General features: G+C 40.2%; 3 long non-coding RNA genes across 3 annotated transcripts; all 3 read right to left on the bottom strand.

Annotated features, from left to right (window-relative positions):
• Positions 1 to 5,689: 5,689 nt before the first annotated feature.
• LOC135329108 (uncharacterized) lies at positions 5,690 to 9,666 on the bottom strand. The gene is made up of 3 exons (XR_010390325.1): positions 9,552 to 9,666; positions 7,530 to 7,661; positions 5,690 to 5,743 (listed from the first exon to the last, which is right to left on the bottom strand). It is a non-coding gene; the product is annotated as an uncharacterized LOC135329108 (long non-coding RNA).
• A 6,631-nt stretch (positions 9,667 to 16,297) lies between these two features.
• LOC135329107 (uncharacterized) lies at positions 16,298 to 27,925 on the bottom strand. The gene is made up of 4 exons (XR_010390324.1): positions 27,811 to 27,925; positions 21,363 to 21,460; positions 17,747 to 17,851; positions 16,298 to 16,391 (listed from the first exon to the last, which is right to left on the bottom strand). It is a non-coding gene; the product is annotated as an uncharacterized LOC135329107 (long non-coding RNA).
• A 14,223-nt stretch (positions 27,926 to 42,148) lies between these two features.
• LOC135329106 (uncharacterized) lies at positions 42,149 to 54,888 on the bottom strand. Its single transcript, XR_010390323.1, has 4 exons — positions 54,758 to 54,888; positions 51,602 to 51,718; positions 48,551 to 48,654; positions 42,149 to 42,467 (listed from the first exon to the last, which is right to left on the bottom strand). It is a non-coding gene; the product is annotated as an uncharacterized LOC135329106 (long non-coding RNA).
• Between the last annotated feature and the right edge of the window lie 17,201 nt (positions 54,889 to 72,089).

The following is a 72,089-nucleotide window of genomic DNA, read 5'->3' as shown; positions in this document are numbered from 1 at the left end:
ATGTTTGTCCCAGAAGTTACTGCTAAAGCGACTCCTGGGAGTGCTGTGGCAAGTCCTCCAAGTTCGCAAAACAGCCCCCGAGCAGACAGACACGGGAGCTGGGCGGCCTGTTTCTGTGTCCGACTGGCTGATGAAAACTCTACAAACTAGTTAACTGTGTAAATACTCATGATCGTGAAGTTGCTATAGGCTCTTGATTAGTGTTTGTTGATACTCACGTAAGTTCAGCATTGGTTTCAAATTTACGTTCCTACTACTAAGTCAATTTGCTAAATACTATTAAATATTTCTGTTACATTAGTGTCTGGAGCTCAAATCACAAAAGCTGCGAGAATGACCCAATCTAATCAAGGTTCAATTTCTGCCCGAAATTAAATTAACAAGCATGAATTGGAAGAAATCCTACTGTAATGAGGTTTGCCTCTTGAAAGTGACCAAAATAGATCACAATAATAAGAAAAACAAACAAACAAGCAAGCAAACGAAAGATTAGGAAGACAGAGCAAAATCATGAACAAATTTCTCACAGACATTTTGACTTTTTTGCAATATGAATTTGCTTGATGTCACAGTTTCACGTTACAATAGCAATAATCTTAATAGGAAAGAACAGAATTCTGCCTCAGAGCTAATACAATAGGGACAAGCATTTGCACACTTAACTTCAGTTTAGGTACCTACACTTAAATCAGTGAGAGTTAGAGACACTTAAATACACTTACAGACCTTGTGTTCTGTATATAGACCTGTGTACAGACCATGGATAAAGTCATTTTTGTTTGGGTGCTGATCATCTGTCTACTCCTTATGGACAGAAGTATTAATTTCAGATCTGACTCCAACCTCAGATGCCTATGCATTTATTGCTACAGATTTTGAAAAGATTTGCAGCAGCGCACAAGTACAATCGTGAAATCAGACCTGGATCCTTGGAATTGCTCATTGGCCATGAGTATCTGCTAAAAGCGCTGCTCATTTTTAGTCTTGGGATTCCAATAGGCGATGCTAAATCCGAAGCGGCTCGACGCGACCCCCTCCTACATTCCCATATGCAGCTGCACATTCTGAACACTGTGAAAGCAGACCACACGGCACGCTGTGTATCTGGGAAACATTTATATAAGATAGATGAGCCACAATAACTGTTAAGGTTAATAGTGGGTAGCATACGCAGTTCATGCAAGTTCATGCAAGAAAAGCCCTATTTTGAAATGAAAAAGATAAAGATGTAGTAAAAGATAAATCAGTGCCTTTGTTTCTGTGAAACAAATACCAATACCTATGTGTTGATGGCTAAATAAAGTTCAAGAATTTATTGTCCCTACCTTTCATTCAGGGCGTTTGCCTGCACGGTGTTAGGATCATTTGCAGATAAGACAAAAATCGGCCTCCTCATGGTTCCATGCTCCACTTCTGCACTGCTGCAAAGGACTAGCAAAGCTTCTCCTTGTTTCCAGGCATGTTAAATTGAACCATCTCCTGGTGAAAGTTGGAGCAGACAAGCTTCAACGTGCATTGCTGAAAATGCTGCTGCTGAGAGCTGGATGGGACTTCCTAGCTGCTCCATGTGTTTCCCTGGCCAGTTTCATGGCAGCCTCTTGGCACGCGCTGGGGTATTTGTGCAGCACTGGGCTAGTTGTGCTGCTGAGAGGCTGAGGGACACCACGGAAGCCAGGGTTGGAGCCTGGGTATGTCTCCTGGGCTCCTCACTCTTCCTAGAGAGCAGATACTATAATACAATGTTTAGTTTCAGCTTAGTTAGTCTTGTTAGGATGTGAAGAGACATAGCTCGTGCAAGGAGCTCAGCCTGCTGAGGAGAGGGGGACCAAGGCATCCTGGAAACTCAGGCAGAACCAGATTGATTTTGAACAGACCTTAAATTAAATATTTCACTTCAGTTTAAGCTTCACAGATGTTGACGGTACTCAAAGTAAAGGATTTTGTTTTGTTTTTTTCTAATGGAAAACCTGAACAGAACTTAGGAGCTAAAACACAGCTTGAGAACCAGCACCGATGCAAGATTTATAAAAGGTGTTAATTTTTACTTAGAGACCTAAAAGAAATAAGGGACAGCTAAAAGCTTCCCCCATCCAGCAGCTCCTCCTGACTTTTGTGGACAGATTTTCAAACCTCTAAACTTCAGAACATTTTAAAAAATGTGGCCAATTACCTTCGATGCCAAAATGGGAGCTGGCCAACACAGAAGTCTGCAAGCAGTGCAACAACCCGCCAGGCTCTGTGCTGGGGCCCCGCCAGCACACAAGGACCTTTCTTGTTTCTAGTGGGCACCATTCGGTTCTTAAATTCATTTCTCACAAGGGCCCTTCCCTCTTCTCCATCTCTATCTACTTCAAACTAATAGGAAAACCCAAGACTTCACTCAATTAAAAGAAATAAAGAGAGATGAACTCCTAACAAACAAACAAAGACAGTTTGAAATTTTTACTTCAAAAGCACGGCAGTAATTTACCAGCAAGTACTGAATTCATTAATGAGGCCTTATTTGTGCTGCTACCATTAAGACTTTACTGGTGTTAATGTTCAGAACATTTTAAAGATCTAACTGCTTTATTGCTTTCAAATATCTCTACCCAGGAGTGATCTTCACATTCATTTTCAAAACAATCAGTTCTTCCATGTGGAAGCTATGCAAGCTCAAAATTAGTCCATCAGTCTTCAAAGACAAATAAAAGATAACAGGCTTCCTTATTCTAAAACACTTTCCTTTTCTATTCACCTTCTCCTTCCACACTTCCTTTTCTCATTCTTATCTCTTATTTTCTCCAGCAGGAGCTACTACAGTCATATAATGAGGTAGCAGACACATGTACACACAGGCACAAACAAAAAAATAAAGACCAGCCCCTTACAACCACATAATACTCTCTTACAATTTTTCCTTGCTCCTTATTGTACTTTTGCTCTTTTCTTTTTCCCTTTCCTTTATATTTATATACCTTCTCTGCTAATATTTTATAGTGATGTTAATTGCCCTCGATGTTGCAAATCCAGGGTTAACTGCAGTCCCCAAATGCCTCAGTTTCCAGTGCCTCTTCCAGTGCCTCAGTGACACTGAGCACTAGCACTGCTTTTTGAGACAAAAAACCTCAAGTTTTTTGTGACACCCTGATACGCATGAAACAGTCATTGGCCTAAACAGTCAGATCTTGACCTGGAGCAAAACTTACGCCAAAATAGTTAGGGAACAGTGAAGAAAGAGGTTTGGCCCTGCAGTGTTGGTTTCACCAGGGACACCAGGCCAACAGACAAGCTCTGAAAGCCGAATTATCATTTCCTGGGCATCACCTGTGCTGGCATCTCTGGATCTGAGGTGAGCATCCCGGATCATCCCTGGGCCCTGCTGGCTGCAGCGTGGGAGTCAGAGCGCCTTGGCTGCAAACTACCCTGCAGTAATTCTGGCCTAATTAGATCTAGAATTAGGCCCTGTAATTACAGTTTATTCTGTACACAACCACTGAGAAACAATTTAAAAGAACATAAAGTAAGACTATGCAGGGACAGCTGTTAGAAGCAGGCCTTCATGCTCACGTGCGGGAATCCCGCCAAGCAGGGCACTACAGCGAGAGGCGCGCAGCTGCCGCGGCATCGCCGGCTCGCACTGCAGCGGGGCGCATGGCACCGCGCGCAGCGTCGCGCAGCTGCTTAGCGCGGGAACGGCAACGGGCAGGAGGCAAGCAGCAGCATCGCTGCCGTCCCCTTCCCGATAAAACATCACGTACGCCAACGACCTGACACACAAATCAATTGATTCGGAAGATTCTCCTCCTAACCACTCCTGCAGCTTTCCGACGTTCTGTTTTAAAGCTGCAATCTTTACGTTGAGGCACGCTGCAAAGACACGGACCGAACGGCTTCTCGGGATGGGAGCAAAGGTAAAACCAACGTGTGGAAGCCAAGCGTGGGCGCCGGTGCCCTCGGCAGCCGGCGGCGGCGGCGCCCGCCCGTGCGAGCGGCTCGGGCGCCACCTCGCGGCCTCCCCGCGCGGGGCCGGTGCTGGGGAGGCGGCGAGGAGGAGGAGGCCACATGAGCCGCTCTTAAAGCGCCGCGGTCAGTCAGCGTAATTCTCACCAGCTAACAATAAAAATGTTTTGACATGCAATCTTGTGCGCGCCTCAGTAATAGTTACCGCACAGAAATCTCCCCCGTGGAAATATTTCTCTTTCCGCTCCCTCAGAATCAGGAAAATTTCAGAGATACCAGGCCTGCTTTAAAGGGCACCCTGTCAATGACAGCAGTCGGCAGGACGACCCTGTAAATTGCACTGCACAGAACAGTCACGTACAATATAACTGCTATATTTCATAATAAAAACCAGCTTATCACCAGAGACAGAAGGCTTTCGTTTCTAACAAAAAATACCATCAGATCAGACAGTGCTTATAATGGAAAATTCAGGTGCTCCCTGTCAGACTGGGCCCGCTGAGCTCCATGCATGCTCCAGCACGAGAAGAACGGGTGAAAGTTTACTTTGGGTAATTGTGGATCTGGATTACCTTGTGCTTAGCCCTGTAGCAATTAGCAGCATCCTGCACCAGCGTGACGCAGAGACCAGGTGCCACGACCCCCCCATCCCCAGCTCAGGAGGACACCTGAGACCCCATCTACCATTACCGACCAGGTCCAGCCTAGTCTGACCTGCAAATAGAGTCTCGTTGCTGAACCGGGCTCTCCGCCACGCTCCTGTTTTAAAAGTCACGCAGGGACGTCCCAGTGTGGAAGAGATCTGTGAACGATTTGAAGGTTCAGAGTTCAGGGGTAGTTTGGAAAAACACCGCGTGGGCCGCAGCGCCCACGGGGGAGCGATCTGGTTATACAGATTCTCTGGGCGATTCTGGCATTTCACCTCCAGCCTGAAGTCAGGAAAACGCAGGGGAAGTATAAATACTGAAAAATACACTCAGACACTTCTAAACTTGGAAACCAGTTTTCCTAAGGTTTAGTCAAAGGCACAGGTCAGTTCTTGTTTTACCCGCCCGTGCCTCTTTGGACTAGAAAATATTCAGCGCAGTTTCCTTTAAAATATCAGATAAGCAGCATAAATAGCAGCCCATGAATCAGGAATATGACTAATTCCCATTCCTTGGAAGTGCAACATAAATACCTACTTGTTTCACTACTTATTAATTATACTGGGATCTCTCCAGCTCTGTCACATGCACCCAGGTCTGTTTCCACACTGTCTCCTCTGAATAAACCCACGTCGTCATTCTGAAAACTCATACCAGTGAGAGGAAACTGGAAAGGATGTGAGCCATGGGCATCCTCCCTCCCTGTCTTTGCAGCTCTGGTTCTGGGGATTTAAGAGGAGAAGGCAGGCTTCAGAGAGCGAGATAGAGTCACTAAGTTTGTCAGCAGCATAACAGTCTTGTGTCGGAGGTACGATTCCCAGGTGACTTTCCTAAGCTGTCAAATTGCAAACAATTCTGGGGAGTTTTGTAATTCACCTCAGCAGGATATGTAAACACGAATTCCTGGATGTCTTTAATGGGGCCCTTACTGCTGCCTTCCTGCTCCCAGGCTTTTCCCTGGTCGCTGCCTCCGTGGCGGCACTCTCCCGTGGGCCGCGCAGCTGAGGGCACTGGGGAGAACTGGCCCCAAGCTGCTCGCAGATTGTTGACTGAAACATGCTTTTCTTAGAAAACACGGAGTCACTGAAACTAAAACTTACCTTGTACGTGTACTGGCTTCTAGGGGAAAGTTTCTCAAATACAGGATGGAGTTTCTGTGTAGAGAAAAAAAGACTTCAGTGCTGAGGGCATGCGCATATGGGACACCCAGAGTCAGCAATGAGCAGTGATTTATGAAATAGTCACTGAGCCTGAGAGGGAATCAAGCAGAGCAAGGATTTGAACCCGAGTGTCCTACTTTCCAGAATAGTTTCCCAATCATTGGTTCATGGTCTCAGTATATCCTGTTAGAGCAAATCCATTTTGTAGAGATAATTAAAAATTCACTAAGTCAGGGAGAAAACACCCATAACCCAGCAGTTATAGTATCTGGTCAAGATATAGGATGATTGTGCTCAAGTCCTTGATCCAAATTAGTCAGAGGAAAGTCTTGAGCACAGGAATCTCCTGCGGAGTGAGACTACGCGTAATGTTGCTTTCGGTCCAGTGTGACACAGTAAGCAACCCCAAATTTCTCAGTCTTTTTGTGAAACAGAATTCCTTGTTTCTGTCTACCCTGATGTAACTATGCCAGTGTAAATGAACAGAATTCAAAATTGGGAACTACATTTGCATTCCCCTTTTTTGCCTCCTACTGCTCTGCACTGCTAAGCCCAGTTTTAATGCACCTTGCATTGCCATCTGAGAGGCAGGTCCAAGACTGCCCTGAAAGGAGCAGTTTTGTTTAACTTCCAAACTAAAGGTGGCAGGAACTGAGGATGCCCCCAGACAAACTGTGGTAATGCAGAGTGGTGATGCAAGGTCACAGGGAAGCCCATGGCCTGCGTACTGAAAACACCATCAGCTACGTCACGAGAACAGATGTGCTCTGTCGCTTCTCCCATGCACACAGGTGGGATAATCTTAAGACCAAAATCAACTCTGAATATCTCCCTAAAGCTTTTAGTCCCATTTCTTTACTTTCTCCCTTCTACAAGGGATCCTAGTTCTTTTTCTTGGTTTCCTGGTCACTGTGAAAAACCTTCAGAAGTTATTCTACAGAAATGCTTCCTGGCTTTAAAAAGACCAGCGTGGTGGCGCGTGTGGGACAGTTTCGCGTGTGCACTGCCTCTGAGTGCCCCCTCTCCGGGGGTTTTGGTGAGGCCGGGACCAGAGGGCTGCTCTGCCTGGTGCTGCCGTGCTCGGCCGTACAACTCTCTGTCCCCTTTTCCCTCTCGGTAATAACGGGATGGGATGGGCCGAGCGTCGGAGCGCAGCCCAGGGCTTCAGGAGGCGCCGCTCGCGCGAAGCGCACAACGCCCCGAGACGGGCTGGCGTCACCTGCCAGCTGCAGCGTCCCACCTGCACCTTGCAAAGGGAAGTCAATGCGACGTGTCCAAAGTGGACTGGCCAGGTGAAGGGCTCAGCTAAATGGTGGCAGTTATCCTTTAATTTCCGCCCTCGTTTAGGAGCACAACGGGTAACGAGGCCTCCCAGACGGGCGGTATTTCGCCTGGTGGAAGCTTTTGCCTGCTAATGCTGTAGGGGGTTCAGTGAGCACCATGGGGTGAGCTAAGATCAGTTTTTAGCAATAATTTTAAGTTACTCTGTTCTGGGCTTATGCCGTATCTTAGTGTTATGCTAATGAAAGCCGTAGAGGGTGAATACACACATACACTTGACTTACTAGGGAATCAAAAGATAATGCACATCTACAAGCAGATCATAATCAAAACACAGCAATAATCAAAATGCAACTGATGATCATTTGGCAGAGAAGCTCTATATAAAAATAGAGATTCAGAAGAATCCTGCAAGTCAGACAACCCTGCCACCACAATCCACGTTGAGGCAGGCTTTCAGCTACGAAGTTAGGTCCTTCCTAACTCCCTGTCACCTTACCGAGAAGGTGCACGTTGCTCAGCAGCCGCACTTGTGCGCTGACTCGAACCAATGGGAACACGTGCTGCTGCTCCGGGCTCCGCTCCACCATGGCAGGCTCTCTATTTAAACCATGTGTTGAATTATAACCATCTAAGTAGGAGGAAAACGAAAACATATTTCACTGGGTTCTAGAAAAGGCCTGAATGGATGCCATTTCTATCAAGGTTTTATATATGAGTAATTGGTTGTTTCTGTGCCCCATCCAAACACCCAGCAATTATGCTTTGCAATCAGATTTAAAGTGACCTGCTGTGTTTTAAGTCTAGAGATGACTATCTCAACTGCTGTGTGCAGTCTGTAGCCCTGTCTCTCAGCAATCAAGACTGATGCTTGGAGGTGAGTCTTCAGCTTGTGTAGGGTGATTGCAAAGGTTGGAGCTGGACATTTGTTTTTCAAAGATAATGGGTTATTTTTAGCCAGTTGTACAGCTGCCAGGATGAGCTTTGGAGATTCAGAGCAGTACCAGCACAAAGTGCTCCTATGTTTTTCCCATGCACCTGAGGTTACAGTGTGATTTTGTAGATTGGACTTGCTGGTGGTATTAGGGCTGACATATTCTCCTGAAATGACTATTTGCAATTGGGCCAGTCCTCTGGTAATTAGCTGGTGTTCACTGCCAGGAACCTGACCTAAGTAGCATTAGAAGAGGTGCAGGGTGTTAGTGCTGAGACAGAGCGCAAGGGACGCCTGCACTCGGATCACGGCGCGAGCGCTAGACCCGGCCAAGTCGACATTGCTGAAGCTCTGTGTGATGCAGGTCTCTCTCCTGGAAAATGGGAATAAGTTGTATTTGCCTACCGCACGGCAGTGCTGCACTAGGCTAGCTGCCGAGCATCTGTGAAGATGTACTTCACTGCTCAGAAAGCTCCAGTAGCTAATTGGGTTTGGGACCTGGGTTTGTTATTTAGTTCCATACTGTTGCAATAGCTGAAATGGATCTATTTTCTGGTCCATCTTTAACTTTGCACTCCTGGAGAGGAACTTGCCTCTCATCTATGTGCCTAGCTTGGCATCAATTTCATCAGCAGAGGAACTGAACTGACAGGATTTCTGCCAATTTGGGCTGCAATAATTGTGGAGGAGATTTTGAGATTTTGCTGTCTTTAAATCAGAAAGGCAGTTTAGCCTCAATTTGTCCTTGAACTTGACTTTAATTCAAATCATCTAACTTCACATGCTGCAATTTTAACTGCTGTTCCTCTTCCCCTCCCTCCCCCAGTAAAACAGCACAGAAACAGGAAGAAAGGCCTAGTTTGTGGAAAAAAAAAATGTCCTGATGCTTGTGATGAGAGAGCCCGACAGTCTAACCCTTGATGTTCATTCTTGCTCAGCTACAGTGAGGGCAGATTAAGGATAAATTACTCAGTGAGCAAGTGTCTTGTTTTCTCTGGAACTCCACCCCTTTCGGGCATCCTGCCCTATCCCCACCCCTTGCACTTGTCTGCATGTCTTAATGGCAGTATTCATGCAGCTGGTAATTTATGTGTCTGAGAGAGAAGATTTACACAGAGCCTTCACTTCAGTTATTCAGAAAATTTGAGATACAGTATGTGATTTGTTAGGTCCCAAACTCTAACTGAAAAATCACAAATGTCTTAAGGGCTGGGCTTGAGTGAAAGCAATTTTAACTGGAATGATTTAAACTAGGAGTTATTCCATACGTCCTCGCTTTACATCTAGTTACAGAAGTTTGTCTTCAAAATAAGTACAATGCCTATTGTAACATAAGCACCCAGTAATTTGGCTTTGACTGCAGTAGCTTGACACCCTGGAAGACACAGGGAGCTGATACGGTTACTGAAATCTATTGGATTCAGTTGGTATCTAGTGTCGTAAACATGAATTGCTAATTTCATATCGCCCATAGCAGGCGCACTGTGAATGGCTGTGGAGTTTATAGGGTATCGGTTACAAATGTGATTATACCAGCCATTCCTCAGGACTGACACCAGTTTCAAATTAGAAGCTGACAGGCCTCACCTGCTCCCGAGTTCAGTGACAGGTCACCTCTTGTCATTTTGGCCATACCCCCGTCAGCACGACATCTGTGTTCACAAAGGGACAGCGAGGACTGTAAGTTGTTAGAATTGCTGAAGAATAAGAATAAGGTGTCATCGCCTCCAACAGCGTAGCGTTCAACTTTGGCCTTTCGTACGGCTTGATGCTCGCGGCACCTGACTGTTTCCAGCTACAAGAATAGCCAGACCGGGGGGTCACCAGTTGTTCCCGCGTCCACCCATGGCTGCTAGGCATGCCGCTTACCCCGGCCCCACAGCCCTCATGAAGTGGCCCGAGTAGAGAGCTTGCAAAATGCCTTGACTTTTCTACATACAGGTCCTTAAGTTAAATAAAACATACCTTTCTGAGGGCATCATTACACATGCATATTTCTAAACAAACAATCTGTGAAAGATAAAAGGTGAATATTATTCAACAAACAACTGGATAAATCTTAAACAAATTAATGTAAAAGTCCAACAAGTTGTAAAAGTTTATATGCCATTTAGGCAGACACAAACCATAGTTTTATGGGGAAAGGTCCTGACTCTTGAGATCTCATTTCTTCTTAAAAGAAGATTCTTCACGTTCACTCAGCTAATCTAAGGCAGTTGAGACAGGTCAGTCCAAAACCTATAGGCTGACACTTCTCAAAACTAGGAAAATCTTCAGATATGGACTTTGGGATTAGCTCTTATTTCTGTCATTAAGCAAATGGAAATGCCAGATCCAAACATCTTCAGACTTTGCAGGTTAAGAATTTGGGCTCTCATATAATTCAAGTTTGCCTGCTTGCTAAATAATTGTCTAATAAGTGCGTGCTACCTTGGGAACAGTTGTCCATCTGTCTGCTTGGAGGCTTGGGGTCTACAGGAAAAGAAGTAAACGTATGTACATAATCCCGTTGAAGCTGCCTGGCCTGTCACGTTTGCTCGCAGAGAGGAAAGTCTCTGAGGGAACTGCCAGTCATGCGATGGTACAAGCTTTTCTCCTTGCGGCACCAAGATACTGAGAGTCCCATTTGCACCTTGAGCTCAGTTGTGTACTGGTGGGGAAAGAACATGGACGTAGTCACAAGGGTAGGAAAGGTTAAACAACATGCAAAATGAGAGCCTGAAAGCACTGAAAGAAAACCATTCCCCCCCCCCACTAAATTAAACCTTTTTCTTTCTTTCTTTCTTTTCTTTTTTTTTTCTTTTTTCTTTCTTTTTTTTTTTTTTTTTTTTTTTTTTGTCTTAGCCGCTGTGGCCCACAGAGCTGTCACGACATTTACAGTTATGTTCCTTGCAATCATTCTCAGAAATCTGTCCTTGATTTTATTTTCTGCTCCAGGAAATATTACAATATTGTTATTTTATCTGTATTATATAAACCTAAAGCCAGAGTCATCATGGTGTAAATAAGCATGACTTCAGGAAAGCAATGCTGATTCATGCCACCTGAGTGTCTGATTCTTAATATAAAAGGGAACACATTACAAGAGAGTAAACAGTAACAAACATTTGTTATAGAAACTCATGCCATCAACACAGAGTCCCCCCTTCCCCAGTGTCTGGCAGGAAAAAAAATACCTAAGGTAGATTTACAGAAGCTACTACTTTTTTTTTTAATGATTTGGATATTGATCATTTTTAATCTTCCTCTCAGAAAAACCAAGAGATCTATTATAGCTTGAGCCAGCCATGAAAAGCTGGTCCGTTCTTTAACCTGCCCCAATTCACTTGGACATATTTTATATCTCCAGGGATTCAGCCACAAAGTCCATTAGAGCATCAGATGCAGTGAGGTCAAATCAATTGTCCATACTGCAGACAAGGTAACCATCATTTACTGTAATTCTCCCCCGTCATGGTAGAGGAGAGGAAAGGTTAAAAGCTGTATTACCATGAGGATGTCTCATCTATCTTTCAGTATATTGGTAATACCTACACATTGCTTAAAGAACTGAATGTACAATCTAAAATCTGTGTTAAATTGGATTTAAAGATTAGATTGCCAAATGAACAAACTTGCTAATGATGTTTTTTTCAAGTAGGAGCGGAAAACATACCATCTTTAAAACAAAATGCAAAAAGCTTTGTATTGCCATGTCATGTCAGACACAACACATCCAAAGCCATACTGAACATTCATCTCACAATGACCTGAATGACTGATATTTATCCGTCCCTATACATAGATATATTTACCTACGAAGTAATTTGCTGTCATCTCTTTAAGCTGGAGATGCTACGACAGGCCAAAAAACAAAAGAGGAAGTAAATTCAGGATGTATATTTTGCACTGTAAATCAAGTCCTTGTGTGTTTGCACTCTAGGGTGGGCAATAATAATTGACTGAAGCAATCACTGCTGTGGGAAAACAAACGTCCTGGCGGTGCCGCATCTGAAGGTCGAGCCCGATGACACGGGCAGGACCTGAACTCTCACTGACTCCCGGGAGGCGATGGGCGCTGCGTGCCTCCCCGAGCTCCCCGGCAGGGACAGATTTACAGAGCCGCTGCGGCCGGGGTAAGGACGTGCCAGCTCCCAGCTCCCTCCGGCGGGCCTGGGAAGCCGTTTATGTCCACTGTGGTGCCGCGGCTTCCTGCTGGCTCCAGCACTCTGCGCGTTGGCCGTGCGAAGCCAGGGAGCACATGCAACCCTGTGCTCCTGGGGACCGCGTATGCCTCCTCCACCAAACGCCGGTGCCGCCACCCTGGCTGGCTCCACCTGGCCCATCTGCCGGTCGCGAGCAGGGCACCTTGCCTACCTCCACCACACGCCCAAAAGCCGTGGCACTGGGGCCCAGCCCTCGCAGGACTCCTCTGTGGAGGTGGGAAGCAATAATCGAGTCCAGCTTTATTCACTGGACTTGTCTATTTGCCTTTTCTAGGTTAATCTTTCCTCTTTCCCTGGATTTCTTTAATCCTGAGCTGTTTTCACTAAGGAAGTGATTGAATGAAGAGCTATTGAGATTTTCCTGTTATGGAAATCTTTTCACAGCTGTAGAAGTTACTAATATTTTTTCTCTTGTTTCAGAAGCTTGGTTGCTGAGCAAACATATGCACAAATTTAAAATAGAACCAAAGTAGTAAGAAATAGAAGGCAGTCAAGCACTGTTACTCTAGTACAAGTGTATCAAATATACTTCTGTGGCTAGTGTACATTCATGGTATTCTTCTTGGGAGACAATAGAATGAATTTAGTGGGAGTGTAGGAAGTGGTGTAGGTTACAGATTAATAAATATTTTCATAATGAAGCCTATTTTTAAAACTTAGTTAGGGTTTAATACTCAGCCCTGTAAATTCTAACTTCAGATAATGAGGGCAACCAGTAAGGATTAAAAGAAACCAGTAAAATTTCTGTGTGCGCTGAAGGAGAGAGAAATGTGCTATACATTAGGTGTTACATACCATTTACTCAGCTGCTTTTCCTCTTCTGTTCCCTCCTTTCATGATTTATCTTAACACAGACTCATGGCTCCTTTTCCTCAATTTATGTTACCCCTCACCTCCGAATTCTCTCCCAGGCATGTCTATTCGCAGGCTCTTTGCAGATCCTCACCACGATGCAGACTGGCTAGCAGCGACATGGAGCCTCCCAGAATGTCACAAGATACTGCATAGTGCCATTAACGGAAAGCACCATTACCACTACAAACACACGCTGGGCAACCCTTTTCAAACTAAGCATGAAAACATCTAAAGTTTTTTTTTTCTTATAATATCTAAATTATGAAATAAATAAGTAAGGGGAATGTAATGTAAAGCTAAGAAAGAAGGAAACTCATCTCAGCATATGGAAAGAAAAGAAAGGGTAAAAAGATACTTTCCTTCATAATAGCTCAAAATTAGGACCAAATGCAATCTGCATGGTCTGTTGCTTTCCTTGTTCTGGAGTACCTGTCAGACAGCCAGCAGCTTAGTAGCACCCTCTCTGCCAGCACATATTCTGCAACGCTAATGCAGAGAATGGTCCGCTGGGTTATTTAACTGAAACCGGAGTCTCAGAAAAGATCAGATGAGCTTTGCTGTTCTTTGGCTACAATAGCTATCAGAGACCTGACTACAGACTGTTGAACTTAATAGAAAGGCTGTGGATCTGGAAAAATGCGTACTGAAATCAATGAGAGAAAGAGCAGTCCTTTAACGCCAAGAGTTCACACTTCATTCTGGCCCTTTCCTCAGTAGATGAAAACATCAGCTCTGTAATGCCTAGTCATTTTTTTAAGATCAATACAACAAACCTAAACTGTGCAATGGATGTGTGTTTACTATCTGCTGTGTTAGCATTACAAGTCAGATCAGACTTGAAAAATGAGTATTTGATTTTACAATAGTTCCAGCCTGTGCAGCAAACAAATGTATTTTTAAGGAAATCTGTTTAAGCAGGAAAATCACTAAGGAATTCCTCAAGAGTTATATATAGCTCTTAGTCGACTGACTTCCTTAAAGAACTCCTGTTTCTATGTCTACAGTAATTAAAATAAAAGTATTTTACTCCTTTGAGTATTTGCCATTGGCAAGATGTATTTAGTTTAATTTTCTCCAAATGCTAAAGAGGTTGCTACAGTTACGGGGAAGAAGTTAGGTCTTACGAACATGAGAGAGATTCAGATTCTCTGAATTTGCCATAAGGTAATATATTCAAGCAGACATTCCTGACCCTTGCAGTCACTCTGAAGGAGCGGAGGAATTGCCTGCTCACTGTGTCCGTAGTGGATGCCCTGGAAGCTGAGTAATGGGACACCAGCTGTGGCACTACAGAGGACATCAAGGTGCGGCTGTGGCTATAAAATTCTCTGCTAAGACACCAAAAGAGGCAGTCTTGGTGACAAAAAAGGAGGCCATGTTAGGCAGAACTGCCCTGACAACCTGCACAAAACTAGCAGAAGACAATCACATTCGTGCATCTGTGAGCAAGCCTTACTCTGGTGCAGCTTGGGTTATATCACAGTGCGACGTCTTCCTGTTAAAAATGAAAGAGAAAAGCGCTAGTAGAAGGTCACCAAGGTCATCTCTTCTTTTCAAAAGTAACTTGCTGTGTTAAAAGTTGAAATAATTTTAAGAGAAAGACATCTTACATCTGCATAAAAATATTTCCTGCAATGCTACAAGCCACCAGAGAAGATTGCACAGCTCCTTCTTTCCTTTTTGCTTTTCACAGCAATAGAAAAGGGAAAATTAGTAGCTGTAGATTGCATGGAGCTTCTTGGCATTCAAAGATAATTTCAGACTTGGAAAGTCTGAAGTAGAAACTTTCCCAAGTTCTCTTTAGATAAGTATGCACCTCTACAGAATACATTTTTAGAGATTTGTTTTTCCTTGTGTCAACATCCACTCCTACTTGTCCCAGGTTGTAATTCGTCACCCTCCCCCACTAGCTGTATGTCATTGGGAATTCTTATTTATAACTGGATTATCCAACGGTGTCTTACATTTGAATCCATTGACTTGGTGCCGCCTGGTTGCCAAAATGAATGGATCACAGAAGAAAGTCTGGGTCCCAAAGCTTTCATAAAGCTATTTAAGCCCTATGAGTTTGGAATAATGGATTAAAAAAAATAAAAATTTCAAATTGTATGTACAATTTTACTTCCTGCTCAATCGCTGAATTTCAAAACATGACAAAAGGCATTGGTACTTGTGGCCAGATGAAAAACTAGCTTAAGAACTCACACACAAACTAAACCTACATGATTAATTGAACTTTTTGGTATTCACTTTGGTATTGGATTTTGGACTGAAATTTGCTGTAAAAGTTCATCAAAGGCTGAGGGAATGGCAGGGCAAGCATGATGCCCTGATGGTTCTTGATTTGCACAGATTCATCTGCCCTGCTTAGGAGTTTGTCATTAACTGCCTTAGATGATGATTGAAAGATCAATGTATATTTGTCCAGACCAGCAAAATGGTGAGAAAATGTATCAAAATGAAACATTACCGTGAAAAATTTCCCACTTTGCTACATGCTCAGTTTAAACACATTTGTCAGATCATTTCGAGGACAAAATTTACCACAATTTTGAAAGACAGAAGAGCAGTAGAAATCTTACCATGAACTAGGGAAGAAGACCTACTTGATTTTGCCCTCTGCGTCCTCACTTCCAGCTCTGAGTTCAGTGTTAGTACACTCTGCTGATGAATGGAAATCTGAAAGAGAAATTGGCTAGAAACAAAAGTGAACTTAATTTTCCTTGTGTCAAAGTCCACCCCATCTTGTCCTAGGCTGTAATTTGTCATCTTCCTCCACTAGCTAGTCATTGGGGATTCTTACTTATAAATGGATTATCCAATAGTATCTTATATTTAAAATATAATTTGTTTTTATTACTGAAGCTGAGGAAAATGCAAGCTGTGTGACAAGGAGAAGTTATGTTATTGGAACAGGAAGCATTTATTTAAAAAAAAGCAAAATAGAGGGAAAAAAATGGAAATCAGATTTTTTTAAATACAATTTTTGACCAGGCAAGATATCTCTTTCAGCATAGCATGGGATATAGAATTAATCTTACTTGTCTGTGATCTAAAAAAACTGTGTATGTTTCCCCATAGTCAGGACTTTGCTATATTACCTCATTTTTACCCACAGAAGCCAAAACGCTAGACTTTTGGAAACTACTAGCAATAAATTTTGTTCTATGACAATTAGTTCATTACTAATTTTGACCAGCTCCCCAATGAACTTATGAAGAACTTTAATATTAAAAATGCACCTCATAAATCACTTACAATGAACCTGAAGGAATACTAAGCATTTGTAAATATGACCTTCCTTTGTAGGATTTGTCTCTTTTTTCACTTTTCTTCCTGAACCTTTGCTCCAATTATCTTCAAATCTCTGTGAGAGAAGCCAAAGAAATGGGAACTCAGATTTGTAGTACTATTAGTCATCTTACTAATGGATATCCTATTGCTTGTATTTTTTTCCACTTCCTCTTACCTGGTCCTTTCATAATTCAGACAGTCAGACAGACTCTTAAATACCCTTTGGTTGGAGCCAATGGGTCTTACAAATGTAATATATATAGCAGTTGACAATTTAATTGGCGAAACCCCAAAATCTTATTATTTTAAAAATGTAAATCTATCTGGATCTCATTAATGAAGGTTCTTGACTACTCTTTAGGAAAACCATTCATTTATTCATGAGATTCAGCTCTTCTTTTCCAAAAATACTTTGGAATCATATGGATTTATCTGTTGATTTTTTTCTCCAGGGGACTCAGCCTAAACCTCATCAATGGTAGCATGTCAGATGATGTCAGAGGTGAGACATCATGACGACCACACTGTCAAGATAAACAGTGCAACAGGAGCTTTCATTAGATAGGAATTCTAGGGTATAGTGGATTTATCTTAATACTGAGACTGAGAAATTTCTAAGGATCTATTAAAAATGCTTTAAAAGGGCAGCTGCATATTACAGCAACCTTTTAAGAGGTTTAACTTCTTAATGGAGGAAAGGCCTGGGAAACTGCTCTTTCAGCCCACAGGATCTAACAAGATTCAAGATTCTACTTGATTCCTCTCCCAGTTATCTTCGACATAATATAACTGCATTGGAAGTGTTCAGAAAGAAGGTATAGTGCACTATAATCAGCTCAAACTTAGCTTAGTAGATATGATTCACATAGTTGCTAGTTTTGAAATTAAAAAATGAGCTATATTCTTATTTTTCAGATAAGTATTATAATTAGACATAATTTCTGCGTTATATTTCTTCTTCCTGTCTTCTGGGTTGTCTTAGGGAGAGAATGAGACCAAGATAAAAGCATCAACAAAAAAAGGTGGAATATTTCTTTGTGACTGCGGTAGAGGTTATTTGCTCTCTCTAAGGGTGCATTTCTCAGCAGCTCAGTTGATGCCGTCACCCTTACTTTCCAAAAATTTTAGCCCTCAATGGATAGGGAGACTTTTAAATAGAGATACTCTCTCTGTTCTCCATTAGTAGGGATGAAAGCCTCTACCTTGAAGTTGCATGGTTTGTATTTGCATTTTCCCTTTCTAGTTCACCTTTGGGATAAGCTGCTGCCATTTTCTGGTTGCTGTGTTATCACAGCCAGGCTGGGGGCAAAGTGCTGTACGAGAAAAACAAATCAGTTTCCTACAACGACCAACAGGATTCTAGGTAAAGGATCTTTTAAAAATTTCTTGAAGAACTATTTTTTATATAACAGACAAACTCAAACTTACTTAAATATTATTGAGTTTTGTGCAGTATACATGAAGGAAAAGGGACATCTTCCAAGTGAAGAATAGCACTGTTGTACACAGTTCAGTTTCAGAGACTTCAGATTCCTGCTGAAAAAGAAAAAGAATCAGATGCCCTGCAGTACTGTAAGAGCTGCCAAGCAATTTCCCATCTCCAGAGAGCGGCAGCAAAGAACCCATTAGACTTGTCCTGGAAAGGTTGAATGTGCCGTCAGCTGAATCATCACATCAGAATTATAATATTTTAAGAGCTAAGCTACCCAGAATTATTTTGCATTAAAAAGATATGCTTAATACTTAGCATATTGCTTGTTCACAGTATGATATTTCATTAAAAGGAACCTGTTGAAATATGTTCTCTTTTCCTGTTGTATTGTGATAGGAAGATTAAAGAGACTTCACTATATGCCATTTCATCATCCCTATCAGCCAAGGCACAGACGTTTTTGGGTGACTGCTATATTTTTTGGATACTGATCAGTACACACCCCAGCTGTTGACTGTGATCACACCTTTTATGAGCAAAGCAGTATTTTATTCTCCTCACAAAGATTCCTAGCTGATATCCCTACCATGGTCTGCACTTGGCCTTGCAGCAATTTGCTTACATACTGGCAGTTTATGCACACCCTGGGGTTTGACTGAGAGATTATGAGATAACGTGAGACCTAGGTAAGCCTTAAAGTTAAGATATAGGCCTGATTTCGTTTGCTTTTTTTTTTTCCTTCACTTGATCAAACCCACATCAGCAGCTTCTGAAATGATGATGTATATTAGGTCAGTATTATACTAAAATATATTTCTTAGTACTACATCCAAAGACACAAAATCATTAAAATTGCACTGAAAGAAGACTCTTCCTCTATCTCTGTCACTCATTTCCCTCTTTTCAACTTAAGCACCTCAATTACTGAAGGACAATATATTAATCAGATACATTACAAGCCAGAATCCTATGTAGCTTGATCACTTTTGGGCGAAATTTGCCTAAAAATGCAGTCTAAAAATTGGTCTCTATAGATTTGTACTGAATTTATTTAATATAAAGGGTAATATAAAAAGCCCTCTATGCAGTTAATTAGCCTCCAGGTTATTGCAGGCCCCAAGGCATTGTATTTGAGTTGTCATTGCTGCTTGCAAAGATCAGCAGTATTTAATTCTTGTGTTACACAGAGTCGACTGATGTGCTTATCTGGCTTGTGTTAATTCATTGTTTCCAGGCTCTAATTTCATTTTTAATTTTTTTGGCTATTAAAGATGGTGTAAATCAAGAGGAATTTTGCTGAAATCAGATGTCTTAAAATGGGATATACCAGTTCAAATTACAACAGAGCCACACCTGAAGGTTTCTCCAGAATTATGCTATTGTAGCTGGGGACAGAATTTGTTTCTGTTACCTCATGAACCTAAAACAAAGAGGGCTCATTCAGACTCTTTTGGGACAGGGCAGATCTAAGCTTATTAATTTTCTTGTTTTCTAAGGAGAAACCATCAGGTTTCCTCCATTTGATAATCCTGTTTTCTCAGAAAACGTTTACAGATGTTCCAATACCCAGCTAGCAGTGGCAAGGACTCTGTAGCGGTTAGAGAAGTGGCAGAAGGTTAAATCATCTGACTTTAATGTTATGTTGATTGTTTACCCTTAGTGTACAGTAACATCTTAAGAAAGTGAAGAGAAGTGGGTGTATTCATTACTGGACAAACACAGCTGACAAGTTACAGAATATGGGACTCTCTTAAGCTGAGACCAAAGTGCTTCATTTATAATGGAGATTACGGTAAGAACCAAATGAAGTTGTCTAAGGGAAAATGATGTCTCCTGAGTCTTTATTCTGGTTTGGCCACAAGTTAATAACGCGACCAGCACTTAACAACAAAATGCGGGACTGTATTATCTTTTAGCAAATGCCAGTCATGTGCAATCCAAACGGGTCAATTACTACCAAATCTCTGAAGATCTCCTGAAACCTCAAAAGGTTTAGAGATGCCAAGAAAATGTCTAGATGCACAGAGACACAGGAACAGAAATAGGGCACAAACCAATTTGCAGAAATGGAACTTAACCCTTAGAGGGAAGAATCCAGCCTGCTACATATTCATTTCCATTTCATTAAATATTTATGGAGAGACAAGCATGTAATGTGATTCTAAATTACGGCAAACACATACAGAACCCACAGTGTTTCACTCACTTGTAACTACTCTCTTCAAATCCTCTGCATCTCAACAGGTTAATGGACAGGTTTTTTTCTGCCACTAACTTATTCTAGATATTTGAAAAATAACATGTTCTTTTGAATGATTCTAAATTGGCACGCACACAAAACAGAGTGTAGAGGCCCATGATAGCCTATTTTTCACTTCAGTATGCATGTCTAAGACCTATTAATATTAATGAAACCTGCACACAAGCGTGTGGGGATAATTGACCCCATTAAATTCCATTTACTCATGAGCTACTTTATAAGGTTTGCCCCTTAGTTATTGTAGTTTTTATCAAGGATGAAAGTTGGAACAGGATTTACGCCAACAGAAGCCTACTTCAAAAGTAGTTTTGTGAAAATAAAAGAAAAGTAAGTACCAGAAGGAAATATTTTTTCATCCAAACTTCCACCAGTTAATAAAAATAACCTTATGCTGCTTTAAACGGAGAAGTAACATCAAATTTTTCTCTTTCTTTGACTAGCTTTTATACTAAAAGCTAGCATATTTCCAGCCGAGAATTGTTAGCTGAGTTTTTTTTCATGCCCTATGATTTAATCATGTGCAGACAGATTCCCCTCTGTGAGGCCACCTCATTAGCCCTGGCAGGTCCAGAACCAGCTCCTGTCCACCACAACATTTCCATTCATCTGGTTGTTCTTACGCTAGCCATGCCACGCAAACACGTAGCACCTTTATGGGCAGGACAGGGAGGCTCACCCCATGCCGATGGGTGACAGTGCGGTCTCTAGGGCTTTGTTTCCATTTTGACTTGTGGCTCATTCGAATCTAAGCTGCAACATACTGAATGAAAAACAGGCTCAGAAAGCACTGCTAGAGGAACACTGCTAACTGCATTTGCTCTTAAACCTTCTGACGAACTTGTGGGAAGAGGGCACAAGTGCAAGATTGATGTTTTCAGTGTTGTTCATGAGAGAAACAGGTAGTGTTTACTGACCTGATGTTCTCACCAGAGATCATCAGAAAGCTTTTCTCTCCCTCACATAATCTTTTTCTCAAGTCACAGAGTTCCCGTGATCTGGAGAGGTACACAGGATGCCTCCAGAGCTCCTGTGGCTCAGCTCATTCCTGCAGAACAAAGCGCTGGTGGATCTCGATTCCCCTCCTGCGTTTCCCCCCACCAGATATGCCTCAATTCTTGTGCTTGCACAGATTCAGTTTGGGGCTGTGACTTTCAAAGGTAGCAAAGTGACTTGTGAATCAAGTTACCATTAACTTTTATAGGGACAGGACATCAAAATAATTCAGGAGATAAGTTAACTTCAGCCCAGATATATTCTCATCAGGGATCTCTACTGGGTGCTCTTTTCACCTACAGGGATTTGTATTGAACTGGGCAGACTTGGAAAGGAGGAGGAATATTTCAAACACAAACCTGGAGTTCTGGCCTGTGAATTTTTTTCTTGCCTTCTGTGAATCCTGTGTTCTACTCCCTTCACTGACTTTTCTTTCATGCTTTTTCCTGTTTTCCATCTGAGAAAAGGGAGTAAAACAAGAAAGTCAAGCTGCTGTCTGTCTAATGGCTCAGCTCTAAACATATGAAGACCACTGACTTAGCTCATGGGAGAGGATGCACCTCCCATCTCTCCTTATTAGTGCTAAGCGCAATTCAAAGTTCTGGACAAGCATATATGAATCATTTTTGTATCTTATATGAAATAAGTGATATATTTTCAGGGATGGTTGATCTCTTTCAGCTGATCTTTTCTTTAAAAGATTCAGCCTGTGACATACCACTGGCGAACAATGAAGGTTTTGCAAAGTTACATGAAACCACGATACAACCTTTGTGCAGACATACACAGAACAGTGAAATCAAATCTTCCCTGAAAGGACCACTCAGACCAAATGATCTGTCACACTCCTTATTTTCTGTATCCAAAACAGAAGTTAGCGTTTTGCAGTGCGCCTTCAAAATCTCCTTGTGCAGGGCTGCAGGGCACCTGAAGGTTCAGAATCAAGATTATTGTGTCCAGACCTGAACCAGGTCTACACAAGAAGCAATGTCTCCGCCAGCTTCAGACAGACAAAATGCTAGTTGCACCCGACCCAAAATGAATAATCTCCAGACATGAGTTCCTGGCATCATTAGAGCAAGAGCCCAGCTGACTGACAGACCAAACAAAAGAAGTTTGGCAAAGCTTACAGTAGGAAAGCATATAGAGGAAATTCACTCTTGGCGCTGAGCACACCCGAGTAAGAGCAGGATGCGCTGCTGATTAACAAGCTCAGACTCTGCAGACCAAATACCAATGGATGAACAATAGCAGTAACAGTCTGTTATGTCTCTCTAAGGCATGCATGCAATTTATCATTAAGCTATATTCCTTATTAGCCTGGATAGGCAGCTCCAGTAGTACATTTTCACAGTTTAATTGATGCATGTGCAATTTGGCTTGTAGTTTCCAAAAAAAGTCAGAAGCATGGAGAACCCCCGCTCCATCCAACAAGAAAACCAAAGCCCCCTAATATTAGTTATAACTGCAATAGATTTTTTTGACACTAACACAGCTAGTTCACTCAGCAAGGTAAACAGTACAGTTGTCTCTCAGAGGGGACACCTTTAACTGGAGAGCTGGGGCTTGTTTATAAAGCATAACCATCTTGCTGGTTCTTCACAGAGCCCTGGAATTAATATGACTGCCTTCTCCAAAAGTCAGGTGGATCCCTCTCTGAGGGGAATGTTTTCCCCTACGTCAACCATTTCTATTCTTTTTACAGCTGCAGAAGTCAAGTTTACTAGTTCATAGTTCTCAGGATCACCTCTGGAGCCTTTCTTACAGATTTTCATCATCTTCTTTCATACCTGTGGTTCCGAGGTTAGTGCCACCAATCGGTCACACAAAGCCATTACTGGGAATTTCATGGCTGAGTTCATTTGGAAATCTTGCGTACCACCTGCCCCGAGCAGCCTACTTGCTTGACACCTTAGTCGAGGCAGTCACTCAGGCACTTCAGCTCTGATACGGGAACCTCCCTGCCCTACTTTGCTTGTTACTGATGCAGATAACACATTTAGGTTGCCTGCAAAGGCTTTCTCTTCTGTAACTGCTCCTTTTACACCTCTATCATATGTGGGCACCATCCATTCACCAGCAGTTGTCTACATTCTGAGGTAATTAAAAACATTTTCATTATTAGCTTTTTATGTTTAGGAAGTCACTCTTCAAAATGCTGCTGGCCTATTTATTGTGGCTGTACAGTGAACTTTTCCAAGTTCAATCTCTTCTTCATTTTTCTCCATTGGACATGACATACTTTTTGAAGGCGGAAGGATGGCTTTTTACTTCAGATAGCCTTGCTCTCTGCTGTTTTAGCATGATAATTAATTTTAGTATTTGCAAATGTTGTTTAGTGATATACATTTATGCTAAACCTTTATTACAGTTTATTTAAGCAGACTCCATGTAGATTGTGCTAGCTGCTCCTTTTAATTTATTTAATGCCACCATTTTAGATTAGTTGCTGTAGAGCTGGATACTTTTGGCTTTATCTTTCTGTGAGGAGTTGAATTTGAGGGATGACAATATCATCACATAATTCTTTTTCTTGTACGTAGAAAGTTGGCAGCTTCATTCTGCTGAATGTATCTGACCACTAAGTGGTACTGGTATCCAAGTATCTCTGGCAGCATCTTACCTCAGCCTTCAGTCCTAACATAAGCCTCAGCCTTTCTGATTGTCTTTGGTTAGACTGTCACTCCCAAGCTGACCCTTACAGCTGCTCACAGTACTCAATGGCCTACCCCGGCATGGTCCCCGTGTCCCCTGAGGAAGGTGAATGGTGCACAGCCGCAACAGACCCACTTTACTGTTCTTCTCAGGGTTAGACCATCACTGGGTTAGGTACTGTGCACACCTGTGAGAGGAGGAACAGTCCCTAGTCTGAGAAGCGACAGACATAAATATTAGCTTGAGTTTTCAACTTTCCAAGTCTTGTGAGAAACAGAGTACCTTACCCTTCTGGAGCAATGCCATGTGCAAAGAGAGGTCTTATGAACTCAGTGATTTCATATTACAATGGACCTGCTGGTCGAGTAACATAGGATGGCATTATCTGATTTCTCCAGTGCTTATAGCAAAATGACTTCATAATAAAAGCATTCACACTCACCCATACAACTTCAGAGTTTGCGAGACCGTTATGTTTCTAATCATGAAAGACATGGCTTTATTCAGATGATAAAGTAGCCATAAATAAAGAGCTCACAGGAGCAGGCTGACAAATAAACTTTTTATATGTTTGGTATGTATGGTGATGTAGTTTGTGGTGACAGCACATTGCTCAGAAGAGCAGATCATATTCTGCTTCCTATTATACCAATGTCAACCCAGAGATTTTCCCTTGTCCATATTTCAACCAGTTCAACTAAGATAAAGATCTCTGCACAGGATTTCATAGCCTTTTTTGCCACTGTATAGTATTATTAAAAAAGAAAGTACTATAGGGGTCAAATTACTTTCAATATTGTTTCTGATGCACTGAATGCACTACGAATGGTTTAGTCTCATCCATTAATCATGATAAAATCTAAAAAAAATAGGCTGAAAGAGATTTCAGTAAGGCATAAAACTCTGCCCCTACACTGTTATGAAATTCAGGCATACGACACAAAGCAAAGCCTATCGCAGTGACTTTCACTGGAAACCAGACACCTGAGGCAGACATTGCCATGTTAGGTCTCACAGCGACAATTCTCTGTGTGGATCAAGACCCCAGCCTTCAGATTATTTGTAATAAGAACAGATAAAGATGAAATTATAGGAAGGAAAATTCATGAAGAGCGAGGTTATGAGAGACAAGCTAAACAGATATACCGAAAGGCCACGCGTACGGATACAAGGATCACGACAAGGAAACCACGTGCAGAGCCGTGCAATGACAGAGGGCAGTCAGGATACGAGGGTAGCTGTGTCTACACGCAGACTTCCACTGGGGTCTGCACAGCAGGGCAGAAGCTCGGGGAGCTCTTGGACCTGGGCCGGACCAGCGCAGCGGGGGACACTAGCACGTGGGCGCGCTGCCAGGGCCCTGGGACAGTCCCGGCCTGGCGGGCAGGAGCGGGGGCACCGAACCGGGGCCGCACACAGACACAGCGATGAAAGTAGGGCAACATCAGCGCACAAAGCCTGAGCTGCTTAACTGGCACTAATGGAAAAAGGGATTTGAATAGCTAAAGCCTAGTACATCAAACTGACATGAAAATACAACACTAAGTATATATTTCTCAGCTGTATGAGGACTGGTAGAGAGGAGAAATGATATCCATCTCACTACTGTCCTGGAGCATTTGGGTTTTACCCCCCTTTTCCAGTAACACAGAGATGTTACAATGAATGTAAATCATACTTCTTTGTAAGTAAACTCAAGAACAACTGGAAACCTGGTTTCAGGCTCACATGTGAGATGTATGCGTGCACATCCATGTGTGAACACCTTTTCATATAAGCAGACACATACTTATCCTCCACACATTTCTCTGCTTCCAAATATCTGTGTTGCATTATGCACCCCCACAGAAAGGTATGGCAAACAACTACAGGAAAAGATAACTTTTCAAAAAATTAAAAATAAACTTAGCACAGACTGTTTCAAAGAGATAAATATAAAACCTATACTACATTTTTAACTTCTCTATAAGTCAAATGCTGTACCTGAAGGGGCAAAGGACAGCTGCTATTTCAATTTCTAGTACTGTAAAAGAATTTGATAAATTTGCTATTACTCTGTTCCTAAGTACCACTGAAGAGTCTCTGCCATTCTTCCATAATACAACAGCGTGAAACAATAAAGCTTTGAATTTCAGAGGCTTGTTTCTAAGTGAACACTCTCATTTCACAACTAAATCAGATTAGCTTCACCATCCTCACTGGGGTGGGTGTCATAAAGATTCATTCCCAGTTTAGGCATAGGGTGACTTGAGAAGAAACATTCTGAGCTGCTTGATGCAATGCAGAAGAAGAGCGACAGAAGTAGTGAGGGGACCCAGGTCTCTTGCCATCTAGTTGTATGCATTAACCTCTAAGCTTTCCAGCAGAGTATGATGCATATCAGAAAATGAATTTCCTAACTATTCTATGTTTTTTTTCAGTCCCAGGATAACAGTAATACTTTCAAAAGAAATTAGTGCTATTTGTATTGGATGGAAGGGGGTATATTTTAAACAGATTTATGGTTAATTTATTTCCTTCAGGGAAAATTCTGCCCATTTTCCAATGTGCAGTTTACACTGCCACCGGTAGCACTTCTCTCTGTACAGCTGTCTGGACTGGCAGAGTGATGAGGAGCAGGGAAAGAAAAAGCCCAGTCTTACCAGCTTGCTTCATGAAATGAGGGTACATCCAAGCCCTTGTCCCTTCCTCCTGGCTTCCCTTGAGGGCCTTTGTGAGTACTAAAACACTACAGCATAAAAGACATTTAAGCCTTCTTCATCTGAGCTGTGGCAAAGCTGGCAGAAACTGTCATACTATCCCTGGAGAAAATTCACAATCTCCTGGAAAATGCAGAAGTTTGGATTCTAATCTACCTTTCCCATCGTAACTACCTTCCTTCTTAATTATCTTTTTTTTTTTTTTTTTAAACAGATGTTGACTAAAAACATGTTGTGACTGTTGTGCTAAAATGCAGATAAACCTTCTCTGTCTGGAAGGCACAATATCAGTAGCCAGTGACACTGAGCTATATGTAGTCCATGACAAAGACATATTTAACTACACGTTTCATACAATTTCCTTTCTCTTTTTGGCAGAGTGTGGAATTTAATGATACATATGCTAGAGCCAAACTACAATAGTTTTGACAGCTCTGGGGAGGGGTGTTCTGCTTTGCAGCTGAACTCTTCACCCGCTCCCACGGGGGAGAGGTGCCCTGCGACTAGACAGATGGCTCCTACAGAAGGTCAGCAGCAATGTTCATGCATAGTGTACTTTTTTTTTTGCATGATATTCATTAATTCAAACTGCTTCTGAGCCTCTCCCCCCCCCTTTTAATAGGAATTTTATCATGTTTTTAAATCTTTGCCAGTTTCAATGTGGTCGATTTAATTTCACACAAAAAGGTGCGGGAGCAGCGGTGTCAGTTCCCCTGCATAAACACTGGACTACGTGCTATGTGTGTCTGACTATGTCAGCCGCAAGCTCTGTAAGTATGAAGTCCTGCCAGGCAAGACATAAATCTTTTGTCAATGAAAGAGGTACATTATCTGCTACTCAGCTGTTTCTTTTCTAAATAGCTACCTGAGGTTTAAGATAAATATTCAACATGGTTATTTAAAATAAAAAAACAGAACACTTTTTCTCACGCACTGAACATTACCAACAAGTCATGAACAGCAGGGATTGGGCCTCATGACATTTCCCAGGTCAGTCAAGAAATCTAGCAGTGCTGTGAAAGGATTTCCAAGAAGGCACAGACTTTAGTAACACTTCAGCTGTAATACCCTTTGTACCTTCTGAGGCTGTCCCTTGCAGTGAAGCTGCCAAATTAACTCTCTAGGCAACCAGGTGCAACTCTGCTGGGTTAATGAAGCTGTGCCCTGCTTCTCCAGAAACACATTCAGTGCAAGCATGAAGGTCTGAAGAAACTTATGCTGGAGTTCGAACTGGGATTCTTACTTTCAGCCACAGTCTTGTTGTTCCTAGGTAGTTTCTTTCTCAAGTGTGAGGAAATTGAACTGATGACCAGCCAAAGACAAACAGCTTAAAGTTCATAGATCTGGTAGCTCTTCATGAGTCCACTTAATCTCTACTCCATTTCAACTCCCATAGACGTCAAATCTGAAAATCTAGATTCACTCCTGAATTAAAGTGACTGTCAAAACTCACCAAAACGTGGGGAATGCAGCACAAACAGGATCCACATTCAAATGCAGCTTCCAGCTGCGGTGCTCTAAACAGCACTCCGAGAGCTTCTTCTGCTGGCACAGAGACGTAACCATGCAGGTTTCAGGCACTTTTAAAACACAGCATGCAACACATTAGAAAATGGAGTTGTGCCTTAATTATAGATTTCAAACCTGAATCTAAACATAATCAAAGATTGGGAACATCAGTGTTAAAGGAGCCTGGGGAGGGACAGTGCTGTTAGCTGGTACCCTCCAGGCATCCCCATCTGTTCTGAGAAGAGAGCAAGCTCCCCAACGCCTGGGATAGCACCCCTGCTCCCTTCTGGCTGCAGAATCAAGTCTGACAGGAGTACAATAGGTTTATTGTCCTGCTCCAAAGCGCAGGTATCAAGTGCAGGGGCTACTTAATAGGTACTCCCAAGCAGCACCAAGCACATGATCTACTACCCTTTATTTTCCCTTCTCTCCCCCTTTTCCACTCCCAGGTTCTTCCCTTGCAGCTGTGTCTCCTCCCAAATAAACAACCTGCCCTTAATTACTTTTTCCCCATTAGTCTCAGGTTTGCCACATCCATACCCAAATTCTGATTTCTGACATCATTGCCTAGGTGATCTCGGTAACCTGACATGGTTACCTAGGTACTGTTGGCCTTGTGCTATCCCACTCCCCCAAAAGTCCCCAGTGCTCACCCCTGACTTTCTGTGAAGTTCGGCTGTTTCTCTCGTAACTCCTCCTTAACCACCTGTGAAATTCCTCACATCACCATCTGTAACTTCTGTCAGCTTCTCACTGCTACCTGCCATGTCCAGAGATTTCTCATGCCACGTGCAGCAGCTTCCCAGGTCCTGCTGAGCCTCAGGCCCAGGCCCCGGCAGCGCCCTGGCAGCCGCCTGCAGCCCCCACAATCGCCACTGCAGCCCGAACCCGCTGGTGTGAGAAACCAAGGTATTCTGTTAGGACAAACCGATAGCAACTATGGTAAATAACATGTAAAAACAATAAAGGTTATGGATTGAATATGGTACCCTTCTGTCACACTGGTTAGTTTCCGATCACTTACAGAATGACTTCCTGGTAGAATAGGATGTACCATACGGTCACACACAAAAGTAAAGCCTTCAGTTAAATACGAGCTTGAGAGGGACATGAAGATGTTCATGACCATTCTAAGGAACCGGAGGTCAATGTGTGAAGCTGTTTTAGTGGATGGCAGGTTCAGAAACGACGAAACAGAACTTGGAATTGTAGTTTAGGAGAAATATTTTTGAATGAGGAGGAGGAACAGAACAATAAATAAAACCGCAGTGACTGTAGGAGCTGTAGATATGATTGTATTAGATTTAGATAGGTCCTCAGAGGACAATAAAAACATCTCAGTGTAAAAACATCAGATACAACAACAAAGTGGATAGGCTTACAAGTGGATAAGTCTTTTTATGTGCAATTTTAGAAAACCAAGTTATGCTTATGTGATCTGTTGCATTTTTGTTGTAGAAGGCTTTATCCCATTTTTATGATTTTAGGATTAATAAACATTATCCAAGTCAAGCATAAAACTACCAGCACCTCATTCAGCACATTCACTAGAATTTCCTGTGTATGTATCATTTTCTGCTGGGAGCATGGTTTTAACTGATTAGAAAACAATATGGCAGGAAACTCTTGATGTTAAACATTTGAGTTCTGTATCACAGATTGTCTCAAATTCTCTGACTTCTTAGATTTAAATCTTTTCAAAGTTTTCCTGAAGCTTTTGGCACATTTTCTACAAAATGTGTACAAAAAAGACAGAAGATTCATGGAGTACTCTAGCCTTCTGTTCTTGTTTAAACTCTGATGCTTAAGGTTTAAATTTACAGGGAACAAATCTTTCTACATCAAAACTAAGGTGTTGCATGTTTATTTACAGACCAAGCTCCAGTAGTAATGTATATTTGTCATGGAAACTGATTTGAATTTAATTCTAAACCCTGTTTTGCACCAGGAAAATGTGAGTTTCATTTTACTTGGCTCTGCTTTTAATTATAATTTGACAAAAGAAATAACCGCATTACCTATTTGATTTGCCAGAACTTTATCCCAGCACCACCTGTTGAGCCCTCGGCAGTCGAGTCCTGACATATAGCAGAGAACAAAATTATGCAGTTGGCATACTGACTAGTAAGGATGCCAACAAAAGCATAATATAGCCTTTGTACTCAAAATACAACAAAATATATATTAAGCTACCAACTGCAAAGGTTTAAGAAAGCCACATTTAATTATACATGAACATATCTTTCCCACAAATAGCTCAGTAGAAAAACAGTATGGAAGTTAGAAAGGACCCTTTCTGTATGGTTTGCTTTGGTAAATATTGCAAGCTTAAAATAAATAAAGTTTCACAATACCATAGTGGATTTACATTGGAGATGGCAAGAAGATAGCAGCTAGTTTATACAAATAGATGGGTTCAATACTATCAGCTTCTCAGTTTAAACAAAATGCCCCGTGTCCATCTGTGATCAGGGGTGGGGGAAGCGACCTAGCACACCCCTAGTCTCCCAGGTAGCTAGAAGAAGGGGGTGTCAGCACGCACCTGGATCTAAACCTCTCTTCTGCCAGCAACTAGCAGCAAAGTAGTAAGGATCAATCCTGAAGACATGTTTGTGGAAACAGCCTTTTGTAGAAAGTCTCCACCTTCTGCCAGGAAAGGAATCACAACCGTCTTCCCAGTATCAGAGCTCTTCCGATCTGAGATCTGCAGAAAAGAGGGGACAGAGATCTAAGGAAGATGGGACGGGTTGATAAGGACAAAGAGAAACCTCTTCTCCCCACTTCTGCAGTGCTTGCATCTACACAGGGGCCATGAACACATGGGGGATGGCTGGAGAAGGTCTGCAAGTGGTTCAGCAGTCATGTGCTTAGCCAAGGCATCAGAGGAGGAAAGGAAGAAAGGCTATGAGCCTCTGTGCTGAAACCCAGGAGGTTTGGATTTGTCCACAGTACCCGCCTGTTAGAACCAGGAGTTTGCAAAATGTTGTGGTGCCCACAGGGGCCAGTGCTCCCCAGTCCCCTCACGTCACAGGAGGTCACTGACACCCAGCGTGCTGTGGGAAAAGGCCTTAACGATCACATGAAAATGCCGAGTTAGGTTTTATCTGACCATGACATTCCTGGGAGAAGAAATAAAACATCTTTCATAGACAATAACTAGATACACCTATCCCTAGGGAGGTTTTTTTCAGTTTGTCCAAAAATGTGAGGGTGAAATCACTGCAGGCTTTTTAAGGCAGTGTTTTTAAATACTGGTGACAATGACAATTTACAGATTTTTTTTATCACCCTCCATAAGCCCAAGAAAGAATTAAATCTGAAAACTTGATTATAGCGTTGCTAATTCAAGGAGAATGTCAGCCAGAAAAATGACTTCAGATATAGAAAGGATGAGTGGGTTCCAAGAGAGAAGAAAGCAGAGAATGAGGTTGTGATCCTGCTCAGCCAGAAATCACCACAACTCCTGTCAAACAGATCCATGTTTAAGGACAGGGTAAGGCAGAAAGAGCTAACTGACCCAGGAAGAAGGGAAAAACAGTTTGGGAAGTATAAAAAGAGGCTAATTGTCAGTTTTCAGTGTTAAGGCAATTCTGATATATTTGTAGAGGGCCAGGCACACTGGGGGCTGATGTTGGCTAAGGCTCTTGTCAATATTTTAATACGAAGTACAAATGAAAAACTTTAAAGCTTTGGATTAGGAACCCAAATGCTGGAGTTTAAAAGAAATATCTAGAAAAACTTTGAGATGCAAGTAAGTATAGCTGTAAAATAGCTTATAAAAGAAATAATCAGCTTTGTAGATAAACAAACAAACCACTGAGCAACCGAAGAATTTTACTTCCTGTGCTAACTTCTGCCCTCTGAGCGATTTGGCTCTGTATATACCCAGGAGGGAGAGCCAGCGTGCAGGTGGCAGGAGGGCAGGGAACAGAGCCCAGAAGTTAACCTCTGGTGAGCCAGACCTACCTGGTGTAACAGGTTCCTGGTCCATGGTGAGGTTTCAAGGTCCATGGCAAGGCAGGAAAAAAGAACCCCCAAAAACAAACAAACAAAAATTTGAACTTTTGTAATGGAAGTAAAACATCTGCTTTATTTTCTTTTTCTGACTTCGGTGGCTACATAACCTGCCATCTCTACAGCATGCATCCCTAGAAGGATCAAATGTGTATGCGTATGAAAATCATAAAGCAGTTTCATACAGGGTGGATGCACTCCAAGCTGTAACGAAGTGTAAGGTGCATAATGTGCAGCAGTAACTATCCACTACTCAGTGGTCACTGGGAACTTCACACAAAAGGTCTCCAAGACTTGACTATACATGGCCATGAGCAAACTGAGCTAATTAGACCTTCCTGAGCAGGGGGTTAGACTAAACGACCTCCAGAGGTCCCTTCCAACCTAAATTATTCCATGATTCCAAAACTGTCCTAAAGAAATCAAAAATCTTTTCCTTACAATTGTTATTAAATTATACTTAAGTTAAACTTTTTTCTTATTTATTTGAAGGTTGGATTTATTTATTTACTCTTTATAATTTTAATGGATTATAGAGAATTTTTGTAATTTTAAATTTTAATATATTGTTATTATTTATTTCCTTTTTCTTAAAGGCTGGATTAAACAGAAGAAGTAAACAAACCAATCTGTAAATGCTCCAGTAAGCATACTGGTTGCCAGCTGTGTAATCCCAGCTAGCCAACGAGAGATGCTTGGCTAAAACTCTAAAATGGTGGCTTGAAACTTACCCCAATAGGCATAATTTTTCTCGGCTAAAAATGTAAAATGACAATTGTTAATGAGAAAAACTTCCCTGCAAGGTTGTAATAGCAACCCTAAAACACTTAAGAAAGAGATGGCATTTAGAAAAGCCAAATCTAGTTGATCTCCCCTTGTCAGTTCCAAATATCCTTTGTGGTAACCAAATTCATTTGGGATAAGACTAAAGAAAGTACACACATAGTAGGTAGTTTGGCACCAGCTACTTCTAAAGTTCTCAGATGTCAATGAATTTTCTCAGATGGCGAAGAAAATGTTCCAGCACTCTAATTCTTTCAAATAGTTGATCCCATGTCATCTTTACTCCTGATGAAGATTTCAGAAGAAATATCTGGATAGTGTTCCAAAAGAGCATTAAATATGTCTCCTATAATACAATTCTCCTTATCTTACTTTCTCCCTCATTTAAAATAACTATAAATTCTTAAATCATAATTTGGAGCTTTGATGATGTTTTTTATAAACTAGTAAGAAAACTCACCCTAGAAAAGCACTACACTGTTTACTGCTTCCATGATATCTCCAAACACGCCCAAATTTTTCACTGCCTTTCAAGTATTCTCACAAAGACACTGAAAATACTGGAACATTTTCTTGGCTACCAGACATGCAAGGAAGCTGGAGGTCAATAGATCAGCAGTCTGGTAGCTCTACAAGTGGCTTTTTCATCCTTCACTATGCTTTAGGGAATGTAATGAACCCATTATGAAAGTCTGAGGCTAGCATTTCAGCTTTGAATTGAACATTTTGCAAGTAGAACAACCATGAGGCTCTTCTGTGAAAATTTACAGGTGGATTACAGTGAGTCCTACAAAAGACAGCATATCTTCCGGCAACCTTTGAGGTCTGCCTCTGAATAACCCGGATGCCTCAAACATTGCTCAGCTCCATCATCTTTCAACAGTTTATTCTTATTAGTCCTTCATACCACCACATGAGGTAGGATTCACTGTTGAATTTAATTCCATTTACATCTGGAACATTTTGGAAGAATTAATAAATCTGGAATTAAATATTACTGATTCTTACATTAGTTAGTATTTTGTAACTGGAGCACTGCTCCAAATGAGTGCTCCAGTTCATATCATGTTTCTTTTATTGTTTGAGTGTTCTGATAGCAAACACATATCCTTTAGCATAAAACAATGTCCCTGGGAATCCTTTTACCTTAAGCTTGAATTTATCTGTTGCAGAAGATGGTGGAGGTCAGCTAGCTTAAAATATCTGATGTATAATCCACACTTCCCAAAGGGATAAATTAAATCCAAAGAAAGAGTCTAACAAATTCCCAGAGGGATCTGGGCATCATATAAATAGACTTGACAATGCTCCAAAATATTTGGCCTCTGTTTTAACAAAGAGGAATTGAAACTAGTTTTGGTGCAGTTCCTCAACAGGAGATACTTCTCAAAGTGCTATTGAACAGTCTGCACCTTCCTTATCTCTTGGCAACTTGCCAGCTTTCACAGCTAGTGAGATACCACAGCTGAGTATGCCAAATAATACAAGCGGGAGAGAAAGAGAACAGTCTGCATTTTCATACTTCCCCTTCTACTTCTCTGTATCTCCTCTTTTACATGATCATTCATGAAGATACTTCTGTAGAACTGGGCTCAGGGTTATGCAGGGCACAGACAAGCATTTTTATACAAAAGCCCAAACATTCTGAATGTGATTCTATAGAAACAGCCCTAGAAGCGTAATGCATTTAGGGAACTAATCTTGGTATAAGTTTTTTTGAACCACGAATTACAAATCTGCATCAAGAATAATATTCACTATTGCATTCTGTGGAATATTTGTCAGAACTTTTCCTGTTCTGCTTCCTGTCCATCATAATCACATCATTTCTGCTGCAAACTGAGCCTTTCACAGCTGTGGAAGCTGGTTCAGATTTACCCAATACTGCTTCCCAACACAAAGTGATATCCTGTCTTAAATGACTAAATTGTTGCATTTAGAAGAGAAGGAATTCACTGTCACCCTCTCAGCTAGCATGACGATCCATCAGTTTGCTTAGGTACCAAAGGCTGCCAGTGAGGAAGACGCTTCAGTAGGGGCACTAACATGGGTGACGATTTCACCTGGCAGCACCTCATACTCAGAGTTTACATTGGCACTTATCCATTTAGGCAGCTATATAGACTAGGCAGCTCAGGAAACAGGCATAAAATTATCATCATAAATTGTATTCAAAGAATTGTTTTGATTTCCGATTGTCCTAAAAACCATAAACACAGTTTACCACAATGATTTCATCCATTCTGGGACTTCCTCCTGTCACATGTCAGTCGAAACAAAACCACTACGGCTCTTGCCAAACTTGTTCAAAGTTTACATGGATTTGGTTGGACAAATGTGGTGGAAAATCATATCCAGTGTTTTGAGTACTGGGCCCACACAACTCCTTACATCTTAACGGTGACTCTTCCAGCTTTTAATGCAGATTTCTAACTTTTTTTTTTTGGCTTGGATTACCATATTAAAAAATAGGCCATATGAAATAGGATATTACTTTGGCCCTCTTGTAGCTCTTCCTGATGGTTTTCTTTTTTTTCAATTGGAAGCAGTAGCTGGTGATTTCTGCTCTGCTTTTCCTGCATGCCGCTGTTTTAGGATTATCTGTTACCTGTAAAACCAACTGCTCCTCACATGCTATAGAGACAGATCACCCCGTGATGGAGGTAGAGATGACATAATGTCGTACTGAAGGTATCCGACAGGGTGTCAAAAAACATGGGGCTTGTCCTGTCTCACTGCCAACTTCACTAAACTTCTTTGTGGTGGGTAGTTGAGTGAAATCAATAAAATATTCTGCTGGACTTTTTAACTTACTATGATATATGTTATTGACAAGAATTATATAGTAATGATGTGGTTCCCATTTCCCCTTAAAAGTTTCAGCATGATGCAGGAGAAGAAGAGAAAATAACCTGTTTTAAAAACTTAAAATGTTATTTTGAAAGATTATATTTTGCATGTCTACAAACTAACAGAATTTCATTTTTTTCAATGTCATTGGAAATAACCACAACACAAATGTTTTGCCCGAAGGAAAGTTTGCAGACAGCAAACTAAGATATTTGTTTGGTTATCTTTGGCACTCCTGGTATTTAAATCTAGAGATCCAGGACTGTCAATACTTAGAGGATTGCAAACATGAGTTATAAGCAGAGATCAATAGTTACTCCTACAGCAGGTCATCAGACAAAGCTTACGGAAGTGGAAGGCTCAGTGCCTTTGAACTCTCTGTTACCTCAACAAATAAATCTCAGACTAGGGCAAGCATATCACTGATTTGAGCTTTATAGGAATGCTTAAGCCCTTTTGGAAATTCCTCCATTAAATAGAGACCCCTGAGGAAAGAATTAATTCATTAAATCAGATTTGATAAAAGGGTATGCCTTACTGCGTTTGCATACGAGGCATTTGTATGCATGTGACAGTTGATAATATATGGCTGTATTCACGAAGGACTTGAACTCCACTCCAACTGATTCCTAGGTTAAAAGTTTAGCACACTTGCAGATAAAGTTTGTTAGGGAACATTAAGCAGATGCCTTAATAGATGGTCTAAACTTCTGAAAAATTATCTTCTGTTCAGGAAATTTTCCCCTCCAAAAGCTCCACCTTCCTTCTGATCACATTTTTGAGGGCCAAGAGACCCTGCGGCACAGTGGCAACAAGGTGCAGTAGTTACAGAGTGCTTCACAGCATGAGACTTTAAATCTCTCCAACCTCTGGTGTAACTTCAGGGACCTAGTTCACCTTCTGCAACAAGATTTGACCATACCTGCCCTTGTAACATTTATGTACAGATAAAGGGATAACATACATTAGCTAAGTGACATCTTTTCCTTATTTCATTTTGGAAAGCAATCATCATAAACTCCACTGTGTATCTACTCCATTGTGAGAACACGCATAATATGTCTCACATTTTATATAGTTATGATTGTATATTTTATACAGCCATGATTCTAACATGGTATAGGATTGTAATACCACCGACTATTTTGAAATAACCTAGAAACTGGCAATGTCATAGGGCTCAATAAAGTGTCAAAAGGCCACAACCCACTATAAAGCACAAAAATTCAGACCAGCAACAAAATGCCCCATAAATTTGCAATGTACCTTGGATTCGCCTAGGTGAAATCTAGGGATGCTTTCCTGGTAACCCAGTAATACTGGGAATCTAACGATGAGAATGAAGAGGGGACAGAAATAAGACGACAGATGTGAAAGCTGCCGCAGGAAACAGCTCCCTGCTCAGGGCAGCCCGGGCAAAGCTTGGGCTTTATCTTGGGACATTTGCTATTTCTCACCACTGAGCCCATAAGCCCAGCAGAGGTCACTATTAAACCTATTTTACTGGTGAGGTGAAATTTCTGAAGTGAGAAGAGGCAGCACCAGAAGTGACTTGGTACAGCAATGAGAGACTTAAAAACATTTACAAATGGACACGGCGTGAAATATTTCCTATAGTCAGTAAATATGCTTGATACATTTGAGAAGATGCCAATATTTTTACCTGCAAATATGCATCAAGCATATTTGTAATAAATTGAATTATTTTCACATTCAGAATACATGTAAGGAGAAATGCAAGCATGCAGAAGTTAACCTCTTAGGTCAAAAAATATTTAAACATTCTGGGAAGCTTACACAATTCAGGAAAAACTTTCCTGGGGGACTACTGTTATTGTTTTCTGAGTAAAGGGAATTTCCATTCTTGACGTTTTTACACATCTGTGGCTGAAGATGGACTGTTCAAAAAAGGCATTATATTTTAATAGTTCATTTTTTCCTCCCTTCCTCTGATTTATTCTTCCCCTTCAGCTGAGAACTTTCATTCTTATTCAACTCCAGGGACACACTGGGAAGGAAGCATATACAACTTTTTTCCTTTTCCTATTATTTCTCCCCAGATGACCTATTTCTTATTTTCTACATTTCTTTTGGGAAGGAGGAAGAGAAGAGAGCAGGGGGGCTTTTATTTGGATTTGAAAAATCAGAGGTTGATTGGTAGCTGGATTATCAAGAGCTGGGAAAAACTTAAACTGCAGAGAGGAAAGCAAATCTGGTTTATTACCTGGTGCCGCTTCCTTTACGGATCTGTTTTTTGTTGGGTCTTCTCCAGTGCTTCTCTGAACTTTGTTTCATAAATGCCTACATGTAGAAAAACCCACAGAAACCACGGGGTGCATTTATATTATTTCTCCATTCTTTGATTCCTTAATATGAAATAAACTGGATCAACCAACTCATTCATTTGGGTTTACCTTCCTATGCTTAAAACAATAATGAAATATGACAGTTTATGGCTTTTCTCCTCTGGATGGCAGTAACTCCTGCTTAAATGTTCATGACCCATGACTGCAATATCCCACAGCAAGGGATTTCCTTTCCTTTGTCAGTGTGCTATCCAAAAGAAACATTTAATTTCATTCACTCCATCTTTTTCTTAATCTAAATTTGAAAGCTAAGTAAACTTTCAAATAAGGAATCTGCTTAAAGTCTAATTGCATGAGTTCAATATATAAAACTGAGCAGGAATCAGAAGGATTCGATGATAGAGATTTCCCTCTATTTGTACCCGATTACATAGTCCGTAAAAATTAACAAATGTTGCTGAGGAAATTGAATTCCTTGACATTAGACAACGAAGCAATACAAAAGATACGGATATATCTTGGCCTGAGAGGGTACTCTAACAATCTACCACTTTAAAATGTCCTTTTTGTATATGGATTTCTTGACTGTTCACTATAATGTGAAATTTTAAAACTGAGAATACATTCAGTAATTTCCAAACACCCACTGTGCAACCATATAAGTTAGTTTATAGAAGAGATACAAGGGGGAATGAAGCCCTCCTCCCTAAACATCTGACCAAATGCCATTATTTCGGGATCAAAACTACATTTATGTGTGGGACTCCAATCTTCTTGCAAACCACGACCAATTCTATGGCCTTGCTTTATTTCCAGAGAAAATTATATAGTTCAGAGCAACAATTTCCAAAGATGAGTGCCTATATTTACACAACTTCAGTTGGCTTTAGACAGTCCTTTAGAATCAGCTGCATGGGCATGATCCCCAGGCAGGCTGGCTTCCCAAAACCAAACAGTGTGTCATGCCCTCAGGTTTCCAAAGCCCCATTTGTGCTCTAGAGTTATTTGGCTCTCAACTTATTCAGCCTTGCTTTTAACTTCTGCTTCAGAAGCTGGCTTCAGAAGTACTATCTCCTTCCATCAAGCTCTGCATCCTAATATAAAATTATTCTAGCAGTGAGAAAATAACTGATTTTATATGCACATTCAATTCTTGGTCCATATGCTGAGACCACCAGTGGGGTCTAAGGAGTGTTTTTGTGGGGTGGATGTTTCTCTACCAAGAACAGAACACTACCAGCTCATTTGAACAGCTTACCTGTTTTCAAAAGGAGAAGAAAACTTAGCTCTTAGAACTCAGCAAAGCATTTCTGCCCACATCTTTTTCAGTGCAAAAAGCAAATCTGGCAAATTTAGTAACTTTACATTAGTTGCCCTAGAATCCCTACTTACATTTCCCCCCCACACACAATTGCTAGTGCACAGAAAAGCCACTTATTTATACTGCTCTATTTCTACCACGATTGTCCTGATCTTAAACAACACAGTGAGGTTCTGCCCATTGAGGCACCTAGTATTCCTAGGGCTGAATAAGGGAAGCAAAACAGTTTTGTGGTAAACAAAACAGTCCTGTCAAGGGTCCTACCAAGCAATTTGAAGTCCTCTGAGGTGACAGAAACATCAGCCCAGCACTGGGGGCAAGGTGCTTCAGGAAGGCAAAATGTCTCCTGGGACTCTTTGACACATGAGGGAACAATCGTTATTGTCCTCTTGGAAAGAGAGCGGTACACACTCGCCAACATGAGCACAGCTCCACAGCGCCGAGGGACACAGAGAATCTGTGGCTGACCACCTCAACACCCCTCTGCTCTGTGGTCAAGGTAACAGTCTCGGGGAGCAGAGCGGAGGTGCTCCATGTGCTGAAGTAAAGACTGAAGAGATGGTATGCTGCTAGGGAGGGATGCTGAGAAGGCCTTTTTTAGTGCAGTCTCTAGCAACAACATAGCCCCTTCTCTTTGTCTCCTATGAAAACCATTCTCTGCAATCACTGGGAGATAAACTGTGAATTACTGCAAGCCACTGCCCTGGCCTGTTCATTTGGGATGCCAGGAAACCTGAAAAATACATACCTGGGTACTAGTAGGAAGGTGATTTTACAGCTTGCCCCCAAACTGGGCTTTCAGCCATTCAAAAGAATAATAATGGTAAATAAATCATTTGTTACACTAGTTTTGCTGTAGGTCTATACCTTTGAGATTCCCTGATCTTCTGCTGCAATGTTTTTCTAAGGACTTCCTTAAGTTCTGGCACTGGCACCAGTTTGTCAGCAATAGACAAAGCACTTTGAGAAGCCTTCCCACAATGTTCCTCTAGAGCACATTTGTGAAGATCTTCTACTGTTCAGACTGACTTCTGAGCTCAAAAAACAAAAACAAAAAAAAAAAAAAAAGAAAAAAGAAAAAAGAAAAAAGAAAAAAGAAAAGCCAAACCCAAGTAGAGAAAAAATATTCATAGAATTTGTAGAATATTTGTAAAAATTCTTTCCTGTCCTATAAAGCACAGCTCACCTATGTGTTTTGCAAGTTTAGAGGATTGTTATAAAGGCCCATTAAAACTTAGAAAGTGTTCAGAGTGGAATTGTCTTGTGGGCCTTTTGATTTTTCTTATTAGGATTGGTGATTGAAATTCCTGAAATTGAGATTTCCAAAAGTGCTCAGGGGTGGCCCACCTCTCTCCCCGCAGCTGAATGAGTGAGGGTTTGTCTCCTTTTCACCACTGTAGCAGGTGAAGGAATGACACTCATCATCTCAAATACATTGATTGAATGGTCATCCACAGATTTATTTTTACTGTGTAATTTTCTAGGCATAAACTTTGTCCAGAGTGTGGGAAGATTTCTGCCTTAAAACACATGATTAGGGTACAAAACATCTTAGTTCTCCCAGTCAGCACTCTAAGTAACTTCAGCAACATTCAGGATAGTCTGTTTCTGAAAAAGCTGTGATTCATTGACCTCTCTTTCCCACATGGCAAAGTAGAACAGACTGAACATATGCAGAATGCAATTTAAAAATTGCATTCTTCATCTTCCTGATACACTAAAATGAAGGCTGATGGAAAACAAGGATGCTTTCCGGCAAGGTGCACTCTGCTGCCATGACAGCCAAGGCAAGGAGAAGAGAAGGCATGCAGAGTATTTCAGGCTGAGGTCCAAAGCAGAGAGATTTCAGATTTATTGTGAGGACATAAGAGCACTATGAACTTGAATTTCTAGCTTTTGGTGCTATAACTGCACTCAGTTAGTCAGAAGCTTAGGTTATAACTAGAGCTCAGTGTGAAAGGAGATTTCAAACGGATTAAAAAATCCTGTTCATTCCAAGGTCCTGAATTAAGTGAGACTATCTGAAAGACTGCTTTCTTTCTGAATCTTGAATCGTTCTTTAAATTATAATCAGAAGATTTAGTTGCGTTGGATTATAATTTAGAAAAATGTGTATTTAATTTGTATTAGCAGCCCTAATGTCAGAAGTTACAGAACTCCCAATAGTTTGTCAAGAACAAGTTCACTCTAGACTCATTAAAAAAACCCAAAACATATTAAAAAATTCTGCTTGGGACAGCAGTCCTATCTCTCAGACTGGAGATATTTTGTACCCTCAGGAGCCCAAATATACCCGCAAGACAACCTGCTTTGTGCAAAAAATTTGAGGTTTCTCTGAAATGTCTCCTTCTACTTCCCTCAGGCAGAGTTCCAGGACCTTACAAGAAGACATGAGCTTCCTTGCTTTCACATGCAAATCCAGTGGTAGGAGTAGAGCTTTACAGCGTAGCCCTCTTGGAACGAGGGCAGTATTTCACTTAGGCGTTTGGATAACAGTGTGATCCCTTCTAGAACATGCTTTCTGCTAACGCAGCATGTGTTAGTGAGGTTCTCTGCAATGTTATATGAAGCGGCAATACAAATACTATTCATCATTGCTACTGCTGCTTTCAGGTTTGTTTCACCTAAGCAAGGTGTTGTTGACTTGTCTTTAGGTGTAGCATCAACTAACTGATTCTACCCTCAGGAAATCAAAAAAAAAAAAAAAAAAGGGGGGGGGTTCTATGCAAGATACACATTTGTTTTTAAAAGAACTATTGCATAAAAAAACCTATGCTTTCTGGCTTGCTGGAGTTTCCTGAGGCAGACTTGTCATTGTTGATAATGCATTAAGCATAATACATCAGCCTGCCACAGAAAGAGTTTTTTGCTGGGTTGGCTATGCCCTTTCTATAGCACTAAGCAAGAATGACTAAGGCATAAAAGGGCATACAGTGGTGAAGCACTGCTTGTGAATAATGAATGCATGGGCAGAGAAGACGCACATAAAGCTAACGCCCTCTGCAAGCCATGAAGAAGTTAGCAAAAGAACAAGTTAAATATAAAGGCAAAAGCAATCAAAGGCATGTACAGAGAACAGGCACACATCCAGAAAATCACCTGTACAACAAGGGTGACTGTTGGGTAAACACTGATCTAGAAGAAAGAATCCTCCTTCCATGTGATGGCACGACTGGCTGCAGAGATCTAGTTAGTTCAGCATCCATGGGCTCCCTACTGCCAAAGTCACTGAATCTGAAGAATTCACCACAGAACAATCTGCGCAATATCTTGAATCTTGAAACTCAGTTTCACGCAACTAAGCCACAGCAGTTCTATGGTCAGGGACTGTAAGTGAAAAAAAAGAACGGGGTCAATTTGCAGGAAGCATATGTCCTGTGACAGATGTCTAAGTTGCATTTAAACTGATTAACAAACTGGTTTCTTTGTAAATCAGAATTATACAAAACTTCCCTCTGCTGCTAGCCTCCATACCTGTACTCTGTATAGCTGTATTATCTACCTGATCTGGTTCCTCTGCTCTTCATCCTGTTATACATTATGCACTTTGCTGAGGACTCAAAGGAGTCTTCAAAGTTATATAATTGTCCATGATATAGCCAAGTTATAGTGCTACTCTTTAGCAAAACTGTACTCATCAAGCCCAAATATTCCACTGTTTCCACAGCCAACTTATCATGACTGAGGTAGGTGTATCTAATAAAACAAAAAAACATTAAAATGAAAATCAGGCCCTTTCACACTCTCCTTTGCTTCAAGGGACACCAAAAAAAATGGAAAAGCATTGAGATGATAACAGACTTTTCAATTGCCTGTAATTATTCTGTTAGCAGCAGAGCGGTTATTCAAAAAACAACAACAACAACAACAAAAATGATATGAGGATACAAACCCTTGCATGGGCAAATATGCCCAGATTCTTTGCATTTGTAAAATCTCCACTAACAGTTCCCAAAGTCTATTTAACTCATCCCTGGTGATTATTCAATGCTGACCAGGATGCAGATTTCATTATATAACTTGTTCTAGGCAGCAGAGGCTCCAAACGTTCAGGGGAAAATCAACACCTCCTCTCCTTTTCCCACAGCTTTTATATCCTTTCAGAATAACTTATCCCAGTATCATTCTAGTTTAATTTTAAAAGCACTCAGTGGCTGAGATCTTCAATCCAGCAATGCCACCTCAGTGACCCCTCCTGCTGAGGAGGGTGTATATATCAGGGTGCTTTGAATGGCACCCAGATGGCCAAGGTCTCTTGGAGCTATTTCAAGGACCCGAAATTGCCAGGGCATGAAGCTGTGAGGTGCCACCCCTTGGTCACCACTCACTCTAAGGGTGCAGGGGCTGCTATAGCAACCTAATGTCACTCACCAATTCCCTTCTAAAAGGAACCTGGGAGTTAATCTATGCTGTACAAAGCTGCTGCAAGAAGGGCTGGTGATGCTAAATCATGGTTCAGCAAACGATTAGTCTACCAGCGCACACTTTTCTTACATTTTCTCCATTATAAAGGTTTCTTTTTGCACAGTGTTGTTGGCAGTACAGAATAAAGAATGCAATTTTTCACAAGTTAAAATACTCCCTTTTGATTGACGGGAACAGTTTGCTGCATAAAAAATTGAAGCAAAAGATGTAAGATTTACTTAAGAATTAACAAATTTTTTTATCAAAAGTAAAGGCTTGTCTTTGATTTCATATCCTTAAATAACACTGAGCAGAACCGACTGGTGGCTAATGAATAATAATAAATACACCTTGGCTGTGATCTCCTGCTGAAGCCTTGGATCAGCCAGGCTGTTTGGGAAGAGACAACTGCAGGTGAACATTACCCCCAAGGCTTGTCCTCACCTCACTTCTGATGTGGCTTGTTCTCCTGTATTCTCTGAACAACATGGTTCATTGAAGATAGCCTCTGAAAGGCCTTCCAAGGAGTCTGGGTCTGTGTATGCAGAACAAAGCTCACAGCATTCTAACTTGCTCATGTCACCAGGCCAGATACACAGAGAAAAAAACCTCTACTATCTGACATTTCCTTTGCTGCGCCTGTCTGTAATTGCGTGATGGGCAGGAAGAGCAGGAGGTGACAGAGTATTGCTTTTGAGCTTTACAACTTAGCTCTGGAGAGGATGCTTCCAAAAGGTAAGTGAAATGAAGAAAGAATGGTGCTCTTCTATTCATAAATCCAGCCTAAGCAGGAGCCTTCTCGAAAGTGTTTGAGGTTCTGGTAAGAGTTTTATCAAGCATGTGCTTGATAAAACATCAAACATCAGCTGGCTGCTCCACTGGCCCTCTAATCAGCTGTTTTTCCTAGCAACAGGAGGCAGACAATAAGCTCACATCTACTAAGGAAGCACTTCACTGTCAGTGGAGATGCTGTTGAGACCAGGTGTAGAGAGAGACAACCAGGCCCCAGGTTTAAATATCTGCAGATGTCCAGGGAGCTGATGATCTTTTAAAAATCCTGTTACGGACTTCATTTTTGTACATCTGAGAGTACCTCCATCTTCAAGAGGAACAAAATGTATTTAATAAGTTAGTTGGGGAGTCAACAGAAATAACAGTTAATAATTAAACACAAGCCTCTGAGAAATGCCCTTTACAGATGCTTTTTTTTTTTTTTCTTTTAATACAACATGGGTTTGTAATTAAGTTTTAACAAGGTTTCTTTGGCTCTGTAAGGACCGTGCCACAAAAGCTTTGGGGGAAATGCAGAGGAAAGAACTCCTGATCTAGAAAAAAGAAAAAGGCTGATGAACATAGTTTATTTTGTTCAAATGAGATTGAGCTTGCAATTTCTTGGATGAAAGTGGGACAGGCTTTGAGAGATTCCAAAGATCTGAGAACACTGAGAGACTTTGAGCATTCAGTTTTTCATCACTGGCACTATTAAAATTTCTGGGTAAGATTATTCTTTGTCTTCTACTAGTATAAATTCCACTGATTCCACTTTGGATATGCAGTAGCATGATTTAAAGGGAATTATTCTTGACCACCATAAGTGATAAGAGAATAGGTCTCATACTGAAAGCAAACGCCAGCACTAAATCTCATAGGCCTGTAGAATAGTAACATACACTGCAATTCCTATCTGTGCACCTCATCTGAAAGAAATCTGATGATTTTTCCTGAGGCTATTCTGGCATAACTGTATCTTTGTCCATTATAAATTCACATATATTTTTATAAGCAAAGCAAGGGTCCCATTGGCACCATTAGAAATAATCCTTCAAGAGTTTTCCAAAGATATGCCTTGCTTAACTTCAACGGGGAGTTAACTAAACATTCTACAGAAATTTTATTTTTCCTCATAAGCAACAATAGGTCCCTGTAAATGTAAAGTAAGTCATACACAATCAAATATGCTGGCATAAAAGCAGTCATGCTCTCACTCCTATAAAAAGTAAATATATGATGCCAATAAAGACATGCCAACATGTAAGAATAAACCTTTTGTTTTAAAACATATATAACTAAAGAACTTTTTATATGCTTTTAAAAATTCATTAAGACTCAAGCCTTGGCTGTTTGGAAAGCTTTCTCAGTGACTGGATCACCAGAAGACAGTTTGGGATGATTTCTGCATTTTCATTTATAGAGGCCATAGAGTAGGGAAAGAGCTCAGTTTACCTGAAACCAGGTCCTATTGCTGTCAAGCTGTCACAGAAAGAGAGTAGAAATAAATCTGTCCTGGTCTGCGCTTCTTCCATGTAACCAAATCCACTGTAGCTAACACCAAGGAAGACTTGCTCTTCCATCTATACTCTTTGCTTCTTAGGGACTTGCACAGAGCCTGACTCAAGCCTGGGAGAACAGACCAGATGTCTTTTAACCTTAGTCCAAGGGTCGGCCTCTCAGTCCAGGAAGAGTGGTGCTGCCAGTGTACCCCCGGTTCAGCTAGCAAAGCTCTCCTCCTCCGTTCTGGCTTCTCAGCAGTGCAGGCCAGACTGAATTTTGTGTGCCCAAAAACGAAAGTCTGAAGCCGGTTGTGGGAGGGAGATAGGGCAGGGGAGAGCTCACCGCTCATCCGCTGCCGCAGGATGGGAATGGCAGGAAAGGCAGTTTCGCCGTTCCTGAAGGGAGCAACCTGCTGCCCTGCACTGCATCCTCCTCGCCCCACTGCACCCCAGTTGGCAGCACCTCTGAACGTAGTGGGAGTTTCCACACAAAGAGGCTGTCGCAGGCCCGGTCATGTGTACTCCATTCACTTCAGAAGGGGTAACCATCTGTCTTTATTCCCCAGTTTCCCTTAATTATGACATTAATAGACAATTATAGAGAACAAGTCTCTATGCAATAGTGCATATTCACCACAGTTAGATCTCAGGATAGTAGAGGTTGCCTAAGATACGTAGCAGAAATAAATCGTGTTTATCTAGCTGCCTACTTGTACAGCAACAAGTCACTGACCAGTTTGTCCAACACAAATAGGTACAGCTTAATTATCAGTGGAATGTACCTGATGAGATCCCTGGTAGTGCTGGGAAGAAAGCAGCTTTCTCCCAGCTCCCTGCTGCTTCCTGTGCTTCTACAGAAGACCAATAAAAGTGGGAAGGTTTGCTGAGCATGAAGCACCTAAATGGTGCACTTCATTGCTACAAAAAGTGTTAAGAAAGGAAGAGATTCTTTTCTCCCTTCAAATTATTCTTCTCATATTATAAGTGCCTCTTCTGGGCAAAATCTGGCTAATGCATTTGCAGTTACCTGCCCCCCAAATGGGTATTTTTGTACCTAAAAAATATCAAAATTCTTACAGCAATAGAAAGCTCTCATATAAAATTCATCATAACATGCTGTTACAGGGGAAGTATTAGAGGAATTACCACAGAGGAACATGCCAATAGCTCATCTAATGTGATACCCTCTCTCTCAGTGCACTCAGCTACAAACATTTCAAAAAGGAGGTGGGTAGTAATGAGCATATAGGCTAAAAATGAGCAATAATATTTGGATCCATATACAAACTTTCCCACACAGCACTGGAGTTCAGATTTTTGGTGTAATCTCTTTGTATTCTTAATGCTAAGAACAGTACAGTCATGCACAGAGGAAATGTTCTCCTAGCTTACATGCTTATGCATAAAAATTTTCTGTACTTTACAGCTAGGCATACTTTGTAAGGTAACTAAGGACTTGAGGATCCTTCCTTTATAGCGCAGTGAACTTGAATGTAATCTAACCTGGTTGTTCCAAATCACTGAAATATTTGGATTGCAACGGTAGCTACAGCTGGGCTTGTTCTAGGAGGTAACTAACTTTGATATTGAAGAAGCCTTGCCCTTTTTCTGGAGACTTTTTCAAACTGGCAGAGCTGGAACACTGTACACGTGAGGAAGACAAAAGACAGAGGCGAGCATCATCACTTGCGAACAAGGACGCAGGACAGAAAGGTGCTTCTGCACCTTAAACTTAACTGAACTAAATGCAAGTTTAAGCATCACTCTTACATTTAGACTCTGTTATATGACCAAAGATCCTTCCAAGGTGCCTATTTGTACCAAGTTGAAATGTACAATATCAGGATTTAATTCCAGAATTGACTTATATTGCCCATTTAATAAAAAATGACTGTTTGTATTTTTATCAGTCACATTCCTGCCTTCTTACTGTAGTATTGGACAAAGCACATACATCACATAATACATAGACAGATTTGTCAAATCATCTGAAGGATGATTATTAATAGAAAATGGTGGATGTATTGCCTTTGGTAGACATACTTCACTACCTTAAGAGTTAAGCAACAGTTGTTGCAGAAAATCAAAAAAATCCAACGGTTGAATTCTCCAGTTTTTGACCATCTGCATCACTCTGGAATATTCACATGAAAATGACATATTTGAAAAGTTGTGGTTTTTTAACAGTAACATTTAATTCTGATTCACAGTTTACTGTGAACAAAAACTTCAACACTTCCAAGAAATTATGAAAGAAAGTGATGAGCACAAAAGGTTCTTGCTACATTTGTTAGGCAGCAGCAAAAAATTCACAGAACCCTAGAAACTTGGGGAAGAGAATAGGAGAATTGAAAAAAGGGGCTGCATCCCAGGGATGGGTATGTGTGTGACTGCGAGACGCAGGCACCTACTGTAGTAAAGGTCAGAGTGCCTTAAAATGGCATATCAAGTAAGGCACGGGCCATATCTTCCTAGCAACAACTTTCAGAAAAATCTACCAAGGCTTTTCCTTCTGGAAGGCTTTTTTTCAGGTTCTCTAATCGAAGAGCTAATATATCTCACTACTGCTAACAGAGAGCGTAACACGTTACTTAGCCAGCAGTGTATCTGTGGTATCTGGTATCCAACTGACAGGAGGTAACTCACATTTCTGAGACGAGAGAACCCTGTGAATCACTTGTGAGATGCCAGATTAAAAGATTTACCGAGCATATAGTCATGTTAATACGTTCTCACCTAGATTCCAGGACTTCCTCCGTGGTTTTAGTGATAGTATCTCTGTCTCTCATACTAATTGATAAAGTCTTCACTGACTGGAGTGGTGAAAATTTCTTGTTGCCCTATTTAGCAAAGACAGATATTAGACATTTAGTAAACAGCAATATAGAGTTGCTGTATTCGTAAGGGATATATAGATTTAATTCATGTCAGTTTTGTAGGCTGGCTGTGTGTAATGCCCTCTTACCGTGGCACAGGGAGCTGTAAAAAGACTGACTGTAGGGCTCTGGAGTATTCTCTTTTGCCTTGGTATTCTTTGCAGTGCTGAGATCTCATGATGTATTATCAGAATGTATCAATTCACCTTGTGACCTTTTCTGAAATAATCTAGTCCAGTTGTTTTTAACTTTTTCAATCTTCAAACCTCTAAATATTTTCCATTAAAATTATAAGACCTCCCCGCACTCTGTGAATTTTAGCTAACTAGTAATAGCTTTGCTTTCCTTAGTTACTTTTCAGGAAGTGCTTGGAAATAGTACCCTGCGGTGGTTGCAGACCAGAGGTTGAAAACCACTTGCAGTTTTATGGCCAGCTTCACAACTAGTGTAACTTGGCATAATTCCATTGATTTCAAAGGAAAAACTGTCTGACAGCATCAGTTAGAATAATGACAAATATTCCCCTCAATTGACCTAGGTTATTGGACGTTAGCTGAGGAACTTCCCTGGCTGTAGTCCTGCTCTATAGCTTTGCCTGGGAGTAAGACTGAGCTCCATTTCAATGTAATTATATCTCTTTTGGGAAATATTCCTTACTTACTAGCTAGACCAGAACACAGAGAAGAGCCCAAGAGGAACCTTAAAAATAATACATGAGAAACCTCATCAGAGAATTCTTAAAATTTTATTTTCTACATGTTCTCACATGTATCCTAGGTGTTTAATTTTTAAGATGACTCTTCAGTCAGATAGATAGTTCCCTTTATCTCAGTGGTGCAGTGTAACTTGTGTTCAACTCTTACAAGTTATATAATTAACAATACAAATTTTGCTTGGCTTCTGTAATCAGTTTGTTCTATCCATAAGGTTTTATGCATGGTATCAATGTCTCTGAATTGAGTTACGCTGATTTACACCGGATGCTCACATGTCCAATTTTTTAAGATACTTGAGGTTCCTCATGAGTGCAAAAGAAGTAATATTGCTGTTTTTTTCAGAAAAAAAAAAGCTCAAATAGGAAGGTAGATATTAAGAAAAGTAACAATTAGATCTGAAATGTTAATAACTGGATATCTTTTCTGAAGATAGTTAAAAGTATTTACATTTTAAAAGACAAAAAAGTCTCAGAAAAATTAGAGAAAAATGGAAAATTGTCTTTCATGCTGTTACTGTCTAGCTCACTTTGCAGCTCCATCACATGACAACGAATAACTAAAGAAAACTATTATTATGCAAACCACTCCAGCACAAAAGGGTATTACATATCTTGTACAAAAGGGGATTTCTTTAAAAAGCACAGCGCATTCAGTGTTTAGGGTTTGCAGTTGAAATTCATGGCCTTGCTTGCCAATATTATCATGCAGCTGGGTATTATGCTATTGCTTTACTCTGAAGGGGAAAAAAAATCACAATAAAGATATTCAAATGGGTTCATATTAAACTGTTGTATTCTCTTATGTTGCAATATCAGTTTTAATGATTTTTGGCACCTCTTCTCTCAGCACAAAAGTCACAATAAACATTAGCCATAGAGACTCTGACTGCAAACAGAAAATGTCAAAAATGCACATCTTTTGATTTTAAAATTACAGTTGGAAAATAGTGTTCTCTAATCTCTGAGACAGAAGTCCATCTTTCTGTAAAGAAGAAAGCTTCTGACAGAATCCCTCATATGGGTGCTGCTAGTAAGACAAGGGCTTATTACTTTATTTTTAATTAATTTTTTATCTTCCCAGAAATTCTCTATTTTTTTTTAAATAGAAGAAAAGTCAGCTGGCCAAAGATACTCCTGGTGAGTAAAATATTAAATGTAGTCTCTCAGAAATCTTAAGCTCTTTGTGACATGACTCTTCCAATACTAGTTTGGATTAATAAGTTACATCAGTCTTTACAGGGTTAGATGCTTCCTGCTTCTCCTGTATACTGTCTTAGTCCTATCACTCTTCTGAACTACCTCACTAAGCATCAATGATTTCTCTTATATTCCTTCTAAGGAATGTTTTCTAAAAAACAGCAACAAGCCACACAGTTTCTGAGGAACAGCTTAACCTTCTTTTCATTTGCGTATGTCATCTTCCCCTATAACTCTCAGATATATACATTTCTGGGTATCTTCAGCTGTTTTTTCAAGTCGTTACTTCTGGTTTTGTTTTCTGTTTGTCCCTGAGTTGCCTGAGCACTGCCATCATAGAGGGTTGAAAGGTCTTGCTCTGCGATGATTTTATGTGATGAAAAACAAAAGAATGCCACAAAATGAACATTTTTGTAAGGAAACAAAAGTTCATGGAATGATTCCTTGGCATGGGTTAGTACCGAAGCCAGACTCCCAGACACTGAACACACTGTGGCATCCAAACACGAATCTCAGACTAGCCCTGGTTGTACAATAAAGTTAGCAATAGAAAACAGAGACCTTTGAAAAGTTGTATGGCTATGAACATGCAATTTGAACACAACCGCTTTTCCCTTTGCTTAAATTGAAAGTACTGCTCCAATCTTGCTTGCTTATAGATAACTGTTCTTTGTGCTGCTTGTTTATTTAATTATAAAGAAATAAATTCATACCTTTTAATTTCAAGTTGTTAATTGTTATGGCTTGTCAGATATCAGCTATGTTAGGAGAAGCAGTGGTGAAAAAAACCTAGTCTCAGTTGAGGTACTTAAATAAATACCAGGATCAGTGTTGATATCTATCTTCTATAGACATTATCAGTTATTTAAATTGACTACACATGGCAAAGCCAGGAACCATTCTTATTTTCTGTCTTCTATATTTTTCTCCACTTCAGATGTTAAAAAATATGGTTGCAAACTTAAGTGTCAAATATAGATCAAGATCAGATATGCATACCTTGTGGTCACCAGCGGGTCCAGTACTTACATCCTCCACATAACTGCAGCCTGATCAACCGACGTTCCTGCTTCCAGAAACTGAAGGAAGCTAATCTATGGGATCAGCAATACAGCTCTGTAGATAATGTAAAATACTGTGTAAAATACAAGACAATCACATAGCCCTTTTAAAAGAAGCAGCTATTATTATTCCTATTTTATTGATGGAAAGATTAGGTCACAGAAGCCTAAAGAAGTTGAAGGTTTAAAGCAGGTCTTTGCACTGCCATAACTAGCATACCACCACGTGGAAGCTTTGCACTGTTCTGAACATTTTTGTGATTGAAAAAATGTTCTCTGGAAGGTCATTAAGCAATGAGCCATCCTGACAGTTTGACTGGTGGCTTTAGTGGAAAGGCAAAGCTGTGTTTCCATTCTGAGAGAAATTCTGACACACTGAAATCTGTTTTCTTCCATGGAGGAAAAAGGCTGAAACTTCAAAATTTCCAATAGCAAAAGGGTAACTATAAAATTTGATTCAAAGTAATTGAAAGGTTTCATTTGATTGCTCAAATAATATAATTCTATGCAGTAAATCCTGTACGGTGGAATTGAAGTTTTTCTGGTGCCCTGATGTTATTTGTGCCTCCAATAGTCTTGCAAAATTCATCTCCCCTTCGTATTCAAGTAAACATTTCTTCATCTTACACTCTACTTTTTAAAAATGAGTAATATCAGAAAGACAAGGTTCTGCTTCTGCACTAGCAAAGTAGCACCTGTGGCAGTGCAGAGAAAATGTCTACAAGGACGTAATCTTTGGTCTTCTCTTTACAGATTACTAATTATTTCCAAAATATTAATAATCAAACAATCATTTCCAGGATTAATATTTTTGTTGTGATACATCTTCTTCCTTGTGCTCAACATTCCCAGTTCCCTCTGCTTAGCTATTGTCCTATCCACATTTCCTGAAGGAGAGGAGGCACAGACCTATTGCCCTCTGCACCACTGCGCATGGCAAAGCCTGGGAACATTCAGCTCTTCTGGTGCTGCACAGAACCTCCTACCAGATTAGACTTTCAGCCAGATAGTGTCTATATGCAATCCTGTATAAATACTAGTTTACTCATGCTCCAAGCAGGTATGATGTATTTTTTCCACTCAGCAGCTTTTCTTTTTTTAATTCTAAAGTTTTTTGGAATAACATGAATAATAATACAAAATGAAGAAAATGCACTAAATGATACATACCAGTTGCTGGTTGTGATTAATTAGTAGTTATAAGCCCCCCTCCCAACTCAACTGCTAGCAAGTAATTTACTTGCAGGAATTCCATAAAGGCAGACAAATTTCAAAATACTTTCATCATTGTTATTTTAATTGACAGATGAGCTTGTCTGTTGTCACTGCTTCCAAAACTTTCATTTCTTAAACTAAGAAGTGATCACAGTGGGATTCTGGAGACTGATAAGGAACCAGAAGCCTAACCAAAAACCTATAGCAATACATGCTTTATTGTCTACATTTTGCTCTCAGACTACTCAACTGAGCTGCTCTGATTTACCTAGCATAATGGAAGGGAGAATTTCCTGCTATGTTTCCAAGCATTCTTCAGTTCTAACAACGGGAAGCCTGTCAGCCCCTTTAGGACAGTCTTGGCAGTTTGCAAAACTATAGTTAGATAGGCCTTGTAAGATATTAAATCACAGAAGCTCAATAACATTAGACTCCAGGATATCCCTGGTAGAGGCTAAGAAGTGGGGTCCTTGCTCTACACTCAAAGGCTTGCACTGCTCGTTGTGAGGCTACATGGTCTTATTGCTCCCCTTAAAATAGGATCTGCCTGGCTTATTTTTTATATCAAGATATCCTTTGAAACACTTCTTCAGATCTTCCATCTTGTGTTATTATGGTTTCTTGCTTATTCTCTGTTCCTCACTGTAAGCTCTGCTGAAGTGTTCTGAGGGTGAGTTCTTACAGAAGAGTATTTGTAGTTAGTTTTCCATGTAAACCTGACCATAAGCTTAAAACCAGGGCGCACAAATGAACTGAATAGTTTTTGCTTCGGTTAACCCATCAGCATTGCTTCAGGACAAGGTTGAAAATGGCATTATCTAAAAAAAACCAATGTTATGAATCACTACCTCTTCCAAGACTTTCAGAGGTTCTCCCTTTTCCTATTTGTAAATCCTCAGTCTTTGCATTAAAATTTTCTCAGACAGGAAAACAATAACAATTGATTTACATGGACAATAACAGCTTTTCTCAGTTTTCAATCCAACTTCCTCTGAGATCTCATTGACCTCCAAAGTTCAACTTCTTCCAAGAAAGTTTTCTTTAGGATTAATAGCCTTAGCATCAAATCACTGGTGAGTGCTATAGCCATTAGTAGTGCTGTAACTGAGGACGTATCAGTATTTCCACATAAACTCTTATTTTCAGAGATTTATAACTTGGCTACAAAAATACACTTTCATGCTGAAACTTGGCAAAAAAGCTCAGTCTGGGAGTGATTTTACTTTTTATTTTGGGAAATCTGTACAACTCTGTGGGTGTTTTTAGACTGAAGTTCTGAACAAGACCTTGGCTTGCCATCTACATCCCTTAAGTGCCTTGGAGAAATCCCAGCAGGACTTTCTAAGAGTACAGATCCACTTCTAAAAAATTATGAAAGGGTGATGTAAAAGGATGTTTAAAAGTGTTTTTTCCCTATTTTAAAGAATCTGAAATTGGACCTAGTCACTCCTTCTCTAGAAGACATTTTAATCAATTTAAAATTATAAGATTTTTCTGAAGATTTTAGCCAGCCAGACTAACATGTAAGGCCAATGAACTGCTCTGCAGTAATACAGGGGTCTGAATGTTTTCATTAGCATCCTCATGCAGAGTAACTGAGGAGCATGTTGGCCCTTCTGCAATTGGAAATGCTCATGGAGTAGGGGGTGAAAACCGCATTAACCCTCTGTAGCGGACCAAAGAAAAATAGAGGTGAAGAGCCTCGGGAAACCTGTGTCTTGCCTCTTCAAGACCCACGACAGTTCCCCGGTGACTGGGAGCTGTGCAGCAGTAGGGGCCACCTGAGGGAAAGTAGGCACGCACCCTTCTGTCAAGCATCCCAAAATAAATCTTCACCAAAATTAGAGCAGCTTAGATCAAAATCAGCGGAAATACTTACAAGCTCCGCTCTGCACGAGCCCCTTCAGAAGAGGTTCAGAGGCACCATCTGGAGGGAAAGATGCCAGAGAGACACCACAGAGTTTCCAGTTTCCTTCATAGGTAATTCCTGCAAAGGGATGACTTGGTCCTGAGTCATTGCCACTAGGGATGAGAAAATAAACACAACCTGGTACACAGACATGTTCAAGGCTACAGGCTACAAATTTAATCGCTTCAAAGAAAAATATACTCAGCTAAGATGATGACCCAGCAGAACAGAATGGGTATGCAGACTACTCATTCATTCCACAGCAGAAATTTGAGCAACCCAGAGACAATACTGTGCCCCCAAATTGGTCAACAAAGCTAAAAATGGCCAGCCAGTCCTTCCTCACTTATATGGGATAATTTCTAATGTCTGTGCCCAGCAGCAGGCCCACAACTCCACTGAGCCCATACAAATCCTATCTTTTCTTATCAGTCACCTTCCCATAAGAAAGAAAAGGCCAAGTCACCCTTCGGATACAAACTTCTGGAGCACCGTCTTGCTACGGAAATGTCAGCAGCTACCGCAGTTGCTCCTACAATCCAGATGGACTGCCCTTACGTTCATTCCATTCTGTCTCCAAGAAGAAAAATACTGGACCCCAACAACAGAAAGACAACATCCTCTGAAATGAGGCACTGGTACCCTTACAGAGTCTGACAGATGTCGGCTTTGAGCAGGAAATACCAACCTTCTTATCTTTGGGAGTGCTCCATTTGAATCTGATCCAGAAGTTTTCCTTGGGAGCAGCTCATTATAACTAGACAAATTCAGTCCCAACTCTGAAACTTCTTTTGAAGGTATAATGGCAAGGGAACCTCAGAGACAGGATTAGAAGGAAGAAAATGAGGTAGCTTTGCAGATGCCTAAAGGAGCACTTTCCAGATGTAAGGAATGGCATGGGATAAAGCTTGAAACTGAGTGACTGCAAATCTAAGAAGTAGATGGAGGAGGCTGGCACTGTGCACTAATCAGTGAAAGAAGTGATCTCTTGATCCTGAATAAGAGATGATAGGTAGGATGCAGTGAAGCTATGAAGGGCTTTGAAAGTGAAGACAAGCTGCTTATATCTGATAGAAAAGAAGTGTTATATTTGACAGTCAAAGCAATGGGCTAGGAAAATGATCTCTGCAGTGCTACGCTGTATAGAATCATGCTGGCGAAATTGCATTTGTCAAAACCAGAGGAATGGATATTGCGGTAATCAATTGAGGTTGGTGAAAATTTACATATATATTAATTCTTGCATAATAATCATCATAGAGTAAGTTGTATAACTCACTTCATACAGACAATTATTTTTAATGATTTTTGGAAACTTACACTAAAGCATGTGGTGTAGCAAAATGGACATTTCTAATGAGATTGTTTCACGTTAGCATGTTCAGTGTAACATTCTTATAAAATTTCTAGTCTTATAAAAGAAAAAATAACATATTTAATTAACATTGTTTTTATATGCATCTTTTTTTGGTTTTGGATAAAGCTTTTCATTTATATTCAATATGTGAGGGCATGTTTATACCCACGGCATGTTACATAATGTCTTTGCTGGTGGTCTTGGTTTATTCCTCTCTGGGCTCTGGTAGCTTGACAGAGGTTGTCCATTAAAACTTGGAGATGACATTGGAAAGCCAGTGTGCTGGATAATACAGACATCAAGTCACTAAGCATACCACCTCCTTGACATACAGATTTAACAGGACTTCTCCACTTTGTTCACAACAGTATTAGGTTATAGTGGTTCTGGCTGTAACACATAAGAAATTCATTTTATTCCCTGTTGTATCATATCCTTTATTTCCCCCATGCAGAGACTGACTGCTGCATGCACATTCTTCCAGGGCAAGGCTTTTCCTATTAATAGACATCTTGGCTTCACACACTGAGAAGAATGAACAAGGTTTCTAGTGCCTGCCTAATTTAAGCGGACCATATGTCATAAGCCATAGTATACTGTAAGTAGAGAATAAAATAAAGCAAGATTGAGAGGAAAAATAGCTTCCTGCCATTAGCTGCCCCTCTCGGACTCAGATTTTCAAAGACATGTTTATTTAAGTGTGCTGAGAACTATTTACTTCTTCTCTGCATCACATAAAATTACGCCTATTTCTAATGTATTCTTAATGGGGGAGCTGTCCCAGGAGAACTCCCGAGCATTACCACAACAAAAATAGTAAGACATGAGTCCTGCTTTTTTTTTCTAGAACTGCCTTCAACATTTAAGAGTGTGGACAGCTTCCCATTTTTCTGCTTTGGTTTTCCAACTTATCAAAAGTGGAATACAGTTGTTTACTATATATTTGGAGTCCGTGATTGTAGGATAATACTACAAAGGCTATTTCAAACTTTCTTTTGCTAATCTGAGATACACTAGTGGACGAATGTTATCTTTTAGCAAATTATATTAATTACTACTATTGTTTAACCAACCCATCTCTGCTGCATAGTTGAGAGAAATGTGCTCTTTCAGAGTCTTTGAGTGGTTATGTAATCAGCATTCCTCGCAAGTATTTGACTCATTAGTGCTAGCAATCCCATTTTCCTGGCCAGTTGTCCAGTGCTGGCTGCAAAAAGAGTCAGAGAACTAGAAAATGTAAAAATCAGCATTTCCATTTACTTCCTCCCATTCATCCCATACATTTCTACTGTAATTTTCACTTTTTGCTTTGTCTTTCTCTAAATATGTCTTGAAAAGAAACATCACCAGATCATTTCGTTTCAGGTTAGGGAATGCATAAGACCACGATCAGCTCAGGTTTTGACACATGCTGTTCTGTACTTTCAGTGTAAGTCCGGTTTCCGTTCCCCTTAGGATTCAAATTGACATTGTCAGAGGTTTGTGTTGGTATGAAAAACAGAAAAGGAAGAAACTTCATAGCTAACATAGCTTACAACTTCCTTGTTTTTTTTTTTTTTTTTTTTTTTTTTTTTTTTTTTTTTTTTTGCTATTTGTGACCAAAATAAGCAGAACAAAGGATCTGGTATTTAAATTGGGGCGAGAAAAATCGTATTCGTTAGGAATGAGGAGGAATTTTGTATCCATATTTTAACCAGTAATCATCTGGTTGCCTTACGAATCTGCAAAGTTCATATCGCGTGCAATTCAGATACTCAAAACCCAGAACTGAATAAAATTTAACAACTAAAATAAAAGTCATGTGCAGGGAAAAAATATATCTTCCCAACTAATTATTCACATTTAAAAATACTATAGCTACTCCTCACCTTTCTTTTCTACTTAATTTAGTTAGTAACATAGACTCAAAGGTAATGTCTAAAGTTACAAGAAAATAACAATAATTGCAATAGGGAAATAGGCTGATTTTATCCAATAGTAAAAGTTAGGTAGTGCAAAGCTTTATGATTTGGCACACTGTCCTAAAGAAGACAATCCATAGCCCCCGTCCTACAAACGCCTCTGTGCTTTATGCCTGTGGGAGATATTTATGAGGTTGAGGTCCAAGCTCACATCTTTGTGGTACCTAAGAGGACAGAAAAAAGATGGAAACGTCAACTTTGATTGCGAATTATACAGGCCTGCCCATCCTGCCATTTTTCATGATAATGCATGACCCTACTGCAATCATGTGTAAATTCCTGGCCGTTTGGCCACTCACGGAAGAGGCAGACTCACCGTATATGCCAGACAGAGCTATGGGCCGCAACTCTGACACTCTGCCGGTATGTTAATCTGCTGCATGTATGTAACTGATCTACATCTGTGTGATGAATCCTGTGTATTTGGACCACACTGTTAGCTTTTGCAAAAAGGAAACTAGGTATGTTGGTATTTCAATTCTAAAAGATTGAGAAAAAAAAAGTTTCAATGTTTTCTCTCTTGCTTAGACTAGTGGAGATGTAATTTAAGGAACCATGTTGGCACATGTCATAGATAGAGTCTTAGAAGCTTCCTAAGGAGTCTAGCAAACAAGGCCCTGTAGCTGAACTGCTGAATTTGCTTCAGCTTGCTCAATGCAAAAGAAAAACTGAAAAGTCAGGCTTTTTCTGACTAACTGCGTGTTCCCTTTGAAGAAAGAATTGTGATTGTTGGCAGAGGAAGGAAGGAGCTAGGACAAAACAAGGGAAGGAAGAAGCTGTTTTTTTCTTTCCACCAGCCAGCTCCTTGATTCTTGCTGCCAAGAATATAACTTTAATTTATAAGATAAGCATAAACCTATTTATATATTATTTAAATTTAATTTAAATTACAGAAAAAAAATAATGTCTTCTGTGTTGAAATCCTTGAGTATTCAAGGAAGGAAAAAAAGAGAAAAATATAAGACAAAGGTCATTTGATGTCATTAGCAAATGGCCCCAGTCAAAAAGAAAAAATGCCTATTCATATTTAACATATTTTTAATTCAGTGCATATTTGTTTCCTTTTTCATGTTATCTCTCATTACAGAGATCTGATCAAAAATCTAAAAGGACTTAGGTGTTTGACTTAGGTGTTCCAATCTCTAAATACTTAAATGTGTCAAAAAATGTATCCTTGAAAATCAACAGTGAAGGACACCTCCCTCTAATTCTCCTTGAATATCTAGGGCCAAAAGATATTATCCTGAGAAATCTGTTATTTAATGTAACTTCTGTCTTGGGACTCATGACAATAGTATGAAGGTTGATGTTGTGAGCTGCATTATAAGGATATTTTATTCAGAAACATTTACTATCCCAGCTATTATGCACAGATTTTGAATACATCACTTTTTCTAATGCCCAGTTGCAAAATATGCATAATCCCATCTTTTACTTATTTAATTAACTAAAAAGTGGGCAGGGACACCCCATTACGAAACTTGGCCACTTAATTATAACGTTTTTAAAAAATGACTTATTTACCCAACCTTCCCAGAAGAAATGAAAGAAAAAAGGGCTGATTTTGCAAGCATTAAAATAATGCTTTCTGGTATTTTTGTTGTTGTCATATTACAGCTACAAGTCTGACCACAAAAAGAAGCAAGAATTTAGACTTAAGAATAAACAGGCTCCAATGCAATAGAGCACCCCATGAGATACCAGGAATTATTTTTAATCTGAAAGATGGAAAGAATCCACTTCTGCAAAATATATCCTTCATACAGTAAAAGTGCTATAACAGAAGATTTATGATAGGGATACAGTGTGGGAACACGATTCAAGAAAGCTGTAGCAGATTTAGCTAGATGTAGAAGATCAACTGTAAGGAGGCTATTTGGCTCAGTTTCCATTGCTGTAATGTCTTAGAGTTATTGGAAGAACAATACCTTCCTTCCATTACTTTAAAACCTGACCTTAGATTTCTTCACTATATACTTACAGTACTGGTTCTAAAACAAATGTTCTCTGCCATTTAGGAACATGGGTGGAGAAATGGGCCCATGCCTAGAAATATACTGTGAAAATCTGTGAAAATAACAGTGAGCTTCAGGAAAATGAAGCAGTGTTTCAAAGAAAATAAAAACCGAGCAGCCAGGCTTTGTCTTTAAAAAATTGTGGGTTTTGTAAGATTATATTGAACAGCATTACATATTCATCCAGATTTTTTATAGATGTAGTTCAAAAATTCACCTATTTGATAAAAACAGTGTTACCTTAAATGTTAAGGTGTCCTATTCTCATAACTGAAGTGCAAGTGGGAAAAAAATCACATCCAACAGATGCATAATCTCTGCAGTCTTCATTTCAGTTGCCAAATAGCCTCAGTTACAACGTAATTGAATGGGGATTGAGGATGCTCAGCATGTCACCAAAATGACCTCTTAATTAGGACTAAAGAAACAGAGCCCCAAACATCCAAACAAGCTTTCTTTCAGTTTGACCAAATTTCCTAACAACAATAATCTTCATTTTTAAAATATGGAAATGACTGTGATCATCAAGAAGTAAGACACTGTGATTTTACTCGGTTTGAGCTTCTAGATGATGAAAAACTGCAGAATCTCTCTTCCTAACGGATGATGGAAAACAACTGAAGAACTTTCAGTGTAGTGTTTTCTTTTTTTTTTAGTATGATAACTGCATTTTTAGCTAGCTGAAAAAGCTGTGATGTTACTTCAGTGGTGTAAAGCATGATCTTGAAGCAAGAACAAACACACTTTTAGGGTGCTTCTTTCCAGATCCAAACTGAGGTCAGGAAGCTCATAAAGCAGAAAGGGACTAATGGTAGTACTCAGGTGGTTTATGGGCTGTCTGAAAGAAGGTCACCTATAGCTCCTAGAGTCATTTCAACCTCAGTTCTTTCCGTTTAGGTTGATGAGCTCATGAGAAATCACACATCTGCATAATTGTGGGATCTGAGATTTAACCACAGAGCATATCTGTTTGTGTGGGAAAGAAACAACCTTCCCCTTCCCCCAATAAATAAAAGAACCTAACTGAACAATTCAATTTCTCAAAATGTTCAAGGGTGCCAGATTTATAATGAAAATATTAAATGTTTTCTCTGATCCTTTTTGGGTAAAAGTATCTCATGTGGAGCCAGAATCTGGCATGCCTTAAAAACTATACAGCTCATGGGCCAAAGAAAATAGGAAAGGCAGCAATCTCTGAGAAACTTCCTGCCCCTTTTCAGCTGGTGGGACTTGGAATCCCCTAGGATGTCATAAAAACAGGTAGTCTGTGGGGAAAGCACTGTGAGGTGGAGTAAACAGGGTTGCATTTTTGACATTTTTCCTTCAAAAAAAGAAGTTTTTTTATTATTCACAGGCCATTAAACATGAAATAATTCATTTTTAGACAACAGTGTTTCCCAACTCACCCATAAGCCTCAGGCAAACATGTCTACTATTAGAAACAGCATTCTCAAACTTTCACAGATTTACTGATTCCCACAAAAGCTTGCACTTTCATACATTTTCCTGAATTGGCATTTTCAAATGGAAAACTGTTAATCTGATGGAGTCTGAGGACTTACTAAATGATAAGGAAAGATTTTGGAGCTAACATTCCATTTTTTAATGGCTCTATCAGAGTCAGTATCAGAATACTTAAATAAATATGTCAAACATTAGCCCCTAATTGGACAAAATAATACCATTTATTGGGAATCAGAACATGTAATGCCTGGTGCATGTTTTAACTGTCTTTCTCATTCCACCCCAAAAACGGGAGACTTGCATTTCATCCTAAATTTATCCAGTGCCTGGAGATGTTTGAAACCTGTCATTTTCTTGCAGAACCAATCAGAGACAGTGTCGTAGTGAAATTTTGGTGGAACTACTTGATACAAGCTGAGAATAGAGCCGTGAATGTGCTAGTAACTTTGATATCTAGGGAACGGGCCATGATCAAAAGCTCTATGACGTCAGAAAAAAAGGGATTAGAAAGAGTATACAGAATTGCAGTATTACGAGCACGGCCCATACATCTTCACTCTATTCTTACTACAGAAACAGTACAATAGCTATATTTTAAGGACATTTCCTGAAGAGAATGCCCTTTTAAAAACATTTCCTCCAAAAACGGGTACTTAAAATATTTTGAAAAATAACTCTAGGCTTTTTTTTTTTTTTTTTTTGAAGCTACAGATGAGTTCTTTATTGTGACACGTCTCTTCTGAATTCTCTTTTATCACTGATAATAAACGCTAGGCATCAAATAAACATGCCTGTGCTTTCTGTAGGGGGCAGCCTGATCAAAGTTTTTATTTTGTTTTCTGGTAGGAAAAACATTGGGAAAAACTGTTTTGCCAAACCAACATGTAGAACATTAATGATCAATGTCCAAAATGTTTTCAGTGCTGGTTAACTAGAATTATTCTAAAATTTGTCTAGTGAAGTATTCAGAATGAGTCATGTAGAAATGAATATTTATGTTCCCTCTGACCTCAAACATTCTTGGCCCTGTACGAGGTCACATAAGGAGACTATGGAAAGCTTCCACATAACTTACTTGATAATTTCTCTCCTCAGTTCAGTGAGCTGGGTATGTGATGTATGCCACATGGTTTCCAGTGCATTCAGAATCACATTAGATTCTCATAAAATTCATTTTATAGTTATTTAATTGTGAATGAGGATAACTGAAAATACACAAGGAATGTTGGGGCAGGGAGACAAATTGCAAGGGATAACATTTTGATGTTGCTGCTGGGTTTATTTTTAAATCTGGCAGTGATTCTGTCACCATTGCACACACGCTGTTTTTCCCAAAACGATACTCTGAGCACAACATAAAATACCCAATTGCAATATCCAAACACTAAGAATTTCAGAGAAATAAAATGCAAAAGCAGCTGGTTTGCTTCTTGAAATCTTTCTTGGATCATCTGTAATTGTTTTTCTAGAGATACTGTGCTTCTGTGTTTTCCAAACGCATATTTAAAGCCTTCAAAATGTTTCTTACAGAGAGACAACTGCACATATAAAAGAGCATGAATCAGATCAGAAGGATCTATGAATCAGTCATATAGGCAGCAACATAATGAACCAAATGACAGGAAAAAACGAAATGGCAGATTAAGGATTCTTTAAAGTCTGAATAAGAAACTCTGAACTCACACTGAATAAAAGGTGGGAGTTGTTTTGCCACTTTAAAATGCAGAACAGCAGGCAGAACCTAGAACATTCAAATTTCAGTACCCAGGAACCACAGACGTTTCTGGAATTGCACGTGATGCTTAGCTGGAAAACAAACCGCTTCAAAGCTCAGAACTTCCTAGCATTACAATGGCCTTCAAAGGCTGGACTGAAACAAAGCCATCCTGCTACAGTAAGAGTCCTCAAATACATGACTTTGCCTAGAGTGAGAGTAATAGAAGCCTCAGTTGAAACAACATTTTTGGATCAACAAAACATTATGGACATTATAATGAAAACTATATTGGTCAGAAAAAATCAGATGGGAGTTGAAAAGGATAGAAAGCATCAATTCACCTACATTAGCTTGGAGGACAAACATAAAGGTCTTTATTTATTAGGCTCTATTATGAATTTTCATTTGCTCTATTAACCTGAAGCCAAGACAATAAACAAGTTTGTTCCTTTGATTATTTTTGGAGAATATATGGCAATATGAATTCTAATCAAATGAAAAAAAAAATCAACTTTTAAAGGCTGAGAGTACAGTGTAAAATAGGAGCTATTACTAATAGGGCTGCACCCATTTATATTAGCACAGAACTTAGCCCACTGCTTTAATAGACAACTGGGTCATGACTTTATTATTAGGAAAGAAAGGAAATCTGTGGGGAATATGCTGAATATTCTTTTCTATTTCTTTTTTTTTTTTTCTTAAAAAAGATAAAAAGGTGGGGAACCGAGTGGGATACTTGTTCGTACAGGTGTGTTTGGGTGGTCCTCACTCAGTAGCCACAGGGGATGGCTACATTCAGTAGCCAGGTGGGATGATGGCAATTTCGGGACTGTACTCCTGAGAGTGACAGCTGCAGATCAGGGACTACATCACTCCTCCTGTCTTTCTCCTTCTACTGATTCAGGCACTACAGCAGCAGCTTGTGACTCTGCTGGGCCATGGGAGGGCATGAAGCACACCTTCCTTCCCTCTTCATAGGGCATTAACTGCTCCTTGCCTCCTCCAAAGAGAGACAGAAGGCTCAGTGGAAGGATCTGATGTGCTGAATTCAAACTGTGGGCCAACAGTTGGCCCTGCCCAAGTTTGTATATGGGACAGAAACCTGTTTTCTTGATAAACTCCCATTACAAATGTCAAAAGGATCTCTAAGGGAAAAAATAAACAAGGGACCAAACCCTCTCTCTACAGAAGAGGGCAGCTAAGTTTCCACTTGGGTTAGCTGCAGACTTGCTTGAGGTAAAGTGTTTTCATGGCTGCAGAAAATAACAAACTACAACTATTTAAAACCATGTATGGTGCCTTGTCTCTATTAAAGATACCTTTGATTTCCTACACTTTCCTAAGATCTATGGCTATCCACTATCCAATTATATTATGACCCTCATTTGCATTCTTGTTATCCCCTGGATTCTGGGAGATGTCTAACTATTAACCTCTATCAGCATAAAAATTACAAAATATTGTGCAATTAGCCTACACAAGTGAGACAGTTCTCCCAGCTCATAAAGACTATTAGCTATAATGCCCATATTAATTACTGACAAAAGACCAACTTGAGGCTTCATCTGGCATTAACTTTTCTTTCTACGAGGAATGTTGTCAGACACTGACCTCCTCAGAATCCTCATTTTCCCCCACTGATTTGCTCCTGCCTTCAGCACCAACTAATCTTACATGTCTCTATAGATCCAGAACATAAAATTCTAGTCCTCCTGCAGGACGCTCCTCTATATCACCATTCTCGGGGACTGCCAGGTAGCTATTACCGATTCTCCCTTCTTTAGAAATCCTTTTAGAAAACTCCTACAGATTTGTAGACATGAGCTTTTCAGTAAAAGCTAACTAAATTTAGGAAAATATACTAATCTTCTAAAATTGGGTCATTTCACTGAAATATGCTCATTATGGAGTTATCAGATCCATCTTCCAGGAGAAACGTCGGATCTCAATAATAGCACTTAGTCATTCTTTCACAGTGTGACTCCCACCCTTAATCATCATCAGTGAAGCTAGGACTTGCCTGCTCCATCCTACTAGGGAAGGTATTAAAGAGTGGTACCTCAGCTAAGCAATATGTTAATGGGGAAATACCACAAAATGAAAAATTAAGCTAAACATTTTAATGTACTAAATGGAAGCTTCTAAATCAACAAGATTGGCCCAAAATCCAAACCACAAGGCACAATCATTGTTTATGCACTCATGCCTATCTTCAACATGGAAGAAATAATACATGGCATAAAAGCATGAGAACCTACCTGCAAACAGAAAGGTAAACATCAGTATTGTCAGAAGCTAAGGAATATGACTTCTTTAATTAATGTACTTATCTTCCATAGTCTAACTGGGAGCTTGCATGAATAGTTAATGGGTGAGGAGAGTTAGTAGAGGACAAGTCAAGACCTGTCCGCCGGGATCGCCTGCTGTCAGACACCGTGCCCAGTGAGGTGGCAGCGGGGACCGTGTGGCTGCTGCTCCTCCCCACACGGGCCGGCCCTGTCTGGGAGGAGGGAGGCCTGCCACAGCCCTGGGGCGCACTTCTACCCCGCTAAGCAATACAGGGACGGCAGCTCGTGCTTTTCTGTAAGACATTTTCATATGCAACCCATGCATCTCTTCGCTCAACCCTGCCCTTCGTGACTCTGAAAAGGACTGAATCTGGCTGATCATTACACCATTAAACATCAAAGTGGCATCTAATATAGAATAGTATAGAATTAGATCTAATATAATCTAATATTAATTAAGTGCTATCTAATAATGTAAAGGAAGGTAAAACTGGCTGAAGCAGGTGCAAAGCAGTTTGGGAAGGCACTGTAAAGCAACTAAATAGTTTGCAACCTTAACACTATCTTGAATGTTACTGTGAAGCAGCAAACAATCAAGTAAACCCACTGTGTCAAACAGAAATAAGAGCACAATGATTATGCTTCATGCAATGGAAATATATTGTGTGAACTTGGATCTTTTTAAGTCAGTACAACCTTGCTTGGTACAAGATAAGCACCTGTGTAGTCAAGCCCTAAATAATGCAAAGTAGGTACCGCAAGAAACAAGACTGAATTAATTTGCAAACTGTGTGGCAGTCAATGAGGTGATATATTACTATGTCATAAGAAAATATGTTGCTGGACATAAATTCATTATCTATTAAAGGATACTGGATAAAAACATATTACAATCTTGCCATTTGTGTTATTAAAGGCATGTTTAATCTCTAATTTATATGAGGTTTGGTGTTTGTGGGTCTATAATAAATACCAAAGGACAAGAATTATGGGAGTGTTGTAAAAGTATTTCAATTAACTTTTTATTGTTATATCTTAAAACATGTATTGTAAGCCCTGTCCTTTATCCAGAATTAGGCATTCACAATAATTACCTTGTCATTTATGACATACTCTTGCTTTTAAGGAATATATGATGCTTATTTAAATGGACTTTGGGAGTGATTAATAGAAGTTCATTTTATTAAATGGAACTGTGATTTGCTATGTGTATTGCTAAAGGATGCAGTTGCTAAGACACTAGTTAAATAACTGGAAGTTGATTGCACATGTAAATCCATGGAGACTGCATTCTGTCATGAATTTGTGCAGTTTTTAAAGATCCCAATGAAATATTTTGAATGCTGATCAGACAGAAGCTGCATATATTTAAACAGATAAATATTCATCATTAAGCCAGATAAAATATGATAAAATAAAAAATAGCTAGGGAGACTTTATGTGACTATGCCCCCCCAAATCTCTCTTTTCAAGTCTTTTTTTAAAGTTAGAATATTTCTAGTTTGAATCTTGTGATATTTAACTGTAAAAGGCACAGATATCCCCTGGAAGAGCGATCAGTATATAACAGTTTTCTCTTCTTTCCCTTTCTCCCTGCTGGTGAGTGCTTTAAAAAGCAAACCCTAGAGCCATGCTCCTTCTTGCTTGCCCTCTCACCTGTTTTGGTCCCCATCCTGCAAGCTCCACGCAGTGCTTAAAGAAATAAAAAAGCCATAAGCACCAACACTGAGGACAGGACTTTGGAGCCTGTGAAGGCAGAAGGTTCCTCCCTACAGCTTTAACTGAAGGCATAATTGTAAACTTGTCTTCAGAGGGTTAAAGGCAACATGTTGGGTTTTCTTGCACAGGTTTTCCTAAGGATGAAGACATTTTTTCCTCCTGTTAGCTGTTCAAAACCAGAAAGACAAGGAAAAAAGCCCAGCTACTATTCTCTGCCCTGGCATCTGCATGCCGTTTACAATGTTTGCACTGGGCATGTTCAGACATGTCCAGATTTTTAACTTTCCCCAGTTCAGCCACAGCAGCAACATTCAAATGTTGCATCAGTTCAACTTTGGGTGAAAAAAATCACTAACTAACTAAAATTTGAACAGGCCTGTTTTATCACTTGATTAGATACTTCTAATTGGAATAGCTGATGTGATTTGATAATTAAAATGTTTAACTCTTTTCCACTTGGTTTCCTACGTGCTGCTAAAGAACTTTTTAGGGGCAGTAGGTGAAGACAATTCAGTGTTGAATGCATGAGTGCAACTTCCTCAATGAAGTAACACTACATAATAAATCATTAATTTTCAAGAATAGTCGTTGTAAATTTAAAGTTTAATACTTAACAGTTCTAATAAGTTTAATAAAAATAGTTTTAATAATTTCAAATAATCTCATGTATTAATATTTGCTTCCAGATATGTTTCTGGAATTAAATATCACAACAGGATTAATATTAAAAAGATTTTATATATTATTCAAGACCAGTCTTTGTCTCTATCCCTTGTGATCACATAGCAAGAAAGCCATGGCTGGATGCTAGTTCCTTTTAGGGTTACAGCATAACCAAGGACCTGGTCTCAGGGATTAAAGGGGTTCTGTAAGTCTCAACACAGATTGCAATCAGCCATGCAATTAATTGGTAGATCAACTACACATTGGCTCCATAGGCAAGCAGAAGTCAACCTCCAAAAGTACAACAAAGCTACACTGCCTCTGGGAATTAAATAATGATGCCTCTAATATCATTTGCTTTTGGAGCAAAACCAGGTGCTGCCAAGAGGTGCCGAATGAGGTTGGGACCCATGAGCTTGGCCCAGTATTAGCACCAACATGTTAAGACAAAATATTGCATAGACTAAGCAGAGCAAGGGAAAGCAAACATTGCTCTTCCCATTGTACAGACGGCGAGCTGGGAGGCTGTCAGAGAAGCTGCGTGTTTTTACTGACAGTGGAGTGCAGCAAAAGCAGCTGCTTTCAGGAGCCAAACTAAATGCAGAATGGCACTGTGCCACACACATCTCCTAAATGACTGTCTTAGGCAGGGATGGAAAATGAATTCAGCCAGATGGTCTCCAAAGCCACTGCTTTAACCACAGTTCCCTTTCCATTGCCCATTTCTCTCTCTTCCCACTGCCTCTCTCACTCCATAGCAGTGGTGTAGGAGGCGATCCACACAAGAGCAAGGCGAAAATGAACTTTGCAAAAGACCATCCCGTGCAATTCCTTCCATTTCCCTCACTTTTGGGTCACAGGGATGGTGTGCTCAAAATTCAATTTTTATCAAATTTATCACTTCCAGTCATCACCTACCAAACCCAGTAGCATTCCTCTAAACAGCTCGATGTCAGTTCCTGCTGGTTCCTTTATACTGCACTGGGTGAAATGATGCAGGTATTAGATGTAACCTGCAATTGCAGATAATTGGGCCACATCCTCAGAAGCCAATTGAAAAATAGCACACTTGGTGATTTCTTCTGGCTATTAAAAGGGACTGATTCTGCCATCTTACTTCAGTAAAATTACATGAACATATATATAAATATATAGAGGAGTTACTCATGGAAGTACCAACAGCAGATCTGGATGATAAGCATTGTAACTCAGCAATATAGCATCAGTGTCGCTTTTTGAACTCTGGATGAAAAATATCAGAGTGTATTTGCACTTTATTATGTAGTAATGAACATATACAATTCATTTCAAGCCTCACAACCAGAACTGTGCCTGTCAGAAGATACACTTTGATTTTTGTTAAGTAGAAAATCCACATTTTTCTTTCTGTGCCTTTTAGGCATATAAAACCTTAGGCTCAGTGGGGAGCTGCGTGGTTCTGAAGGAATCATGCAAAAAGAAAATATCTGTGCCTTCTTGGGGTGGGGGAAATTTCCTCCTCATTATTTCATGTCTGATCTCCTATTTCATGTAAGATAGACCAAGGCTCTATCTCTGTCTCTTCCTTGCCCTCTCTTGATACTGCGCATTTGCATGGAGGAGGGAAGGAAATGCAAGCGTTTCTAATTTTTCTGCTGCTCAGTTAGACCCTGAAGTGGCTGACAGCAGGAATTTGAGGTTCTTTTTTGTCTGACTAAAAGGCAGTAAAGGGAAATCAATAGCCGTGGGGCCAGACTAGGCACTTGCTCTGGCTGTTTGCTTTGTTCCAGAAGATCCCTGCAGGTTGGGAAAGTCCACAGATGCTGCAACATAATGGGTACCAGCCTGTTTCCTGAACCTTTTGCACCATTGCTGCAGCAGCCTCTTGGAGAATTTTGCCAACCAGAGCATGTGAGAGTAGCTGATATGGAAAAGGACACTGAATGAGCTCTGCTTGCTCCCTTCATTCCTCCCTCCTCTCCTCTAAGTACTCTAAGCACTGAAAAAAAAAGCCCTTGTATTAAGCCTGCAGACTTTATGTTAATCAAATTTCAGACAACTAGACAAATGCAATATTTGAATTCCACAATTAGAAAAAAAAGATTGTCATGAACTGACCATCATCAACTAAATGGTTTGGTTTCTAGGGCAAAATTCACTTAAATATATTGCACTTGACCAGCATTTCTCTTTCTCTACACTTTAATGTGTAGGTCATAAAATATCTACCACAGAGGATACAGGTGCTATAGCTGACTGCCTGTATAGACAGGAATAGGCAAGAGCCTGAACATTGTATTTATTGGCGTGGCTGTTATCCTTTAGGCTAAGGTTGTATGCATTAACCGTGCCATTTCCTAGATTTATTTTTAAAAGGAAAACTAAAACACACGTTTAGTAAAGCTAAAATTTAAGTGATTCCAGGTGTGGTGTTCAGTGATCATTCAGTGTTCAGGCTCTTGCAAGAGATTTAATTTACTCTGTTTCTGTGATAAACGACAACTTGCCTGGGCTATCCACGCGAGGAGTGCAGATCTTGAGGCACCGTCCCCAGAACCATCTGAAAGTGATGAGACTGCACCACTGGCAGCTGGATAAATCCTTCCCCGCTGCACTAGCACAGTAGGTATTCAACCTGCTGCAGCTGTTTCACCATAGCATTTCAGGAGCAGCTCTGCAAGGAAAGGCGAGCTGGGGGCTGGGGAAGAGAGAGAGAAAAGGATGTCTTAGGGAAGGATTATAAGGAATGTTAGGCAAAGCCAGGTAAGGCAGGTCTCCTTCCCTTCCCTGAACCTCCTCGATAAGTTACTCAGCTTAGTGACAGCTCAGCACTAGGGAAGCACTGACTGGGGTGGTGGAGGGCCGGGTGAAAGAAACGGAGTACATATTAAGAAGTTGGAGGAGGCTGTGCTTCATAGTAGAGTGGAGATAGAAGAAAGCTGAGCCTGATCTGGGCAACTGAGCTAATTGCAGTAGAAAGGCAAGTTCCTGTAGATGAACACATGGAAGAAATGTAGTATCCCTTTTCTTTCTCTCACTGCAGTAAGAGAAAGAAAAGGGATCAACATATTTGAAGCGAATGGGGAATGCAGCACATATTGACAGACCTTTAAATGGATAACTCATTAATCTGTTTTATGCACACTTAGACTATACCTTTAGAGGTCATTTAACACATCACTAAACTACATCATGTACAACAAAACGCATACCGTCTATCTGGGCAGGATGCTGACAGGTGGATATACTTTCAGCCTTGCTTCCAGTCTTATTTGCTTGGAGATAGTTTCTGCTAGGTTGGGTTAAACATCAATACCATAACCATCACCCTGTAAAAGAGCTGCACCTGGATGTAAAAGAAAGAAATAGAACTGAACATGGAAAACATCAAGGGAAAGGGCAAGTATTTTAGAAAAAGTAAAACTATGGGGTCTACAAAACCATGAATACTAGTGATATTTTATTTTCTTTGCATAAATGACTTCTAAACTAAGGCACTTCTATCCAGCTTCCCAGAGCTGTATTAATTTCCTAGTTCTGCCACCAGCTTCTAATGTACTTTGTGCAGGCCACTTTGAAAATATATTATATAAATATATATATATATATTTAGTTTCTAGAAATAAAAATATGATCACCCAAGTCCTCTCCTCCCAAATCCAAACCCCATGACCTTCCTGAGAGTAAACCTCTTTTCAAGATTGAAAGTCCATATTTTGAAAATAGCTCTGTAAACATAACTGAGGACAGAGCCTCAAATCCACCTCAGCTTCTCTTCAGATATATGGGGTCAGCTTTTCCACACAACTCACGGTCATGTGAGAGCAGCAGTTATAACATTAGTTTGCCACTTTCACTGTAATGGTCAGAGGCTCTCCTCACAGTCATCCTCTAAAATAAAAAGGGTGAAAGTAAGTCGCATTTCCTTAGGTGTGGCTCAGTCATGCAACATAAACAGAACTCAGTTTTTTCTCTGCTTTCCGCTTAGCCCTAAGAAAAATACTTCATGGTTATATTTAGAATTCTAAAACGGTCACAGAGAGGGGCAGTGGGCAGGGCTTGTGGTTTCTTCAAGCAGTCTGCTGATCGCAACATCTTGGGTAAGTCATTCCTCATGCACAGCCATTAATTCACTGTGT

The sequence above is a fragment of the Dromaius novaehollandiae genome, chromosome 8 (genome assembly GCF_036370855.1).
Source record: "Dromaius novaehollandiae isolate bDroNov1 chromosome 8, bDroNov1.hap1, whole genome shotgun sequence".
Classification (NCBI taxonomy): Eukaryota; Metazoa; Chordata; class Aves; order Casuariiformes; family Dromaiidae; genus Dromaius; species Dromaius novaehollandiae.
This window is presented reverse-complemented; position numbering and strand designations above follow the sequence as displayed.